The sequence below is a fragment of the Miniopterus schreibersii genome (genome assembly GCF_964146895.1).
Source record: "Miniopterus schreibersii genome assembly, chromosome: 9".
Taxonomy (NCBI): Eukaryota; Metazoa; Chordata; class Mammalia; order Chiroptera; family Miniopteridae; genus Miniopterus; species Miniopterus schreibersii.
Genome location: NC_138118.1, coordinates 62,303,012 through 62,363,959, shown reverse-complemented (window position 1 = coordinate 62,363,959; position 60,948 = coordinate 62,303,012). Strand labels below are relative to the sequence as shown.

The window sequence follows — 60,948 nt, the reverse complement described above, 5'->3', positions numbered from 1 at the left end:
TTGATTTGCCTGAACTAAAATAACAGCAAACAAAAACCGAAACGAGCAAACTCCTCCTGGGAAAAAGATGTAATTAATAAACCAACTGTTAGAAGGGACTTGTTTTAACATTCTTTACAGCCTCCCTGAGGTATGATGCTAATACACCTCCAGCCCCACCTCCTAATGCTTTTCCATCTATGGCAACTGACCTGCGTCATGAAAACAGATGTTTCCAATAAAACGTCTTTGGGCCTCAAAGGTTGTTCTTCCAGTCTGCTCTACTTATTATGGTAAGAAAATGCCTAGCGTGTTGTATAAATTAAAGTAAATTAACTGGAACAAATCACTTCTTGGAAATCGTGTTTAACAACTTCCTTTTTGCTTATTAGGCTATATCATTCAGAAATGTGAATGACTAACTCTCATTACTATAAATACGCACGTACATCCCCCGAGTATTTCCGGCAGTTACAGTGGGTGACGGACTTAGCATCTTAAAATAGGGTAAAAAATGACAAAGGTCATATTTTGCTGAATAATAATAGCAATATCTTGCTTTAATGGCTATGTAGCAATTTTCACTATCTAGAAAAAATTAAAAACAAAGTAAAAATCCTTACGGGCTAGAATAGGTGCCACAAAGTTCTGATACCATAAGAAGTTCACACTTCCTGAGCCCACGTTGCATATTCACAGGTAAGTCCCTCAACTTCGATTACTTGTTCTGTTAATATATACAGAATTTTAACCAACTTGAAGTGAGGCTGCTCCACCTGGCCCAAATGAGAGGCTATAAGATATATGTACAGTGGGAAAGGATGCATTTTTTAAAGAAAGAGCTCCGAGAAGCCTAAGAGGGGTTGACTGATATCTTGGCAGGGAAGGGGGAGACAGGGACACACAAAAAATTAGACTCAAGGCTGCAGGGACATCCAACCTGCCCACTTCTCCAGCCCCCTGGGCTACATTACTGGACTACACCTTGATAGAGATTTTAGGTTTAAATTTTTAGTGCTTAGGGTAGCTGCCAGCTATCTGGGAAATTAACTAATTCCACAACAAAGCTGGATAAACCAGCTATTACTGTTTTTTATTTGGTCATGACACTGTACCTGTAAAAATTTCAAAAGATCTTACTTTATTCTGTTATGTTATTGTGTGGCTCTGAAAGTTAATGATTTGGTTACAATGGATAGTTCCTAAAATGGAGAAAAACAAATGAATTTAATGTGGATTATTCTAATCAGACCTATACTAAAATTACCTCAAGATAAAAGAGTTTCTGTTGTGTGTGTTTTTCTGGAAAGGTGGCAGAGTGAGCTGAAAAATCCCTAAGTTTTTCAGACCAAGAAAGAGGCGAAACCTAGTGATTACAGTCACTTGGAAACATGCATTAAGAGAAAATTGGATAAGTGGACAAGTATGTGATATAATTCAGGGTAGGAAAGAGGTAAATATTCTTAACACAAGAAGAGCAAGGTTTTACTTTGCAAGGACTAGAGTCAAATATGTTAACAGTGACGTGAGTTATCCTAAATTAAGTTATAGCAAATCAGAGAGTGAGAGAGACAAGAGTAATTAACCAGACAATAGCTGTGGGCCACCTACCAAAAGGCTGCTCCATTCCCGAATGTGCCTTGGAGCTCTGAACCCACCTCCAGGTGGCTCTCTGAAAAGAAGTGGCCAACCAGCTAACCGACCCCCAGATGCCACCGCATCCTGCACACGCATGAACTTTCAGGACTGTTGCCCACAACCAGTCAAAACGAGTAAATATTTCTTCCTTACTGGACTGTGGCCCTATCCTAGAACTGCCCCCACTTCACCCTATCTGTAGCCAATGTAAAGTCTTCAAAATAACTTGCATTTTTCTTCCTTAAAACAATGTATAAAAGAGACGTCAGCTCCAGGACGGCAGACGTGTTGTCTTCTCCATCCAGCTGCTGCTGCTGGCTCAGACTTCACCCCCAGGACCCAGTCCTTTTCTAGCCAGCATCTGGCTCAATAAACCCTTTCTTTCAGAAGTTTTTTCTATGAAAAGTTTTCATTTAGCAATAGGCAGAACATACATTTCTCGTGTGTTTCAGATTTCTTAGCATATATTCCTAGAAGTGAGATCACTGGGTCAAAAGGCAGCCCCATTTTTAATTTTTTGAGGAACCTCCACACTGTTTTCCATAGTGGCTGCCCCAGTCTGCATTCCCACCAGCAGTGTACTAGGGTTCCCCTTTCTCCACATCCTCTCCAGCACGTATCATTTGTTGATTTGTTGATGGAGCCATTCTGACAGGTGTGAAGTGATACCTCATTGTGGTTTTAATTTGCATCTCTCTGCTGATTAGTGACCTTGAGCATTTTCTCATGTATCTCTTGGCCATCTGTATGTCCTCTTTGGAGAAGCGTCTATTCAGGTCCTTTGCCCATTTCTTAATTGGTTTGTCTTCCTCTTGCTGAGTACTATGAGTCCTTTGTACACTTTGGAAATCAGCCCCTTATCAGATACATCCTTGGCAAATATGTTTTCCCACACTGTTATACCCAATTTTCATGAGATTAATTCATACCGATACCAAATTGAGTGTTTGGAATTTATTCAGCCGGTGGCTATGAGGGCCTCATACCCTAAACAGACTCGCAGTCTTTGCAGAGAGAATATAAAGGCAAAAACCACATTCTATTTGGCTAAGGGGGCAGGTGGGGGGCTAGCAAAGCGGTAAACAGAAGCTAAGATAAGCGCTAATTAACTTTCTTGGTTAATTATTCCCTGGAATTTACTCCCTGGAATTTTTACCAGCAGAAACCTTTTACAAAGTTTACAAAGAGCCAGAAGAGGGGAAGAGGTCATTGTTTACCAAATTTTGTAGCTCCTGCTTCAAAGTAGTGGTTGAAAAGGCTGAAATGGGAGTGCTATACTTCAAGACAATGGGGATCCTTGTTATTTTGAGGCTGTTTTCTTTTGCTGTGCAGAAGCTTTTTAGTTTGATGTAGTCCCATATGCTTATTTTTTCTTTTGTTTCTCTTGCCCTAGGGGATGTATCAGTGAAAATTCCACTACGTGGGATGTCTGTGACTTTACTGCCTATGTTTTCTTCCAGGATTTTTATGGTTTCATGACTTATGTTTAAGTCTTTATCCATTTTGAGTTTATTTTTGTGTATGGTGAAAGTTGGTGGTCGAGTTTCACTTTTTTGCATGTATCTGTCCAATTTTCCCAGAACCACTTATTGAAGAGACTGTCTTTACTCCATTGGATGCTCTTGCCTCCTTTGTCAAATATTAACTGACTCTAATGGTGTGGATCTATGTCTGGGGTCTCTGTTCTATTCCATTGATCTGTATGTCTATTGTACCAATACCAGGCCATTTTGATTACAATGGCTTTGTAGTATAGTTTCATGTCCGGTAAAGTGATCCCTCCTGCTTTGTTCTTTTTCCTCAAGATGGTTGCAGCTATTCGGGGTCTTTTCTGGTTCCATATAAATTTTTGAAATGTTTGTTCTAGGTCTGTGAAATATGCTGTTGGTATTTTAATAAGAATTGCATTTAATTTATAAATTGCTTTGGGTAGTATGGACATTTTAATGATATTAATTCTTCCAATCCATGAGCATGGTATATTCTTCCACTTGTTTATATCTTCCTCTATTTCTTTTTTCAGTGTCACGTAGTTTTCTGAGTACAGGTCTTTTACATCCTTGGTTAAGTTTATAACTAGGTATCTTATTTTCTTAGTTGCAATGGTAAATGGTATTTTTTTTTAGTTTCTCTGAAAGTTCATTGTTGTTGTATAAAAATGCCACTGATTTCCAGATGTTGATTTTGTATGCTAAATTGAGATGTTTTATAAGCACAAAATGCATGTTGGATTTACAAAACTTGGTATGAAAAAAAGTAACTATCTCAATAACAACTTTTTATATTGATTACATATGGAATATAATATTTAGGATATATTAGATTAAATAAAATTTAAAGTAAAATTAATTTCACCAGTTTCTTTTAAAAAAAAAAAAAATCTTTATTGATTTCAGAGAAAGGAAGGGAGAGGGAGAGAGAGAGACAGAAACATCAATGATGAGAGAGTCATTGATTGGCTGCAGCCCGCAACCCAAGCATGTGCCCCGACCAGGAATCTAACGCTAATTGCCTGGATCCCAGGTCTACACTCAACCGCTGAGCCACTCCCGGCTGGGCTCATCAGTTTCTTTTTGCATTTTTTAATGTGGCTACTAGAAAATTTTAAGTTCCATGTGTGGCTTGCATTGATATATATAGCCACTAGACAGCTTTGGTCTAGAAACTAAGGTTTATTCACCAAACCCAAAACAATGAGAAAAATTCAATTGACACATTCATTTTCTACCTGCTGTTCAACATAATTTTGCTGTGTTTTTTAGTAAGTTTTGGCTCCTCTTTGAGATGACACTCCAAATTACCTTTTGAGTGTGTTCTTTTTAAAGGATGTGTACCTGGAATGAAGTGCATTTGGAATGTCACAGGTATTACAAAATATTTCCCCCACAAAATGGTTTTCAAAAGGACTTTGGAAAGATGGTTGCATTCTAAGGTGAGATAGGTCATTCCTCTTCCTAAAAATCTTCAACGACTGGCCATTCTTTAGGATAGTATTCCAGGTGTTGGGGGAACTTCATGATATGCCCCAGGCTTCCATAGCCAGTCCCATCTCCTATTGCATGAACCCTTAACCTAATTATGCCATATGTAAGAACACTGAGAATTACCTTATACACTAAATTTCAGAAACGGGTACAGCTATGCAAAGATGCTGACTAGTCTCCCACTAGAAGACTTGCTTCTAATGTGGTTAAAGTTTTTTAGCAAACCAAAGAAAGAATACAACTTTAGAACACCACCTGAGAGTATGTGGTCAACCCTGGAAGCGTGCAAAAAGGAGGCACAGGAAGGCAGACTGACCATGCTCATTCTGGTCCAACCTAGAGGAGAAGGCATCCTTTTAGGACGATGGGAATGTGTGGTCATTCCCGAAGCATGTCCCTTTTGTGCAGTTGGACACATCAAGTTAGCAAAATGACACTTTCTAAAAACATTATAACCATGTCACCCACTGCTCTTTTCCTGACTTCTTGTATCCCAATCACCTCTCTCACTCTAGGGCTTTTCATTTAGCTTGTCTGTGGGGAGAGATGTGTGCTGGTTGGGCAACATGGACATCTGCTCTGCCCAGCAGTTATTCTTATTGTAAATTTATAAGTTAGCATTTTGATTTATATTCTTTAAACTTTTGGGAGTTGGTGAATGTGAGTAATCGTCGCTAAATCTGATCAACTCTGGGGCATTGATAAAATCCAGTTCTGTAGCTATAAGGGTGAGGGGCTCACCCTAGACCAGTGTGAATGAATTATAGTGCAGGCTGTTTCCCAAGGGAGGCCTCAATTCACTTCTTTAATTCAACTCCATAGCATAGTGTTTCCACTCCTGTTTATCACTTATTTAATGCTCTCTTGCATTACCTCCAGTGCTTATATGTCTGTCTTCCTTCCCTGTTAGACTGTAAACTCCCTGGAGGCAGAGACTGTATTTGTCTGTGTTTGCAGTAGTACAAATACAAGATCCACTGCCCAGGAGGTGTGCAACACACAGATGCTTGCTGTGTGGGGTAGATAGTGCCTGGTTGTTTTTAAAGTTATGTTTTTGAAGTGAAGCATAATATTTTGTTTTTTCTAATGTTGATAGTATTACTTCATGGTATTGTTCAAATAGTATCTTATAGCAACTTTGGATATAAGTCTTTTCAGAGGCAACATTATTCCTGTAGGGTTTTCCTGAAAGTATCAAAAAACTTGTCAAATGTCACAGATGTCTTTGATTTCCTTCAGTTAGGTTGTAATAATATGAGCATGGAAATTGGAAAAGGGACTGTTTCCATGTAGTTTGCTTTGTTTTCAAAACTGGTTTTTCCCTGACTGGTTTTGCTCAGTGGTTAGAGTGTAGGCCTGAGGACTGAAGGGTCCCGGGTTTGATTCCAGCCGAGAGCATGCACCTTGGTTGCAGGCTCAATCCCCAGCCCCATCAGGGGGGCGTGCAGGAGACAACCAATCGACGTGTCTCTCTCACATTGATGATCTTCTCTCTCTCCCACTCTCTCTGAAAAGCAATAGAAAAAATATCCTCAAGTGAGCATTAAAAAACCAGCCAAAACAAAACCAAAACACCCTGGTTTTATAAAATATTGAGTAGATACAAAATAATATTTATAAATAAAGATTAATGGTATGATTAACACCCATGTACCCACTACTCAGTTTAAGAAATAGTATTTTTATATTTGAAACCCCCTGTGTACCTCTCTGCCAGTCTATCCCCTTCTTTCTTCTACAGGGGACTCAGCATCCTGAATCATATTGTCATTTAATTAAAAAGCTAAAATAAAAACAAAATCCAAATATTTCTGCCACTTATGTACATTCTCGGCCAACCTTAGAAAATAGTTGAAAATTTATGATTACATTTTATGACTAAGTTTATGATAATTGGGTATTTTGAGAGAAACAATTAGAAATCCTAATGTTATGGGGTTTTTTAGGATTCATTCTAAAACATGGTGACAGGAAGAGACCCTGGTGTCTCTAGAGGTGATCTCTTATCTTATGCAGGAGACAGTATGTGAGTGGGGTAAAGGAAACATTAGGAACATGCGTAAGAAACACACATCCTAGGGTGTATAGCTATACCTCGCTTTATTGTGCTTCACGGATATTACGTATTTTACAAATTGAAGGCAAGACCCTCCCTCCCCCAGCTAAAAGATCACAACTTGCCTTATTGTGATACTAGCTTTATTTATGTGTCCTGAAACCAAACTCGCATATAAGCTCCAAGGTATGTCTGTACTCTGTATGTCGATTCTGTAGATTGAAATCAAGTAAAGTAATAATGAAGTCCACATCTCTAAAATGGGGAAATAACTACCAGCACACAAAATAGAGATGTGTTTTTCCTTAACTGATGTGATTCTTGTTAGCAAGTTCTCCTTGGCATCCTCATAGGCCACAGACCAGTGAAAAATACCTGCAACAATTGGATCTAGTCCTGGATGGGTTTTTAGATACCCTGTTTTAGGAAATAAATAAAAAAAACTTAACTTCCAAAACCTAATGTGTATAAACTGGTTACATCATTGTAAGACATAAAATTTATTTTTTAAAAAAGATATGGCATTATCAATTTTCCTTTAAAAAGGAAGGTTAATCCATGAAGTAAGTCAGAATTTTTAATGTAATAATCTTAAATTCTGGCCCAAGAGACAGCAATCCATACCAGGAGGGTAGTAGGGGGAAACATTATCATAATGGATTTCAGTAATCTTCAAAAGGAGGCATTTTAATGGTTCTGTGTGCCATCTCAGGGTTATTTTGAAAGTACAGTAATGGAACTACATGAATCTAAAGAGCTGTGGTTGGATACATTAGGTTCCCTGAATAGGGCTGCTAGTCAGTAAAAAATACTGCAATCACAGTTAATTTCTGTGTTATGCCCCAGAAATTAAATAAAATTGGGTTAAGACTTTGAAGCAGCAAAGTCTGTCGAACTTCAAACAAGGCTTTGTTTGGGAGCAATTGTTGGCTTGTTACTAACGCATTTACATGGGACCTAGAACTCTGTAAAACAGTGAGACCTAATTTGGGGGGGAAAGGTCTCAGCGTCACATGCTGGGTAGACCGGTGCCTGGGATCAGAATCATGATCTCCGGAGCTGCTCTGACTTAGCCCAGAAACTGGAGATGATGAATTGGTGACATTTTAAGCAAATTGAATTTCATATCTTATGGATTCATGAACTTGCTTCAGGGATTTTATCTGTGTAATTCCTTTGATTTGTAAGACCTCTGGACTATAATTGTCCTTTACCCTGCATATTACTCATTATTAAAAATGATTTGTGCCTGTAGCAATAAAATGGGCTAGACAATGAGAAGTGACATTTAAAAAATAATGATTGGATTAAATTTAACTTCCTAAAGTCCAGAAGTATCCTACCCCTGGAAAGTGACATATGCCTGACATTTTCTTTGAGGCTTGTGTGGCAAGTTCTGATTTTCACACTCAGTCTTATCCATACTTTCACTTGTCACACCGCAAGCACCAGGAATGGAAGGATCAGTGCCTGTCCTGGTTGTAAAACTGCAATGGACCTTTGGGTCTTTTGTGGCAATGTTCCCCCTCAAAGCTCCAAGACAGAGCTATATTTTTCCTATAAAATAAAGTATACTCTTTACTTTTCAGCTTTTTAGAGCTGCAAGGAACATATTCCAGTTTCTGGGCTTGCACTGCTCACTTTGTTTTATGTAACCTATTGTCCCTCAGAGGAGCTCACAGGAAACAAACACCCTGGTTGGTTTCTGATTTAGCAGTGATTTTTAAAAGACAAGTTTATTTGTCTCATTCCCTGTTTAACAACCTTTATTTAATGGCTTCCAATCGGCATAGGAAAATATGTAGAATCCTTTTTAACAAAATATATATATATATATATATATTTAATCCTCACATCCTCACACTTCATGGTTGGGGGACTTTGGGTTCAAAAGAATGTTTCTTCTATACTGAGTCTCTCAGAAGCCCCCACATGTCGGTGCTTGACTCTACAGTAAGTCAGTCTGTGCAACTAGGAAGATGAGTTGTGGTCATTGGATTAAAACAACCCGGGTTCATCGACGGCAATTGGGGTAAGGCTAATCGCACCCAAGTCAGAAGGTTTAGAATGGGAGAGGGGTGGATTCCAAAAGTGTGTCCCATGGGAGGGTGCTGGGCAACGAAAAGAACAGATGTGGCCGATGCACAAAAAGCACCAGTTTCTTTTTTTTTTTTTACATCTTTTTCTCATACCTGTTCTTCTGACAGAATGATTCCTGCTCTACCATTTTACCAAGACATCTGGTGCCTGTGTTCCACTGCCCACCCTGCTCCAGATCGGCAGCCTCGCCTGGACTCTAGGTCAGTGGTTTTCAACAGCAAGAATTTTTAAAACATGCGGTACCTGACTGTTTAGTCAGGGGCACTGACCTCTTTTCCCTTAGATTGTTAAATAAAAAAGTGACAACAGCCAACACGACAACAGCCATCCAGTGTGGATGAATCAAAATTATACCTATTTCTTTTTGTCAGATTGGCAAAAAATATTTTTTTTAACGTGCTGCAGGATCTTAGTAGTTAGTTCATGTGTGCCATGAGATGAAAAAGGTTGAAAATCGCTGTTCTCAGCCCATGAAGTTACTGTCTCTCTGGCTCTTTGCTTGGTCTTGGGCTCCACTTGGGTCCATTATTTTGTGTCTATTTCTTTCTGTATATCTCCTCCTTTTAATTCTGAACCTCTTTTGCGGAAGGCTAGAACTGGCCTAACTAACCAGTTATATTTCAAAGGGTGTGATGTTTTGGCTGAAGGACACATGAGATAGAGCAGAATGACAGGTCAAAGCCAGGGAATTTGGTCAAATAAGTCCAGAGATCGGGTTCAGTGTTGAAAACTAGATAGAAGACTGAAAAGGTATCAGAAATAAGGCAAAAATTTGAATGGAAAAGGAGGGACCTAGGCAGTTGCATTCAGTGCCCAGGGCTTGCCTTTTTGGGCTTTATGTCTGTGATTAATGGATGTTCTGAACTGGTGTAAAGGAACAGGGTGTGGTAACCGCATTTCATGTCTTGCCCCTGTGCTCAGCCTCTTGTCTAGTTAGCCTGTACGATTATTTACTCCTTCTAGATCTGGGGCCTTGTCTTGCTCTTGTGAGTCTCCTTAAAAGCAGAGTGCATGATACTAACTGACATAGAAATGGGATTCTGAGCCTCAAACTGAGGTTCTAGCTTGGTTCAAAACAGAGAAGAAAGTAAGAAGGAGGGGGGAGGGAGGGAGGAAGGGAGGAAGGGAGGAAGGGAGGAAGGAAGGAAGGAAGGAAGGAAGGAAGGAAGGAAGGAAGGAAGGAAGGAAGGAAGGAAGGAAGGAAAGAAGGAAGGATAGGCCACAATAGTATTTGATTAGAGATCTTTGGAGAAAAAGAATCTGGTTATTACCACTTTTAGTAAAATAAGGGACAGACAGGTTTGACACTAAAGCAGTGGCCTCTAAGGCACATCAACAAAAAGCATCTTGGGAGAGGGGTGGGCAAGGTCTTATTCAGGTTTAAGTCTATTCATGGTCTGTTTCTTGTTATCATGAATTATTTCTTCTCTTTAATGTTGACTCATTGATGTTTAGTCCCACAAGAACGTAACCTTTAACCATAAGGCTTGTTATAAATGTGAGTCTTATAAGCATGTTTGTTATAATTAATTGTATATACTTGCACAATCCATGACTGTATTATATAAATATATTTTTCACTTAAGTTGTAAATCAACCATCTTGTAGTAATTAATTCAAAACTCCATTGATGAACCCACCTGTTTTATGTAAATTGTTTAGCCACTACTCTAGAAAGAGCATGTAGGTTAGATAGTTAGGCAGAGCTTTTAAATACTTTTTGTCAGGCCTTCTTGAGGACTGGTGGAGATCAAGGGCATGTGGCAGATTCTCTTATGACTATGTGACACCATGCCCTTCCACCTGATCCCCTGCCCATTTGTCGATCTCCATCTCCGGATAGCTTCTGCTTGCCATTTCCTGTCACTGGGCTTTACTATCTATTGGGACCTTAAGCTCTTCTGTATCTCTTCCTATTGCTTAATGTACAGCGATACCTCGGTTTTCTAATGTGATCCGTTCCGGAAGCCCGTTCAAGCTCTGAAACGTTGGAAAACCCAGGGATCAACAGCTGACAGCTCGGCCTCAGGGTCTTGTGCTCAGCGGAAACCCTGTGGCATGTTCGACTTCCAAGGAGTGTTTGAAAACCGAAGCATTTTCTTCCCAGTTTATGGCATTTGTAAAGCAAAATGTTCATCAACAGAGACATTCAAAAACTGAGGTACCACTGTACTATTATCCCTACCTGATAGGTTCTGTATCCTGTCTGCTAACTGCATTCCTTCCTGACTTGTGACTGGATCTCCTCCCCCAGGTATGTGTCTAACCCCATGTCCCAGCCTCCCCCAGTCTTTCCTGTCAACACTAATTAATGGGATTAGTTCTACTCATGACAGGGGAAAAATGGTATTCCTAAAATGGGTTCCTAAAAAACCCAAAATAAACCTAAATTTAGTTGCCTTTTGTAGCTCTGTGGTTATAAGTGGATTTTCTTTTGATGGGACTAAAGAAACTGAATTGAGAAGCTGCCCAATTGATACAACTTTTATATCCCCTTCTGAAGGGACTGACAATTTTTGGTCACTTGCTCTCAAATTTTTGATGGTACAAGAGTCACCTGAGAGTTTGTTAAAATTCTCTCCCCACAGACAGCTGTAGGTTGTGGGTGGGATGTGAGGTCTTTCTTTTATACAGGCATACCTCGTTTTATTGAGCTTCGCTTTATTGCACTTCACAGATGTTGGGTATTTACAAACTGAAGTCAAGGCCCTCTATCAGCAAAAAGATTACCACTTGCTTTATTGCCATACTTGCTATATTGTGGTGTCTGGAACTGAACCTGCAATATCTTTGAGGTATGCCTGTATGAGTTTTCCTTGTTATTTTGATGCAGGTGTTCTGGGGGCCCACACTGAGAGAAATTATTATGACGAATTAGAAAAATCTACAATCCTCTTTCTGGTGTTTAAGGCAGAAAAGTATGTGATTGAGATTGTCTCCATTTTTGATTGATCAGAAAGCTGATCAAGAAAGGGAAAAAGCGGCTTCCCAGGGTGAGACCAGGCATTGTTTGGTATCTGACATGGACTGGCATAGGATGCAGAAATTTAGTGCCTGATTAAGGGAAACTTTCAATGGCTTATCACCTGGTAGGATGCCCCAATCTCATTGTCCTTAGCAGAAATCCAGGATTTTACTTTGTTGTTCATATCACTAATTCCTGGTGGAACTTGGCTTGGTGTTTAATAAAAGGAAAGATTCTTAAGTAGAATGGTAAATTTTTAAACTTTAGTCATAATATCAAATTGTTATTTGAGGTTTTTTTGAATGTATTTCAACTTGTTGACTACAAAAATGGTACTTAGGAATATAATGCTTTTCATCCATCCACTCATTCATCATTCAGATATTTATTGAGCATTTACTTTTTGCCAAACGATGTACTAGAAAAGCACCATGAATAAAAATGACAGTGTAATTTTGATGGTTGCAAGGAATAAAAATAGAAAGTATTCTAAGAGTAAGATCTAACTCAGAAGAAGTGAGTGGGGTGGGTGTAGAGTGAAAAAATGAACACTGGGGAGTAATATTTTTTTAAGGATTCCCTGATGCAGAGACATTTAAGCCTTGACCTTGAAGATGACTAGGAGTTAGGTCTAATAGTGAGGATGAAATCTTCCCTTTAGTGCTAGATGTGAGAAGAGGCCAGGCCTGTTCAAGGACCAAAGAGAAGGCCACATAAGGAACTGGTAGGGAGTCAAGAGAAGAGTCAGGAGTGGTGCATGGGGACAGCTTCAGAACCATGTGCATTATGCCAACATGCGTGCACAGTGAAACAGCACTGAGATGGTGTAAGATGAGGAATAGGGAATGGTGCTTTCTTTCAAGAAGGACCAATAAACAGATAAGCTGCTATGTGGAGAATGGATTAGCAGGGGAAGAATTGCAAAAATGAATGCAGGAGATATTTGGAAGCCATTGCAATAGTCCAGGTGAGCAATGATTGTGGATGGTTCTATGGGATGATAATGGAATTGAAGAGAGTAAATCTGAGACATAATTTGGAACTTGGTAATTTATTGGACATGGAGGCAAGAGCCACAGAAGTGTGACATTCTCTGGGTTGCTGGGGAAGTAGTGTTCAGGTAGGGAGCTCACAGGTTTAACTCTTGTTGAGAGGGGGTCATCCACATGGAGCTAAGTAATCTAGGACTCCAGAAGAGTAATGCTTAGAGACACAAATTTGCTGAAGTCATGGGGTTGGATGGACTCGCCTGGGAAGTAAGTAGAGTTGGGGAAGCCATTAGATATGCTGCTCAAAGAGGGTTCTGAAGAACACAGGGAAAGGCTGGCCTTTGAGAGAGGGAAACCTTTGCCGGTATGAAAGAAGAAACGACAGTGAGTTAGATGCTGATGCCGGTAGATTTAGAGGGAGTCTTTAAGGACTATTTAATGTCTTTCTGTTTTCTTGTGAAGTCAAGGTCGTCTGCTGAGATTAAGAAAGATGGAAGTGAGATCAGAGGTTTGAGGAGAGGAGAGAGGATTGAAATGCAGTGCTTTTTGTGGACACATGCCAACCCTCCCATTCTGCCTTTTCCCAGGTGGCTGCCAGCTCCTCCTGGGGCTGGCCCAGCACAAGACAGCTTATGTCTATAGCAACACTGTTACAGATGGATTTGAAAGGTACATGTTGATTTGGTCTAGTAGTCTCAAATTTTTATAAGTCTCATATTTTTAAAGAAATTCCAAGTATACTGTTCCTTCACTGACTAGAATGCCTTCAACAACACTTCAGGGTCATAAAGTACTGGATTTTATGTGGCTGAGAAGTCCATTCTGTGTGTGCCACACAGCTCTTTTCTCACTGAACATACCTGCCCTGAGAAAGTGGACATCCCTGCAGAAGACCCATTGAAGGCTTTGAAGGGGATAGTGGTCAACCTATCTTTGCTGACTGTAATGGTTGAATCCCATTTAAATAGAGGCCTATGGAGAAACATATAAAAAACCTCCCTCTAGTGTAAATTTTTATCAAAACTGGTGCTGATGATACACAAATACCCTTGTGGATTGGTTCTCTCAGCACCTTATCAAGCAGGAGAGTTTTACAGTGAAACTCTTATGATTATGTTAACAGCTGCTTGTACCTAGTCCTGCTGTGACTTGATTTGAAGCCGAACTCTGCTGTAAGTAGAATTAATTCCCTGTCTGTTTTTCCATCCCTAGTGCATATTTAACCAAGTTATCTTTTTCCCTCTTGATTTTATTTACTCATTAGCTGTGTTGTAATGAAGAGTCCACAGTGACTAATTCTTTGGGAGGTTGAGATCTGTCAGTGCTGGTGCGAGGCTGTGGGACGGCTTCCTCTTCTCTCTCGAGCTGGCCCTGGAGAGGGGTACAGAATCACAATCTATCTTTTAAACATGAGGAGGAGCCCTCTTAGGGTTTGTAGAATGAAATGCCATGGAAGGGATTATGGGAAAATAACACTGGTCCTTTGGTGCTATGAGCTCTGTAGCAATTCCAGAGAGATATAACAGGACTTCATTTACTGAAGGCGAATTCATGGAAAACTACTCAGTGATGGTGAACAAACCTGTCCTTTCCAGTTATTTTTTTTTTTCTTCCACTACTTCCCTTCTCTCCAAGCTAATGCAAGAGGGAGGATCTTAGTTTTTGTGTTATTTTTCAACTTCCAATAGAATTTTCTTCTCTTTTCTTCACTGTGTGGTCCCAAAAGTTATTACATGTCCATCTGTTTTCCAGAACACTCCAGCTTTTGTTTTCCTTAATATTTTTAGGGCCTGTATTTTGTTATTCTCTCTAGACCCACATAACTCATTCTTTTTTCACTCCTTTTATTGCTCACACAGGTTTTGAAACACTCAGACTTCTACTCAGTGTTTTCACCAAGATCATGGTCCCCTCCCTAGGAAGAAAAGCATCTTAGAACACCTGAGTATGAACTAGGTTAAGATGTTAAAATATTAAGAGCATTTGCTTTTTAAAAGAGAACCATACTAAAAGGAAGTCACAGCAATCAATATTGGTGGAATTTTATGTGTTTTGGCCCCTGAATTTGTTTCATGGGATCTTTCAAGACTGAATGTTCTGCCCACATTCAAAGTTGAACTTGACTACATCCAGAGACTCGGTTCCTGTTTTCTTAAACACTTGATGGACAAACTACATGAGTCTTTGCCCATGTTGCATCCTCTCTCCCAGGGGCAAGCCCTCTGACCCTTCCTTACCTCAGGTGGGATTCCGACACAGAATAGAGCCTGACTAGCACCATTCATGCCCTGACCCACCTGGCTACCAAATGACATCCATCAGCCTCATCTTCCTTATCTTTTTAAAGGAGATGATACCTCCTGCCCTTCTCACAGGTAATTGCAGTATGCCCTTGGTACTTTGTGCTCATCTCTTTTACAGTATTTAGAAAATCTGTTGTAATTTTTTAAAATGTGGTTTTCTTTAAACATTGAATTGAAGTTCAAGAACTGTTATTTTCATCTTTTATGTACATTCTCCCAGTACCTAGTACAATGTAAGCACATTGCAGGGACTCAAAACATTGTTCTAAATAAGGAAATTCAACTCAACATCATCTATTGAGCTCTCTGTGTAAAGCCATTCCCTAGGTGCAATGAAAATGGCAAAATGAATAAGAACTTAAAGTCTATTTTGAGAGTTAGGAAAACAACTAACTATGCAGATCAGAGTACAAAAGTGAGATCGTGGGGATGCTGAAGAATTGTTGGAGGGAAAGAGTAATTTTAATAGGAGAAACCTGAAGGGTGGAAAAATTGGGGGCAGGTGGAAGCTCAAAGGTAGTCTTGTGAGCTGCATGAGCCTAACTCAGAGGAGGAGAGCTCCCCTGCCCACTGCTATGCAGAGGAAAGGATCAAGGGGAATTAGTACCATTTATAATACTCTTAGCAGAAAACATGAAGGTTTGCCATTCATAATTAATAGAATAAGTATCAGAAGTTTCTCTTTCATCAGATTTCAGAATTCAAGCAAAGATCTAATAAATAATTCGTTATTCCTAAGTGTTATCTTCATCTGTGAGTTGTTCCTAGACTTTGAAAACACATCATGGAACAATAACCAAAACCTTCCTTTAAGCATTTTCATATGAGAAATAAGGCAGGTCAGGATGATCTTTCTGCCTAGTAAGTAAAAAATTATTTAATTTGGTTTTTATAATTTGACCCACTATTTAAAAAAACAAAGAGTACCACATGGACAAGAAATGTCAAACTGTGTCCCAGAAGCCAACATCCCTTGATCTTTCCCATTCATGACAGAACCATGGTTCTTGGTGGTAAGGAAGGAAGACTCACTCCACCTTCTGTACCATCTTCTCTCCTGAGCCTGAACCAAACAGGCCCTAAGCTAAGGCTTTGAGGGTCGTATAGAGAAGTCCCTGTGAGACCTTCATGAAGCTATCTGGATGCTCTCCAAATGCAACAGTACACAGGTGTGGTGCACCTGGCCCAAGGCCAATTTGTAGACTATGGACGTATCTCCAAGAACTCAGTCTTTTTCTTCCCCCTCAGTCCTTCATCCAGTAAAATACCTGAAGAGCTTTCATCCTCAGGTTTTACAACTAGCCCTTCACCCTTGATTGGAAGATGCCTTTGCTGGTGGCCTTTAACACAGGCTGATAAAAAAAAAAAAAGCTTTATGCTGTACATGCTGCAGGATCAGAGATGGTTCATTGTGGGAGAAAGACTTGGAGTTTAGAGACTGTCAAGTAGAAGATCTCAAAACTGGGGATCCTCGAAAGGAGATTATAAATAGGATATGGATCATAAGCCATGATGAGAGAAGGGAATCTTTCTGATCCAGGTTAAAATGACAACATGAATACCCTTTCTAGCAGATACGGTGGTACCCTGCCTAGATGCCTTTGGCTCCATCTCCCAGCTTCCTGGTTTGTCACCGCTCATAACTCGTTCCTGTTACCTTCAGAGGATTGCCTGTGAAACCAGAATGAAGAGCTCAGGGAGCCTGGGAAAGTCCCTCTTCTTTCCTTTTGGACATCCATCCTGCAACCAAAAACTGAGTAATGTGGGAGAGAACAAAAGCTCAGAAACTGTGAGGTGTAATTTCTGCTCTCCAGCCCCCTCAAGCTCAGGTTGGGCCTAGAACTTCCTCCCTGAAACACACCCTCTCCTGCCTTGGCCTCCTTCCTAGTCCTGGTCCTCCTAACCTTCACTGGTCTATTCGGATCACACATCCTTAATAAATCACTTGTATCCATCCTTGGCTCAGGGTCTGCTCAAGAAAGAACCTGATTTAAAATATCATGACCACATAACCTGGGAAGAATCCCCGCTCCATCCCCTTTGTTTGCAAGAAAGTGAAAGAGGTATATCATTTGTTAGCAAGATGAGCCGTTATGAAAGTCAGAATTATAATTCTGCTTATGTCTGCTACTCTGTGAAAATAAATTAGAAGAGATAGCAATGCCACTGAGTGCACCTAAAAGAATAGTAGGTTTCAGAGGATAAATATATCCTACTTCCCTTCTTGATTAAGCACCACGTTAGCTTTTTCCAGGTTACGTTAAAGTTGAAAGCACACGAGCTGAAGGAGATACAAAATGATGACCTTTCTCCTTGGGTAAATAATATAAATGTAACTTCTGTTGATTTTTGACAGGATAATCTTTATATATCCTGCCAATAATCCATTTAAAATTGGTCTGTGTGACTGCTGCAATTGCCCACACAGCCAAGGCAGCAACCCCCGTAGTAACTGGAGTTGCTTCCATTGCTTTCTGTGGCTTAGGGAGCAATTATGGAGCAGACTGAACAGTAGGTAGGCTCCAGTTCACTGTTAGCAACAGGGAAAGGGGGAAAATGATGGAGGAGGTCAAATGTCATGGTTGAGGTTGAATTACCCTTAAGGAATCATAACTAGGTGGATCACCTAATAAGGGATGGAGAATGGGGAATGCTCTCAGTTTCAGGCCTTAATAATGAAGGGGGCAGGCTACAATGCACACATTTCATCATTCTAGAAAGTATTATCTTTTCTTAATACCTCTTCTTACATGCAGAATTAATGTGTGGTGTTTATTAGCATTTATTTGTTTAAATGCTGTGTTTCTTTCAGTTGTAGGTTGCTGCTCTTGTGCTCCATTCTGCTGTGTCTGTTGTGTTGCCTAGAGGACTGTTTTCTTTTCCTTTCCAAACTCCCTGCAGAACGCACTCCAGGAGTGTCTCATTCACTCTTGTGAAATAGATGATTACTGTAAATCATGTTTGCTTCAAGGTCTGTAATTTGAATTCTTTCTTATTTACTCTAGAGTATTTTGATATTTAAAGAAACCCTGCAGTGAGTTTTATTTATAAAATATCTATTGAATTAAACAAGTAGTTTCCAGGGGTGTGTGTATGTGTGTGAATGTGTAGCAATTAGTCTTTTTTTGCACAGTCTGAATTTCATCAGCCAGGGAACTTGATTTTAGATGTACTGCAAACGAATATTGATTTAGTGCATGCTGTATATTATCCGAATCCTCCCCCTGTTTTACCTCTAGAGATTTAGGGATAATTGTCTTGGAGTCCTTGCCGTCTCTTCCACTGTGAAAGCTGAGGGCCACACATGATTTCCAATAACACAATCACAGAGGGTGAAAATGATCCCAGGGAATGTCTTTGATTCTCTGTGTCTGATTTGTAAGTTTTGCACCACCTGGTAACCTCAGCTACTTTCTCCTCCATGTTCTCCCATAACTAAAACCATGCCTCTCATCCAATTGTGATTGCCTGGAATTAGGGTTATCTCATGACCTCCCTTTCAAAATCCTTCAAGTTTTCAGATATATTTTTTGTCCGAAGCAGATAGGCTAAGCATAGGGCCCTGCATGTCATCTAACAGATCTGACACTATGACGCATTTAAAGAAAAGCATTGGACTCTTTTTCCATCTCCGTAAGATGACTCTGCCTGGTTTCTAATCTTTAGGGCAAGTATCCATAATTTAATGATATAGGGATAAATTAAGGAGATTTCTTTAGAGTATGGCCCCTTGCTGTTTTGATGCAAAAATTCAAGAATAGCTAACCTTGAAATTCTCCTTCTTGGCCTGTTTCCCAGGACTCTCAAGCAGGCTTGTTACTGCTCAAGTTGAGAGATGCCAGACTTTTGCAGTGGCTGCAGTGGCTTCTCTGAATTTAACACTTTCTGGTGCAATCTTTTGTTCTTAGTCACTTTACAATATTGTGGATTTGAGCTTCTGGTATTTGAAAACTATCGTCCATTCATACTGAGCAACTGCTGCAAGGATAGAGCTTGGAGTTGGCTCCTTGGACTAATATTTAAGTATGGGCTGCTGGTTAAGTGTGGCAGGTTGGCAAAGGCATCTGTCTCCACTGCCTCCTTAAACCCAGCTATGATTAAAAGAGAGGAGAAAATAGCAAAGGAGAGATGTCCAGAGAATTTTGGAAGATGGAAAGTATACAGAGAACCTCTCCCACCCTGTGCAGTCAGCTAACTACTCTTCTGCTCTGGAGAAGTTGAATCAGGCAGGATATGGTCTCAAGGTGACCCAGCACAGCTGAGAACAGAGGGGGCTGGGGAGCGCACCCAGAAAACCCACGGCTAAGTGAAGGTCTGCATATAGGATTAGGAATGCCTTAATCCCTCTCTCCTGCTTAGTGTCAGGATCTCTAGAAGTCAGGTCAATGCTTCTTAAACAGAAGATATGAGAAAGGAGTCCAAGAGAAAGATGTTCAGTCTTACTTGTGGGTGACCCAGAGAAATGGTCAGTTTCTTGCTTGGTCAGCCTATATAGTAAAGCCCACAATTCAACAAACTTTCTCCCTACCCAGGGGGCTTCCAATCATGATCTTAAAATATAAATGGATTTATCAAGAATCACCAGACATATGATGAAAACCTCTAGCATAAAAAACACAGGCCAAAACAACGTGGGAGGAATTGGGGAGAGGGAAATTCATAGGAAATAGAAAAATGCAAGCAGCGTAAGAAAACATTAGGGGGAGAAAACCTAATATTGGCAAGAGATTAGAAGAGATTGAATTTATGAAAGAGGAACAGGGTAAGATGAAAAGGGGAACATTCAGAGAAGAAGAAAAGCTCCAGGAAATTAGAACTATGATAACAGATATAACTGAGGAAATCTCCAAGAAAATAGAAACAGTAGCATCACCAAAAAAGTGATGAAAAATAGGAAAATTGATAGTCTTGGATTGTATAGGAAGAAAGCAATATCATTTGAAAGTAATGAGTTTTATCTTTTTCTCTCCAGGAATTACTTGTCTTATTAGTTTTTCATGTCTTATCCAATTGCTTTGGGCTTTAATACAACATTGAAGAGTGATAGCAACAGCAGACATCCCTGTTCAGCTTCTGATTTGAATAGTAAATGCTGCTTATCTGGCTAAAGATAACCCCTTATATTCCTGATTTAATATCTTCAATCATGAGTATTGAATTTGGCAAAACAGAGACTTGCAAATCTCCATTCATATGTAAATATGTTCCTCTTCTCTTTAAGCTGTTAAAACGGCATTGTATTGGTTTTGGAATAGATTAGGGGATTGAGACTCAGGGTGGAATAAATTGTAATATAGATGTTGTACTCTAAATGATGTTTAATATAAAAAATTTTAAATAAGCCCAACATTATTGATGCTGCAGTCAGTACAGTTTTAACTATTAATTGTTCTCAGCATCATTTAGGACTGAGCTAATTGGATAGGAGAGAAAGAATTGTCTTGAACCTAATTTATTAATCTAGTAAATTTGTTTAAATCAGTGTGGTGATATTTGGGCATTATCAAAGCCCATTAAGACAAAATTACAAAAACTATCATACAGTCAATTAATAACTTTAGTTAGGTAACAAAAAATCAAATTTGTCTTGTATTCTACAGTACAGGTAAAGTAACTTACTGATCGTACATATATTTTTACCTGTGTGAACAGGCTATACATGGACACCAGCACCCTCTGTGAGCTGGGGAACACGGATCTTCCAACACTGTGGAACAGAAAAGATTTATGCTCTGGACCACCTAGAGCAGAAAATGAAGTGAATCGAAATGTAAGTACTGTACTAGAATTGTAGCAGTCTACTTATAAGAACTCTGCAAAGATATACATTGGAGTGGTAAGAACCCTGGACTCGAGCCAGACTGCCTGAGTTTGAAATCTACCCCTACTGTCTGTGTGACTTTAGGAAAGTAGTTGACCTCTCTGAGCTTAGTTTCCTTTTCTTTAAAATAAAGTTGTTAGCAGCAGAGATGTTGATCATGCTCTGTTGACCCTGATTGTTAGTTATAGTTATAAGAAATATTAATCCTTTACTGTTAACTGTGATTGTTCTGTTCTAATTAGAAAATGCACTTTCTAACCTGGCTGGGAGTTGTGCGCCCCAGGACATGGGAATTACGCTTGGAATGTGGCCCATCCTCTTTTTCCGAGAACTGCCCATCATCATGGAAAGGTTAACAAACTTGTTCCCAAAACAGTGGAATCCTGGAGGCACCTGCCCTTTGCGACCCCCAGCCCACCTTGCCTACTTCCCCATGCCTATAATTCCTACTTTCCCGTGTAATCTTTGTCTTTTTACCCAATATAAGCAGCTGGCTTAGGGGGGGCAGGCTGCAGAGGAGATTTTCATGGATGGCCATTACTGCTCTCCCATGCTGCCAGCAATATTGGAATAAATGCTCATATATGATTCAACCCTGTCTCTGCTTAATTGGCTCAAGTGGTGACAGGCAGCCCAGGCCTATTGTCATCCAGTTTCAAAGTGATAATAGTACCTACCTCATAGGGATGCTGAAATGATGGAAATAATAATATGCCTGATTCCTTATGTGTGTCTACATGTCAGCTATTGCTATCGACTTGTTATTTTTAAGTGCGGACACAGGCATCTCTTTCTCTTTATAGGTTACCAACCAGGACCATCTACAGTTTTCTTTTCCACCTTAGGAATTAGTATGTGTGTGCACACATATATATATAATACACTCATGTTAGGCAGGACGACCCAATGAGTCATATTAGCAGAGCCTGATTCTGACAGCCCCTTGTGTAATAAGACCTACAGAAATTGGATTACAGTGTCATTGAGTACTTGCCTCTGTTTTCTTATGACAGCAGGTTTTCCACTTGTTGGCAAACCTCCGAGTGTGCTTTGAAACAGAGCTCTATGCCAGAACCCACTTGCTCTAAATTTCCCTTCTATGTCGAGCTGTTAGGCTTCAGGCTTGGGCTTTACTTTTAGAGAGGATATCCAGGACCTTAGAAGAAAAAAACTGTGTTGCAGGTTTTTAGCTTTTCTGGTAAACAGAACCTCAGTAAGTCACATGTCTGTGAAAACAATATACGCTCTCTTGAGCCTAATAAAACACCACAACATCCTTTCTTGAGTGTTAGATAATCTTAGGTTTACCTTTTTTCCCCCATACCATAAATTTACTTACAAACACATCTAATCTAGTATATTGGTTCAACAGTTTGATCCATTTTTTAAAGAGACTGCACCTCTTAAAATGCTCCTTAGATCTGTGTCATGGATCAACTGAAACATCCTTATTTCTTAAGCAGTTGGTGTCTTACTATGAAGAAAGGTGCAGGAAATCCAGATCCAAAGTACAAAGTCATCATAGCTAGTAACCACAGCTTGTTTTCCACCAAAAATGGCCAAGTCTTCCCTGGGCCCTCCTCAGAGTGGCCCCTACAGACCACAGAGCTTGTGAACCTCCCAATGCTCTGTTCCAACACAGTGTCGTTGGCAACCTGCAAAAGTCGCAGAGGCCAAAAGCAGAGAAAATGGTGGTGTCACACCAAGTCCCCCTTTTCTTCAAACTTTGCTCCCCTTTGTGCAAGGACCAAAGGGTAGGTTTACCTTTCACACATGATATTATAACTGTGCCCTTCCTTAACGAACTCTAATTTCAGAATTTAGAAACAATGGAAACAGAAGGCTTTGTCATTTGGATTGAGAGAATTTGAATCATGGTAATGTTTTGAAATGTATGTCCTGTGTCTTCTCCTAAAAAGAGGAAGCAACCTGCTGCCAGGATGATTGGGAGTTAACTTCCCTCACTCCTTTTCTGCATGACCTTAGGGTAGGGTTGGCTCCAAAGATAACTGGGACAGAGTTCTTGGGCTTTTTCTGATACAACTTTCTTTCCCTCTGTGCAACTAAAGCCCAGCAGCTCGCAGTGGCTTTGAACTCCACACTGCTAACATAGCCTGTTCTCTGGAGCTTTCAGAGGAAGCAGAGTCTCATTGACTTGGACATGATGCTAATGTATTGGTTGTCCTAGAGCATCTGCATTTTCGGGAGATTCTTTAATTAGTCTCTGGCAGTTTTGCCAACAGGAAATAATGGGAGGGCCTTGAGCAGAGGCCTTTCTGGGTTCCCTGAAAGCACAGTCAGGGGCAAACGCTTGCTTACTGGCTTAGGACTTAGGGTATATAAACTGCTTCCAATGTATGTCATTTTTTATATTTCACTTAATCTCTATAACAGTCCTGTGAGATAAGTATCACTGTCCTCATTTAATTGATGAGGGAATTGAGGCCTAGAACATTTAAGTGGTTTGGTTCAAGTAACAAAGATAACACTTTGCTGTGACCTCACAGAGGCCATTCATCTCTTAGTCAGGTGTTCTTACTATTCCTTTAGGCAGATGGGACATGTAGACTTTTTGGGTACGTTCTGCTACCTATAAGGACACGTACAATTTTAAAAGTAAGAGGCTTAATTCTTGTTGAACTTGAAGGAAAAGACTTCCCTTTACTTTTTTTCAGAGCATTTACTTTAAAAATGCTTTAGAAAGCTTGTGCTTGTATGTACTTTATCCACTCTTTGAAATGCATATAAATCCTTTTGAAACCTAAATGGGCCTTTTTATCAGCTTTACTACCTAGAATTGTCTTTCTCAAGGACCTGAATGTCATCTCTTTGAAATGTGAACGTTCAGGGAGATAGTATCTCTATTTCCCAGTGTCTGGGGAGAATTTAGGAGCCTGACTTCCATGGGCCCCTTGCTCCAAGTTGCAAAACTACCTCCTGTCTTAAATATATGAGTTTGTTCTTCCTCTGGATAAGGCCAATAAACAAACACAATTAACAGGCAAGGTTAGGATGGACTAGGTGTGACAAATGGTGCTGTGAGGTCTTGTTACTTGAGGGCTAGTTATTGTTTATCTTGAGAACATGGATGAGATGGGTTGTATCTTTTTGGCTCCATAACAGGGTGAAATTCTTTTCTGTTCTTGCAGTCTCTTAGTGATGCTCATCACAGTCTGGTTTAATGCTTATTGAGTGATAAAAGTGCTTTCTTTCTCTGCTGCCTCTGTGGAGAGGTTTTCTGGGTTGGGAGAGAAGGTCTTGTTTTCATTATATTTCCCCAGCATACCCATGTCAGTTACTTGCTAATTTCCCACTCATTTTTTAATAGAAAATCAGGCATTACTCAGATATCTGAAATTTAAGTTTACTCTGTTTATTTGCATGGGAATGTTAATATTGGATGAAGTTTTTACAACTTATATGCTTAAAATAAATAATGTTTTTATTAGTCAATGGGATGCATTTGGCCCTTCTTTTAAAAACCTCCCTTGTTGGGTAAATCTACTTATTATTTTTACACTTCTTTTTATTCTTCAATTTTTAATTAATTTGCCTTCTCAACCACACACACAGAACTAAAAAGATGTGGCAACTGATTGAACAGAAATGTGAAATTCCATCAACTTTTTAACAGGCACCATGAACCATAGAAGCATAGTGTAAGATAGGCAATAGAGACCTAATATTACACTGAATTCTTAAATTCACATTCATATAGTTCCCTATTTTAATATTTTCAGCATGACTGGACATACATATATCCAGACAGGTTCAACTGCGCTGAAAATACAAGATGTCTGTGGTTGGTGGACAATCTTCTAATGCTTCTTTTAGGCGCAATAAAGAAAGTCTGATTTTACCTGGCCAAAAGAACAATTGTTCCCAGCAAAAATGGTTAAAGTTCAAGTCCAAAGTCTGAGGTAGGAACTGACATAGATCAGTGGGGAGAAGCCTTGTAATTGGGAAAGATATGCCTTGGGGATGTGTTGTGCTCATATGCATTTATTAACTAAATTTCATCTGAACTTTAATCAGTCTTCAAAGTAAGGGATAGATTAAAAGTCATCTTCTTATGATAGATGATGTAGAGATTTTTTCATCTCAGACTGATTTTCTAATTTGGCATTTTTTCAGGAAAGATAAGATCCACTAAGAAGTTAGTCTATATACATTTGCACACTTTCTGTACTGAAAAGTACCACCCTTGTTTTATATAAACCTATTTTTATTAATGTTTAATTGAAATTTGAACAAAATGTTCCTCTTGGCTTCAATTCAGGGCTGGAAATTCTCACTGTAGGGTTTTTAAATATACTGATAGATAAAATTTACTATGCAGACTTAAACCGTGTGTGTGTGTGTGTGTGTGTGTGTGTGTGTATTTTTAAAAATAAAATATAATACGCGATTGACTGACTCATTGATTATGATCTAACTTTCCCCCTTTTGTGGATCATAGTGAAACAACTAAGGTTTTAATCAGATCTGAATTTAAATTTTATTGTACCATTTATCAACTGTGAAACTTTAATCTCTCTGAATCTCCAATGACTTATCAATAAATAAATGGGGAAAACAATGATACATACGTCTTTGAAGTTTTTGTGAAAATAATATTTATAAGTTATCTAATTTGTGCCCAGCATATTGTAACTGCTAAAAAAAGTGAAATCTGTCAATGCAGTTACAGAAGTGGTTGGGATGTAAGTCAATTATGATTTTCTGTTAAGCAAGTCATCCAATTTCAGTAGAACCAAATCTGTAGTTAATGTCAGTCAAATGGGAGTTGGCCAGAGAGGGCTAAAAGATTTTAAGTCCTTCTAAGTACTAACACAGAGTTTTTCAAACTTTAATGTGCCTGTGAATCACCAGGAGAGCTTGTTTGTTGCTGATTCTGGTTCAGTAGGTTTGCCTGGAGCTGGAGACTCTGCATTTCAAATAAGCTCCCAGAGATAATGTCCCTCACCCATGGACCACACTTGTGGTAAAATGGTTCAGGTACTAGGCAGGCTCTTGGGATCAGTGTTATCACGGAAAATGTAGTTTCAGTTATCTTCTAATGAAAACAGAATATATTATTTTATGTACCACCCTTTATTTTAAAATTAATTTTCCATGCATCATCCACAAATTGCACAGTTACAGAAAGATTAAAATATACCAAATACAAGTATCTTTGTCACTTGGCCTAAATTTTGGGAGGCATAGATTTATTTATTTATCCAGCTTTATTGATATATAATTGACATATAACATTGTGTAAGTTTAAGGCGTACAGTGTGTTGACTTGATACACTTTTATATTGCAGAATGATGACCACTGTAGCATTGGTTAACACCTTTATCATGTCACAGATTTACCGTTTGTGTGTGTGTGTGTGTGTGTGTGTGTGTGTGTGAGAGAGAGAGAGAGAGAACATTTAAGATTTACTCTTTTGGCAACTTTCAAGTATGTAACGCAGCATGGTTAACTGTAGTCATCAGGCTGTGCGTTAAGTCCCCAGAAGTCATTCATTTTATGACTGAGAGTTTGCACTCTTTGACCAACACCTTCCCATTTTCTCTACCCCAAGTCCCTGGAAACCATCATTCTACTCCCTCTCTGCTTCTATGAGTTCGGCTTTTTTAGATTCCGCATATAAATGAGATCATCAGTATTAGTCTTTCTCTGTCTGACTTATTTCACTTAGCACAATGTCTTTGAGATCCATCCATGCTGTTGCAAGTGGCAGGATTTCTGTCTTTCTCGTGGCTGAGTAGTGTTCCATTGTATATTTATAGCATATTTTCTTTAACCCCTCACCCACTGACCAACACAGGATGTCTCCACGCCTGGGCTATCGTGAGTAATGCTGCAAGTGAACTTGGGGTGCAGAGATCTCTTTGACAGAATGAATTTCATTTCTTTTGAATGTATACTCAGCAATGGAATTGCTGGGTTATATGTTAGTTCTATTTTTAATTTTTTAAGGAACTTCCACACTGTTTTGCATAGAGGCTGTGCCAATTTACATTTCCACCAACAGTGCATGAGGGCTCTCTTTTCTCCACGTCATTGCCGACACTTGTTACCTCTTGTCTTTTTGATGACAGCCATTTTAAGGGCAATGAATGATATCTCACTGTGGTTTTGATTTGCATTTACCTGATGATTAGTGAAGTTGAACATTTTTTCATGTATCTGTTAGTCATTTGTATGTCTTTCTTAGAAAAAATGTCTATTCAGTTCCTTTGCCCATTTCTAAATTTTTTTTAAAAAAATCACTTCATATTTGTATGGCTCACACCTAGCACAATATCTGGCACACAGTAGATGGTCAAGAATTGCATGTTGATTATCCTGAGGGTTATAAGCAGTGTTAGGAGCACTGGTTTTCTATCCTGGCTACATAAGAATTTGCTGGAAGCCTTTTAAAACATACTTATGCTTGCCCAGCTGGGTGTGACTTAGCAGTTGAGCATCGACCTAGGATCCAGGAGGTCACAGTTCGATTTCCCATCAGGGCACATGCCTGGGTTGTGGGCTCGATCCCCAGTCAGGGGCCTGTAAGAGGCAGCCGATCAATGACCCATCATTGATGTTTCTGTCTCTCTCTCCCTCTCTCTTCCTCTCTCTGAACAATAAAGATATATTTAAAAAACAAAAACAAACAAACAAAAATACTTATGCTTTGTGCCTCCCCAGACTGGTTAAATTAGTGTCTCTGTCAGTGGGTCTTGGTATATTTTTAAAGCTCCCCTGGTGATTCTAGGGCAGCCAGGACTGAGCCATTAAAATGAGTATGAACAAACATCAAGACATTTTTTCTAAACATCCTACCTGTGGGCTCCTCTGGGTCATTTACATAATTTTTATTATCTGATTTTCTGCCCGCATTCAGCACAAATGTTAATATGCCCTAAGAACCCTCTGCTGCAAACACTTAGAGTAAAATGCCCTTGGGGGTGGATTTTCATTTCTTAGCTAGCTATTGCCACCTTAGGCTGTTTTCTTCTCTTTCTCCCTCTCTCTCTGCTGAATAGCTTTTAGAGACCATTTTAATTTATTTTATTTTTACTATGAAAGTAATAAATGTTTATATATTTTTTACAAAATTCAAGCAATGCAAAAGGGAGAAGAAATTAAAGTAAAAAAGAAACCCTCTCTGCACACCCTTCATTCCTACTCCATTCCACAAAATCACCCCTATTGCCAGTTTTCGTGTATGCTTCCAGTAGTTTTCCATATGTATGCCATCAAATATACTCTTACATAAACATAGTATACCACAGATGCACACTCAGTTATGCAGTATTATGCTGGCTGCTTGTTTTTTCACTTAATGACATACCTTGGAGATATCTCCATTAGCATGCACAGCTCTGCCTTATTCTTTCTAAAGGATACGGTAGCATTACATCACATGGATATAGCGTAGTCATTTAACCAGGTCCCTATTGCGATATATATTGAGCCCGTCCACTGTGACTCAGTGGCTGAGCAGTGACCCAGAAACCAAGAGGCTCCCGGTTCCATTCCTGGTCAGGACACATGCCTGGGTGGCAGGCTTGATCCCCATTGCGGGGGTCTGCCGGAGGTATCCATCAATGTTTCTCTCATCAATGTTTCTATCTATCCCTCTCCCTCTCCCTTCTTCTCTCTCTAAAATCAATAAAAACATATTTTTTTTTAAAAAAGAAATATGTTGAATGTTTCCAGTTTGTGAGTACTATATAAAAAGCATTGCCACAGTGATCATCCTTGTACATCTTTTCAAAATTTGGGCACTGTATTTGTTAAAAAAAAATTTTATGTGTAACTGTTCGACTTCCACTTTCACCAGCTCCTCCTGGCACCTTTGCCCATGTTGTTCCTTCTGTCTGGAAAGCCCTTCCTTCAGATCTTTCTATTGGACTGGCTTTTTTCATCATTCAGAGCTCAACATTCTCAGAAAGGCCTCTTTGGAACATCCCTCCCATATCACTCTCTGTGATTGACTTTTTTCTAGAATGATGGGAGAAAACAGACTAGAAATACAGGTTGGAAAGGAGCTTTAATGTCATGTGGTTAAATAATCCCTTTTTTTGAATTAAAAAAACATACACACATGATTTTTAGAGAGGTAATATGACTAACCAGAAGTCTCTGAAATGATCCAGACTAGAACCCTGACTTCAGACTCTAGAAAGCTACACTTGACTCTGTTGCTTGTCCCATGTTTGTCTGGGGATTAGGGGTGTGTGTGTGGAGGGGTAACAGGGAGTAGTGTGGTGATTCATATTTAGCATCCTGCTCTTTAGGAGGAAAAAGCCCTGATTTATAGCAATTTTTATTTCCATGGGGTAGATACTCCCCCCATGGCCAGTTTCAAGCTACTGGGATGACATCGCTGAGCACAGAGCTGGGCAGTGCTGAGTAGCAGTAGCACACCATGACTCTGTGTTTCCATCAGACAAATGCAATAGTCCTTAAGAACCTCAAAAGCATAGTTAACAATAAAATATAAAAAATGTACAGTAGTAAAATATGATGTGTTGAGAACTTATTACCTTCATTTTAATATTTACTTATTTATAAGTATGTAATTTAATTTTTAATAATGATGGTATTTAACAATGGTCTTGCAAAATTCCTAAAAAATTAGCAACTGGCTCTCACCAGCCGATGGGAGACATACCTAGTACATCACTGGAGGGCGGTTAGTAATTCCATGTCAGCAGTTACCGCAGACCTCAGGGCAGGCTTTCCAGCAGCGAGGCCACTGAAGGGGAGCAGAATCTGTCACCCCAAAATATGTCTCTTTGGCATAAGGATTATTTTAAGCTAATTATCTTTAAGAAACAACAGACAGAAGAAAAGCTCTGAAACCTGAGTGGCAGTTACTCTTTTATGAGAGACAGTTGCATTTATCAGGGAAACCTCCATTTGTGAGGGTGTCTCACTCGCTGTACCAGGAGAACTTTTCTGGAAACTCTTATCAATGGAGAAAGTGAGTGACTTAAATCTGTGTAAGACCCGTGCTCTTGTTTATTGTGCTGTGCCTGGTAATGTCCCGTGACTGGCCTCCCTCACCCCCAACATCTTTTGTCTTTAGCTGGAAACGGCATTTAAGGGGGTGTCTTGGACCATTTCATAGAGTTACTAGGTTTGCCTGTGTCTCTCCCAGGGATGCAGGAGGAATACATGTTATTAGCCTTCTGTTTGTTTTTCTCCTGTTTGTGTGTCTTTTATTACTGCTGGGGGGTGGTATCTGCCAAGAACCTAGAAGGATAGAGGAAAAATTGTTTTTCCTCCCCCACACCACCAATGTGATACGGTTATGCAGAGATACTGATAACATTTATGGTGCGATAGGGTCTGGGATATCAGCCAGCTCCATTCACTGAGCTGTGTCTGCTGTACAAATGGGGCTGTTTCCTGTTGTGACATGATCTGACATGAGAAAGACTGAGAAGTCCTATTTTAGGACACCCACTGCCTCCCTTTAAGCCATTTTTCTCTTGAGCCAGTGTCCAACCATATATTGATTAAAGCTTACCTTTTCCTATATATTTTTTATGTTTATAATAATCTAAAAGTGCAACAGACAAACAACCAACAAATATTAATCCTATATCATGTGTTATAGAATCTGGGAACATTATAAGGAAGAATACAATAAAATTCCAGTCCTGAAGGACTTTATAATCTAGTTACAGAGATAAAACTAACACTTCAAACAATCACAAAAGCAATAGAAGATAGTAAATGTGTGTAATAAAAGAGGAAGTGACACAGCACAGACCGTAACTGTCATTGAACTTCAGAGGAGTTGAGAAAACGGAAGGAAAGCCGTCTGATTTTACCTTCTCACTTCACAAATATAGGACTCCAGTGATGATTAACCCGAGTGATTATTAACCAGTTATGTGGAAGAGAGGCAGGGTACCACTATCCTAAATTCTAGGCCATGCACTCAAAGTTCACTCAATAACCAAACACTTCTCTCACCTGGGCCCTATTCTCAGGGTGACTTCTGCATTAGGAGGTACAGTGCCGAGGGCCCACAAACAAGTTTTAACTTATTTCAGATCAGAAGAAAAAAATATAAATTTTAGGTCAAAGAAAAGTTTTAATGTGTGATATTAATATATTTGTCTTTATACCAATAGAGTCATAAAAGAGAATTTCAAATATTTTTTTATGGAAGAAAGGGCCAAGGAAAGCAAAAGTGACTTCCCAAGAAAGTAATAATGGGGCTCCGGTTCTTCCAGACACTGAAGGAAGATAAAATGGTGCATAAGGCAAACAAGGCCCTGCTCTCAAGAAACTTCCATTATTTAGTGGGAGAGACCATGAATAAGCCAATGAGTGAGACAATTTCAGACAGTGATAAAGGAAAGGCTGTGTAAGAAAATAAAGCATAGTTTGATAAAGAGTGATGGCTTAGGAATGTTCCAAAAAAGGCCTTCCTAAGGAAGCTGAGCTCTCAATGATGAGAAAAAGCCGGTTTTCCAGACAGAAGGAACAGCATAGGCAAAGGAATGAGTTTGGGGGAGTGGGGGAGCCCAAAGCCCTGTGGACTGGCTCCTAGAGGGAAAGGGGAGGAGAGAAGAGCCCAAGAGGTTAGGGTCGTAGGAGGGGCTTGTGCGCCCAGGCTTGAGGCCTTTTAAGGGTATGGGATTTGGTGTTGAGTACAACGGGCAACTGCTGGACGTGTTTAAAGAGAGGAAGGAGAAGATCCAACACTCATGCCAATAAGATCGCTCGAGGTTCAGCGTGGAGTAGTCTGGAAATGGGAGGCGGGCTAAGAAACCTGTGCATTGCTGCGGGTGAGCGTTGCTGAGCCTCAGGCCAGGGTGCAGCATTGGAGGTAGGTAGGAAAGGGTGCGGTGGGATGCATTGTGGATGAAGAGTAGCAGAAATGGATGTCGGGGGTGCAGGAAAGAGACTATCCAGGTGGTCAGAAGCCTTGGCAGTTTTCATGGAAGAGATTATGCAATTTGAAGCATGGGTCATTTCATAAAGATAATAAAAACTATGTTTTTCACCAACTCGAGAGCTTAATTTAGATTATTAGGCTATGAAAATACACCAGAGTTGATGGGATAAAATATGTGCATGCCTTACTTGTAGTTATTTGTAATATTTTGGTATTTCAAAGCTATGAAAGGAGGAATAAGTTTTTTTAGGGCCATATTGTTTCTGAAGCAGAAGGTACATTGTGTTATAATTTACTTGTTTTGCAATATATTTTATCATAAATATTTTGTAGATAAATGAGCCAGGAGGGAAAGCCCAATTTTGAATGTGAAGAATTCTCGAAAACAAATGAAAACAATATATAAATAGAAACAAAAGAATTTGAATGAGTATTTCATTCCACACTGAGAGAATTCCTCTGTGTAATTCTTATAAACTAAATTCATTGTGCAAAAATTAAACAAAATGGAATGGTTTAAAAATGTTTAAATTAATAGAAGCTTACATGTGACAGAACCATGAGAATCATCCGGGGGGAGGGGGCTGCAATGGACTTCAGACATTATTTAACCTTTCCAAGCCCCTGACTCCTAAAAGGTAATAATGCCCAATTTATAGAGTAAGATTAAATAAAATATTGTATAAGCCACACATCACAATCTGCTATATAAATAGAAGTAAATATAAAAACTTTTCAGAGATGTGGACCCCCAAAATTAAACAAAGTAGCCATAAAGCCAAATTTAATCCAGTTAGTATTTTAAACAAATTAGTAGGATAAACCAGATTGCAGGGAAAACATTTTGACTATCTATGAAAGCAAACAACTTTCTTTTTCAGCCTTATTAAGGTATAATTGACCAAATTGTATTTATGTAAAGTGTGCAATGTGGTGATTTGATATACATACACGTTGTGAAATAATTTCCACAACCAGGTTAGTTAACATATCATCACCTCTCATAGTTACCTTCATGTGTGTGTATGGTGGGGGTGAGAACTCTAAAGATTTACTGTCTTAGCAAATTTCAAGTATACAATACAGTGTTATCAACTATAGATACCATGCTATACTTTAGATCTCTGGAACCTGGTGTTCTTACCCTTTGACCAGCATCTCTCCATTTTCCCCACTTCCCAAACCCCTGTTACCTTGGCAGCTACCTTTCTATTCTCTGTTTCTATAAGCTTGACTTTTTTTTTTTTTAAAGATCCCACACATAATTGAGATCGTACAGTATTTCTCTTTCTTTGTCTTATTTCACTTAGCGTAATGTCCTCCAGGTTCATCCATGTTGTTGCCAATGGCAGGATTTCCTTCTTCCTCTTGGCTGAAAAATAATATTTGTGTGTGTGTGTGTGTGTGTGTGTGTGTGTGATATTGTTTTTCCCCCCTTTATTTTATTTTAAAATTTTCATCACTACTTATTCCCCCATACCCTCCTCCACCTCCACCAACTTCCCTCACCTGGCAATCACCACACTGTCGTCCGCGTCCACGAGTCCTTTCTCTTTTCGCTCAATCCCTTCACCCACGCCCACCCCATGAGCTGCCTGCCTGTTCTCCATCTCTGAGTCTGTCTCTGTTTTGCTTGTTAGTTCAGTTTGTTCATTATACTCCACGTATGACTGAAATCATCTGGTACTTGTCCTTCTTTGACATACTCTTTATCCATTCTTCTATCAGTGACATTACATTTCCTCCTTCCTCCCTTCCTTCCTCCCTCCCTTCCTTCCTTCCTTCCTTCCTTCCTTCCTTCCTTCCTTCCTTCCTTCCTTCCTTCCTTCCTTCCTTCCTTCCTTCCTTCCTTCCTTCCTATTTTACTGATTTCAGAGAGAGGAAGGGAGAGGGAGAGAGATAGAAACATCAGTGATGAGAGAGTCATTGATTGGCTGCAGCCCGCAACCCGGGCATGTGCCCTGACCAGGAATTGAACCCTGATCACCTGGATCCTAGGTCAATGCTCGACTGCTGAGCTATGCCAGCCAGGCCACTTACATTGTTTCTGTATCATGGCTATTGTGAAAAATGCTGCCATGAACATGGGAGTGCAGCTATCTCTTCAAGACAGAGATTTCATTTCTCTTGGATGTATACTCAGAAGTGAGATTGCTGGGTCATATAGCAGTTCTCTTTTTTATTTTTTGAGGAACCTCCATACTGTTTTCCACATGGCTGTATTAGTGTACATTTCTGCCAAAAGTACACAAAGGTTCCCTTTTCTTCACATCCTTGCCAACACTTACCTCTCATCATTTTGATAAAAGCTATTCTAACAGGTATGAGTGACATCTCATTCTAGTTTTAATTTGCATTTCCAGGATTATTAGTGATGTCAAACACCTTTCATGTACCTGTTGGCCATTTACCAAGCAACTGCTAAGGAATGTTAAGACTACTTTAATAGTGTTGAGTTTTATAGAAAAATTAAAGTTATATCCTTATTACATTTACTACCTAAATATATATAATCGTATATTCTGAGAATTCAGAGAAATCATAGAAGTCAGCCAGTCCAGTGGTTCACAGACTTTGGAGTTTCATAGACCAGTAAATTTTCAGAAAGAAAAGAAAAAAGAAAGGAAAGACATGAGAGACTGACATATGATAGGCAACCTTTTATTTATTTATATTAGAAGATAAAAATATCAAATAACTAATGTTATTTACTATTAAATTGAGTTCTTAAATAAAATACATTTTTATACCAAGCCTTTATTAAAATCAAACCTTACTGCATTATTCATATTTTACTATATTTTGGCAGACTCTAGAATATTTGTTATGATCCAATTGGCAGTTGCTGATGTCTATGCCCATTGGCAGGTGAAAATTTGTCCAGTACTCAAATTTCTCAGGTGACAGGAAGCTCACCAAGGACAAATCACTGGGTTACTTATCAAGTTAAAAATAAAGACAATCAGAATAAGTTTTCTTAATATAGTAAAATTTCCCATGATATTTCTTATACAGCTTGTTTCTTAATTCATCTTAAAATATGGATTCCATAAAACATGGATTCCATTGATATAAATTTTATTTAGATACAACTATAACAAACACACATTGTTCTGTTTATCAAAGTGGTTTTAGCAGGATCTCATAGATCATATCATGCTCTGTGTATACCTATGCTAGAGTTACACTTTAAAAATTGTATAGTTTTTGTAGCTGAGATTAGTCTTTACCTGGGGCATATTTTGTATTCAATTATTCTTTTAACAGGCATCAGTCCTTATTATTCCATTCCTCCTTGGCTGCCCAAGGCTGACATACTCATCACTAACGTGGGAGGAGATGTGAGTGGCAAGGAGAGGATGCCCAGAGGGCTCAGAATCGGGGAACGTATGGAGAGGTTAGCCTGGTAGCACAAAATAAAATAGAAGGTAGCATTTTATCCAAATGCTAGATAAAAGAACAACTGTGCTAACTTTGACAATGGTATTAATAGTTGAACTTTCATGATTAAAGAGAAGATCCGGTGATAACAAGGTAACGAGGCTGGAACCTTCTGGGAATGACTTTGAAAAGGGCGATTTAATTCCTTACTGTAGTAAGTTCATAACTGGAAAAAAGATTCTCAGCTCTATTTTTTCTCTCTCCTTTCATTCTTGATGCAACTACTCAGTCCAATTCAGCCAAGGAAAATATATTGGCCTCCTGGTATAAACTTGAGAGCTGATGAGGGAGGTTTTGGAAACCATGGTTGCTCTAAAGAATATATGTGAAACCTTGTAAAATGATAGGATATGAAAGTAAGAAATACACCAAGATGTCAAAATTTATTATCCCTTGGACCTTTTTACGTTTTTTTTCTTGTCTTTCCTATATTTTCCAAATGTCCTACAACAAGCAGGTGTCACTTTTATGATCACAAGACAAATGTTACATATATATGGGGGAAAGACATCCCCTGCCAGTATGGACTATGGTGTCATTGGATACAGAGAATGTTGGCAGTGAGAGTAGAATAATTTCCCACAAAATCTTCATATTTTAAGCACTAATGGAATAACACATTAAAGTAAAATAGAAGGGTGCTTGGTTTATTACATAAATAAAATATTTGCTTCGTCGAAGGAAACCTACAAAGTAATTATATTTAGTACATATGCTTAATCCAAGAACCGTGCCTTAGTGGTATTGTAAGTCTTAAAAATGAGGCAGTATGAACCATGGTTAGGTTTGCTTGGTAAAATTGAAGCAAGCATTCCAAGGAGACTGAGGTGGGAATAGTTAGGAGGTATCTACATTTCCGGTAACTTCCTTAACGCGAAATGCTAGAGTAGGGGAATCATATTAGAGGCACAAGAAGCCATCGAGTTTGGGGTGATTGGTGTGGATGGAGACCCCCCAGCAGTGGAGGGCACAGGTCCCTGAGGCACTCCCCAGCACCTGGGCCAATGTGATATGTTTTGGCCATCTCCCATTGGAATTAGATTTCTGCCTACCGCTCTACAGAGGGCAGAATATCATAGTCATTTGAAAATCAATGTAGAGACTTTGAACCCAGCCTTAAAGAGAGATTGAGCTATATGGAATATTACACAGCTGATTTCCCCAGGAGCTCTTTGGCTTATGTTCCTTTAAAGCTCTATTTTGTATTTTAAAGGAAAAATATCTTTGCCCCGGAGTACTTAGAAAGATCCATTAGCATATTTATATGTAATCTGAACCAGTATTACATGGAGGTGAAATTTGGGTGACTACTATAATTATAAAAATTTTAAGTAAAACTAGCATTAAAAATTCTTTAATGTCTTATACCTTTTTATCCTCAAAGTTATAGTTGATGACTGAGAAATTAATTTGTTCTTTTTTAATATGGTTAGTTTTCTTATCTCAAGAACATGAAATGCTTATGTTAAGCACTTCTATTTGTCTGTATGTGAGTCTGTGAAAAGATGACGGTTTGAATCATTCGTTCAGGAAAAAACACAACAGAAACCAAATGATCTGAAATTTAAAGGCCAAGAAAAAGTAATCATGCACGTCAGGAACATAAATGACACTTCTGCACAGAGAGGATTTATATATAACAACCAAACTCATAGGACGCAGCCCAGATGGCAAATCACACGGCCTCACTTCCACATGACAAGCAAATCACTTAATCAGAAAGTAATGTCTGTTCCTCTGTCATCCCAGGATTGTGCTAGATGGGAAGTTAAAAGTTTGAGATTATTGCATCATCAACTCATAATATGTCAGAACTGAGAGAGTCCTTAGAGAACCTCTAATCCAATTTCCTTCCTTCCTTCCTTCCTTCCTTCCTTCCTTCCTTCCTTCCTTCCTTCCTTCCTTCCTTCCTTCCTTCCTTCCTCCCTCCCTCCCTCCCTCCCTCCCTCCCGTCACTTAGCACTTCCATAAAATTTTGGCTTCATAGCTTGGCAGGTACACCAGTACTTTTATTTATTTCAAAAACCAGGTGGCACTGGACTTTCCTAAATGTATTTGTTAGGTATAAATCTGCCTTTTCTAGGTTGGTCAGATTTCCTCAAGTCTTTCTTGAATGATTTTGCCCTGTTAAAGCCTCTTGCACTCAGTCAGCAATCGATTCAGATATTGTTAAAACATTAAATTGCCCAATCACTTTCTTTTCTCCTCCTTTTGCTGAATAACAGTTATGTTTGTAGTTTTCTATTAGTTCTGTGCTAAAGCTCAGAAGGAAGCAATGCCAAGAACTGTGGTTAGTGGTTCTAAGCGAAGAGGCTGCTATTGTCAAGCATTTCTTCCTTGACTGGGAAAGATGGGAATTCAATCCAGTTTAATTTGATCACCCTAATGATGCTCCCCTGGATAACGAAAAATCATACTTTATTTGGAATCAGAACATCTACCAATATTAACAGCAGTCAGATATCTGTCTAGGTTTTAGGACAGAACCCTGGATCAGCCTTGGTCCAGCAACATTATTACTTGTGCCGATGTTGACAACACAGTCAAAGCTGCCCGGCATTCATGAAAATCAAAATCAGTCAAGTACTAAATCAAGAGCCCGTGAAGGCTTCACCTCTATGGATGATTTCGTTCAATTAGCTATAACATTAGTTTTGTGAACATGGGAGGTGATTATCTTTGCTCATGGGAGACAAATCCCTATTATGAAAGGACAAGAAATCTCTCCCTCTTGTGACTGTGACACCAATGAGTTCTAATGTGAACTGCAATGGTTCAGCACCCTGTAATTTTCCTAAAAGCTCCCAGATTGGAAAATGCTGCTCAAACGGATGGCTTCATTCTCCATGCGCTTGCACAGCAGGCAGATGTAGCAGTGACAGAAATGTGTCCTGTTTCATTACTTAATTGTTTCAGTGGATATCACGCTAAGCGGTCCTATCTCTATTGTACAACTGGAGGAAGGGCTTCTTTGCTGTCATGGTTACAGGATGTTAGTGCTGGAATTTTAAATTGCAATATATTGTAGCTCATGAGAGCTCTTCTGCAATTTCTGTCTAACATTGTCCCTGTCATGGCAAACTCTGCAGAAGGAAGTCTGTGTCTGTTTCAAAGTGTCTAATCCAGTTTTCTTAATGTGATTATGAAGTCATTGGATGATCAAGAGAGGTATAAAAGTCAATAGTTTGAGAATGTAATTCTCTTTATTGCTTCTCTTTAGCAAGTACCACCTTTCTGTGTTATTCTTCAGAAAATATTAAATATTTCCTTGGAGAATTCAATTAACACCTAATTTTTATTATTTTAAGCCCTAATATTTTTTACAGAAATGTAGCATTCACTGAAATGGTTCATTCTGTGCACTGTGAACCAATTTATTCCCTCAGATTTTATATAGCAGCATTTCTTAAATAACAGGTGCTTTCTCTACTTATTATCTAGAATTTATTGAAGTTTATCTATATGGGGTATTTATATAAAATACAATACAAATATGATTAGTCCAATTATATTTCTGTTTAGGTGAACACTTCTGAATTAATTTATCTGAAAGCATGTATTAGGCCAAAATTACATTGAAGTATTTCTGAGAAGTTATGCTTCTTGCCTGATTTATGACTTAGTATTCAGAGACTATAAACTATTAAATAGTCACAATATTCTTTGCAACTTTTTGTACTCCCCACGTCCCTTTGAAAAAAATTCTAGTACCCCAGTTTTAGAAAGGGAGAAATGAATCAGAAAGATGGTAGAATGCTGTAGGTTCAGGTATGCGTTTGTATTTTTCTGTTTGTATTTTCACTGTAACGGTTGTAGTATTTTATAGTGAAAATAAAATTTCTGAGAAAATAAAGTAATATAACTCCAGTTTTAAACATTGTTCCTTTGAAAATGGACTATATGGCTGTTTTATGATAAGTATGTTGCACCATTAAGGATTTATATTTTTGCTTGAGCCTCATGAAGTATGGTTTAAAAAAACAATATTGTTTTGGTGGTTTGATAAACAAAATTTTCTAAACTTAAATGTAGATATGTATAATCCCTCTTCTAAAACTGGTAAACACTTCCAGGCAATCATTTATACTGCCATTTTTAATTGTTGAAGACACTGTGTCCTGACCAACCTGAGCACTCCCTGCATAATTCAGGGGGGTTTCGGGGGATTCCCTGCACACCTCTCACTGCCAGCTTGCTCTTCAACTGTGGCTCACTGCCTGCTGGCCCAGGGAATTGAAGGCTGGCAGTCATAGCCCCCTTTCCCTGGAGTTTATGTTTATATGTGTATATGGAATACTGAGACATGCCAGGGACAGTCTTGACTGATTTGGACAACTTCCTTCTGTTTCTTATGGCGGAGGGTATAAAGTTGGGGTGGGGAAGGAGGCATTTTATCAACAAGCTTCATAAATTTTAAAGTAAAGCAGTTCTGCTCTCTCTCTCTTTTTCAAGATTTTCAAATTTATTTTTAGAGAGAGAGACAGAAAGAGGGAGAGGGAGAGAAACAACAAGGCCCCCCACTGGGGATTAAGCCTGCAACCTGGGCTTGTGCCCTGATCAGGAATTGAACCAGCAACCCTTCAATGCATGGGACGACACCCAACCAACTGAGCCACACCAGCCATCTCTCTTTAATAGATTTCTTGCACGGATAACCAGTGATCCAGATTCTGACCTATAGATCACTCCAGGACGGGGGTGGGGTGTGTGTGTGTGTGTGTGTGTGTGTGTGTGTGTGTTAAACCCCATGAGACATTACCATAACAGGTTCATGTGGTTAGTATTCTTCTGGTTTACCCACCTATTTACAATTTTCGTTATTTATCACTTCATCCTGTATTTGCAAGATTTATCTAGAATCATGTCCTTCTGTTTGGAGATCATTGTTTAGTATTAACTTTAATGCAGCTTTACAGGTGATGGATGCTCTAATTTCTTTTAGCCTGAAGATATCTTTACTTTAGCTTAATTCTGAATAGTATTTCACTAGCATAGAAATCAATTCCTTTCTTTCGCTCTACTGAAGATACCACTGTATTTTTTTCTGATGATTACTCATTTGACAATTGTATCTCTCTTTCTCTGGCAGCTTTCTATATGTGGTTTTGTGAAATTTTGCTATGATATGTGTGGTAGATTTCTTTGTGTTTTGCATGCTTGGGCTTCTTAAATCCATAGATGATGTTTCTCATCAATTTTGGAAAACTCAGTCATTCCTTTTAAAATATTGCTTCTGCCACATTCTCTCTTCTTCTAAGAAGGGACATAAGTGTATGTTTGGACTTTTTACTGTATTACCCATGTCTCTTAACCCCGCCTGAATGTTACATTCATCTGTTTTTTACTCTGCATAATTTCTTTTGAGCTATCTCCTCAGATAACTGATATATTTTTAGCTGTGCCTCATCTGTTTTTATACTCATCCATTCAATTCTCAATTTTAATTATTGCAATTTTTAGCCCTAAAATTTCTATTTTTTTCTTTTTCAAATATGCTATGTAAATTTTTTCTATTATAGTTTTCTGTTGAAATTTTCAGTCACATCGTTATATCCTTGAATATAACCAGCATAATTATTTTAAAGTCTATTTAAAGTCTGTCTATTAGTTCAGATACTATGTGAACCAGCATCAGTGGGTCTCATTAACTCTCCGTTGTTTCTGCTCGATCAGATACATATTTCCCCCTCTCTTTCTGTTATCACTGATTGTGTTCCAGACACTTTATTTGAAAAATTGCTTTTAGAAATAATTTGAGGCCTAGGTAATGTTATCTTTCTCTGAAAAATGTTTTTGTTGGCTTCTGCACCAGTGGGCACTGTAATCTCTAGTCTGGTATTACCTTGATCCAATTTCAGAATTATATCAAACTTGGTGACTTGACAGTGGGCCATAGTTTATACAGGGGAGAGTTTACTTCCAGTTCATCTTTATTTCTATAGTTAAACTATTTGGATCCCAACCCAAGCACAGGGTTGTATTATATTCCTCACTCATGGTGGCCACTGCTTTATCTTCTGTCCTCCAAGCCCCACTGGTGCTGCTTGGTGACTTGGCAGCTCTTTTAGGAATCAACAGATGCCCCAGGGAAAGCAGTTCCAAATGCTCATATCCCTACTTTCCCACCTTCTCCTGAATCTTGGCCTGGTGCTTCTTCAATGTCTTTTTATATCTATGATGCCATAAGTTTTTTTACATATTGTTTATCTTTCCTAGGTGTCATCTGAGTGAGTGCTGGTCTCAATAACCATGCTTAGATGATATTTGATACCATCTAACATCAGTAATATATGATACAGATAATATAAAATTGCTAACTTTTATTTCCCCAATGGAAACTAGGCATTTAGCAAGCAGAGGCCATTTTATGCAATTTTTTTTTCATATGCACACGTGTACCACCACCCACCCTACACCCCAAATTCTAACCCAGAGCTAAAATGTAAATAAATACAATTATATACTTGTTTGCTTGATATAAATTTCAGAGTAAATTAACATAGGAAAAATTGGTTTTATTCTTATTTAAAGTGAACTATTATGGTAAAGGCTAGTTAGATTTAAGAAAGTAATGCTCGTTTGCTATTTATTACTGTTATTTTTATTATTGTTGTTCCTATGTATTTTGTACATTTATAATCACCTTCGTCTCTTGCCCTTTGTTCATACTACACCTTTCTGGCATCTTTACTTGGTGAGTCATTTATTTTGGTCAGTTTGCCTATCCTGCCTGTTTCTTTTCAGTAGATTTACTCCTGTACCTCAGACAGAGCTAGAAAGCCCAACTCCTGGCCACTCCTGAGCAATGGTCATTGTTCATGAACCTGAGGACACCTAGGGTCCCATGGGGAAAATTGGGCCAATCAGATATTCTCTCCAGAGAGTTAGGAATTAGGTTCTAATCCTTTTGTTAAGCAGCAGAATTGGGAAATAACATGAAAAGTACTGAAGCAGCCATGTCTACAGTAGACATAAAAAGTCAATCTGCAGAGAAGGAAAGAAAAATGGTACAAATACCATGAGATAGGCAAGGAGGGAAGGCCATGCCCCACCTGAGATGGGGCCTCCTGTTCATTCTTTGAGCTTGTTTTTGTTAATAAGGCATTGTGAGTTATTTTTTAATATGTCCATTAAATCTCCTTCCCCCAATTTTTTGGTTTTTTGACAAAGGCCAGTATGGGTGGGTTCTGTTTCTTGTAATTTAAACGATATGTCGCCAGAGCAAGACCATTTCATGAAATTACGTTGTGATCATTTGGTTCCTGTTTTTCTCTATCTGCATGAATAACTGGCAGTTTAGTACATCTTTTTCGGTACCCAATTTTAATTTATTCGAGATTTAAGGTACTTGGAATTATAGCACATAGAGAACCACATTGTAAGTTGCTATAACACAATAGGTCAGAGCACTTCATGATGAAGTGAGTACTTTGAACGCAGCGGGGGTGGGAATAAAACAAAATACTCGTCAGCAACTCACTGGGTTTCAGAAAATCCTTTCCAGACGTATGCTATTATGTATTTTTCCCCCTAAAGAAAACTTTTAGATAAAAGTCCCAAATGAGACAATAAAATGCCTTTCAAAAATCCCAAGAAAAAGGAACGTCATAAATCCCTGCAATCCTTTGTTGACGCTGCATTGTTTGTGATTAACCACACAAAGAACTAAGTCACCAAGTTCCTAATGGAATCAATCATCTTCTTGAAAGAGCAGTTTTCAGAATGTTGCACTAAAGGGTTTTAGAGATCTCTCAAAAGCTGAGTTTTCCTATGACTTGTGAAAATGTACTACAAAAAAAGAGCACATAATTGGGAGATTTGATTTTATTTTAAGTGGGTGCAGAATAAGTCAGCTGTACTTTTATAAACACACTTCTTGGAAGTGATAGGATGTATGCAGCAACTTTTAATACCTAGCAAAATGCTGAAAATTTTGTGCTTTTAAGCAGTGATTTCAGGAAACGATTCCTTTTTCGTTGTTTACTTGCAAAACCAATGGTAATTAAATATCACTGAGCAGGGGCAATTCAACTTCGGAATTTTTGATAAGTAAAATTTATAAGGACACAGTCCCTTCTTGAATTTGTAGAACCATGAGTTAGCAGACAAGGAGTTTACCATCTACTTGGGAAGACAAAGTATAAACATATGAAAAAAAATTAATAACAAAGGCAGCATTTATTGTGCACTTGGAATCACATGCTCCTGTGTCATATTCTAAAATGCACCCAATGGACTTAAGAGCATGTGAAGTGTTAATCACATGGAAGACCAAAAAAGATCGTGATGTGCTGGAGGGGGAGGGTGTGTGGGGAGATGATCATGGTGACCAGAAGGTTTTTCAAAGGGAAATGTCCTGTGGTAAGGAGAATTAGTAAACAAGCCAGGTATGTTTCCCTCCAAAAATACAATATAAATACATACTTTAATCACTTTTTAATACAAAATAGCAAATGAAATACAAAGTATCAATGGATTTCATAAAAGTATAAATTGGAAAAAAACCCAACAATTCCCAAGGTAGAAGTAGACTGTGGAAGAAGGGAAGCACTCAAGGATTTGAATGTAAATCATAGAACGTACTGTGTCAAAATGCAGTACTTGACTCCTCCCACAACCACATCAAAATTACAGTTAAACTACACAACAACCATCATTCAGAACCACCTAAAAACCAGCTGAATGCAAGTCCTATCAGTAGGGATTTAAAGAAGAAGCCACACTGAGAGTAGTAGGAGGGGGAGAGACATGGAACGGGCTGATCTCATACCCACGTCTAGAGGAAAATCAGGAGGAATATCTTGGCTGTGGAGGTCCCTCTGAGGAGCGAGGGGTCCCAGCCCCACACTAGGCCCCCTAGCCCAGGGTCCCAATGCCAGAATTAAGACCTACACGTTAGTTTGGGGGAAGTGGAGAAATACACATTCAAAGCAGTGTTACTTTTTCGATAGATGCCTATATTTGTCCTTCTTAGTTAGATCCTTCCCTTTTCTTTACACTTTTTCACTAATGACTCATTCTAAGCCTGGTAGATTTTGACTGCTTATATTTCTAGCACTTAAAAATGTACCTCAAGTATCGTAGTTACTCGGTAAATGTTTTAAGTGTTTGTTGAATGCATCCTTCAAATGTGATGTCAATATGGACAGATGCTATTGCTTTCAATTTAAAGTTAGTAAACCTGAAAGCTTAAAACTCACTTAAATTACTCAGAAAATTACCAAAAATAGCCTTCAGGATCTTGTGTTCAGGGGAATACTATAGTATTTCACAGATATCAGTTTGCTTATCTCAACTAATAGGGCTCTATCAACCAAAATAGTGATGACAGCACCTGTCATCTCACCCTTACAGGCTACTTAAAGGGAAGTTAAAGGCTATCCCCCAAATAAACATTAATCCATAGTTTGTATCAGGCTCTAAAGAAGGCCTCCAGATGGAAACATCAAGCATTTGCCGATTGTCTTCTACCGTCCTCTTTTTAAATAGCATATCACAAATACTAAGGCAGTTGAGTAGCAAGTAGCTCTAATGGAATAAAAATAAGCATGGAAATGGTCTCAGGGTCCCTCCCCTCTATTTTCACAATTTCTATATCAACTTTGATTCTATTTATAGCATTTCAACCTGATGCCCTGGAAAATAACTAGGTTGTCATTCCCCTTGTCTCTGTGCAGAAAGTCTAATGAGAAAACTCAATAATACTTTAAATATGGACTTAATTAAGCTTGCAAGTCAGCACCTGATATAGAGAAAAATCCATGTTATATTACTCTGTCTGTAAGAGGAAAATGATGTAAAAAGTCTTCAAAAATGTGATCCATCTCTGCTTTAAAGAGAACACAAACTTTGCTGAGGGTGCGGTGCCACGTTCAGTTTTAATCTCTTCTATAATTTTTGGTTTAATTTTTCATGGTACGCTAACTTGAATTTGAATTTACAAATCTGTAAGGTATCTGCTAAAGGTAGTTTTTAGATATTTGTAAAACTAAGTCATCAAGTGGGGAAATGTACAATTTGGGGGCAATCCAAAATTTTTCATGCAACATAATGTCCTGCCAGTATTTTTGAGATGAAGGCATGTGCTTTGAAACGAACCAAATTGTGTACTTTGTTGACAATTGTCCCAATTTATGTTTTGCTTATTTATAAGTATAAGTACCCTCTGTGAAGTGGAGGTAGGTAACAGCTACAGGTCTCTTCTCCCACAATTTTCCCATTAGATGGCATGTTACAATGAAAGCAAGGTCTAGACGGAGTTCTGTCACAGCACAAACATTTACTATCAGTGAGGCTAAAAACAGGCTCCGGAGCAAAGCTCTACCTTTTCTGAGAACTCTGTGTATTTCTGTTCTGTATTCTGTTAATTCCTTCTTTAAGCACCTTGGCTAAGAGGTTCACTCCAATGTAAAATTACGATGTTTTAAGAAGGATCAAGTGAGCTTTTGATTGGCTCAAGCGACAGGACACCCCATTAAGGGACAGACATAAGACCACCTGGAATTCTGGGCCTACAGAGCTGCTCCTCGGGCAGCGGGCCGGTGGACCTCAGCTGCCTTCATGCGACGGTGGAAGTATCAGTACAGTATTTTAAACCAACCCATGTACCTTAAAAACGTTTCACCAACGAAATGCTAATTCTCTGATTTATAGTTTTACAAGCTTGCTGATGAGGGCCCAGAGAACAGTACTTGAAGCACTGACGGAAGCTGGGTTAGAACTTCCGATGAGAGCATTTCAGAGGCCTGCTAGCCGCCCCTGGTGGGCGCATTCATGCTTAGAGCGCCTCAGAGGCGAACTGACTGCCCACGGTTAGGTGATTTACTCACCAATATATCATCCTGCCTGTGCTGAAGTGGTTTGAAGCAAACTGCATTCTCTATGTCATCACGGCAAGCTTTAGCAGGCAGGACGTAGAGTCGCTTTTAGATAAATATATAGTTTCGGCATTGACCTCAAAATCTTGCCTCCTCTGTTGGAACCGCCTGCTGATAATGCTTTACTCATGCCCAGTGCAGTTTGCCTGTTCTCTTTACCCAACAGAGGCTAAAGATTATCCTGCTAGCCTTGGTCACTTTCTCGTCTTAACTTGCCATGTGCTGTGGTCTGAATGTTTGTGTCCCCTCAAAATTCATAGGATGAAATGCAATGGTATTAGGAGATGGGGCCTTAGGGGAATGATTAAGTCACAAGGGCTGAGCCCACTGAATGGAATTAATGCCCTTATTTTAAAAAATGCCAGAGAGCTTGCTTGCCCCTCTTGCCACGTGAGGTCACAGTGAGGAGACAGCCACCCCTAAGGAAGCAGTCCCTCCCCAGTCACCGAGTCTGCCGGCACCCTGATCTTGGCCTGCCCAGCTTCCAGGTGTGAGAAATAAATGTCTGTTGTTTTTAAGCCACCCATTCTGTGGTGTGTTGTTATAACAGCCTGAACAGACTAAGACAAGATAGTATACTGGGGCAGAAAACTTCACTTCGTATTCTGCCACCCAAAATATCATGGGTTTTGTGTACCAAGATCAGCAATAAAACCTGGAAATGAAGGCTTCTTTTATAACCAGGAGCCCTGTCAGAAACCTGGTCTGGAATAGATGTAAACTCATCCTTCTCCGGTCAGAAGGTCTTTGGAGGCTGAGTACCAAAGTCCATCAATTGACGGCCAGCCCCTGGCAGTTAATCAGTCTTTTGCACACGAAGATAAGCTTCCCGGGATCAATCCAATGCTTAGCCCAGCCTCTTGCCAAATGACTCGAAACTACCATATTGCTGTTTGTTTTCAAACTGCAGCCTACCAGGAAATGTTTCATTGAACTGTAACAGCTTTTATTTTCTCTTAATTTTTACCAACAACTCTATGAACAAAGGCATGAAAGGCCAGTGGGTGGAGAAGCGTGCCGACAACGGGCGAGGTCCCCAGTCCCTGTCGCCCATCTCCCCACGGCTCTCCCTGGGTGCCCGCTCCTCCTGGCCTCCGCTGCTTCGCTGCAGGCAGGTCCTACCCCGGGTAAGGGTTCCTTAGCACCCTCTCTGCACACCGGGAAGAGGGCATGGCAACTTGTAAAGTCACAGCTACCCTCTAGGCTTTCTTACGGGAACAAGACGTTTACCGAGTTCAGAAAGGACTCTGCAAATATAAAACATGGAACAAACCCGTCAGACTTTAGCTAACTTGCCTGAATTCCCAAATAAAATGGCAATATAAGCTGGTTTTATGAATACCTCTGCATATTATATAAAAACATTATGTGTTTGTAGCCCAAGTAGTTTCTGTTTGCTATGTCAGAAAGAAACTAATATGTGTGGTTTGTATTTTGGGGGTTTCGGGGGAAGAAATTGCGTAATGTAGCCCTACATTTTTATTACTTTATTCTTCCAATTTTTATTACAAATGCAATCAAACACCATATTATATAAATATAGTGGTCTATTTCTATGTCCAGCAAGTCAACTTTTAAAACTATTATTATTATTTTATGGTTATAAAGGAATATATACTCTGAGAAGAGAATTTAGGAACTTAAGCACAGAGAAGAAAATAAATACTGTCGCAGAGTGACTAACCCTTAGTGCATTTCCTGATAAACATTTCTCTGTGCCTATGTATTTATTAAATTAGACTTACATTCTAATTTATTATTTATTAATTACATTATTTCATTGATTAAAGTAGAATCACAGTCTCTGTATCATGTAATAATGTAATACACATATATGTATTTAGGAGTACACACATGTGTACATAATTATAAGCACAGTGGCCTAATATGTCAAACGTTACTATTTGATGTTCTTTCTCATGCTCTGTACTGATCCAATGACATTGCTCTATTTAGGGATTATAAACAAAAGAACCAGGGTACAGAAATGCTTTTTAATCCTTGAACACAGGGAGCTTGGAAAAGCCATGCCAGCGGATAGGAGCATTTTCTCCTTGTACCTCCATCTCCAGATTGGACAGATTCCAAGGGCTGGGGAGAGAAGGGGTGTTTAGATCTCAGTCTGCATTGTGTCTCTCTGCCTGCACCTAACTGTGGTAGAAGGGGCAGAGCTGAGAGCATGGGAGTGGTAACACGGCCCCCAACAAAAGCTTGGGATCCCCTTGTGGCGGTTTTCAGACCCATTGCTGTTTCTTTGCCCCAGTGGCATGGGGGCTGCAGCGTAGTAATGGTTGCAAGGGATGTGAGTCCAGGGTGACATCCTGCAGTCCTTCAGTGCCCCCAGAGGGAGGCAGGAGAGCAGCCAGTCTTCCAGCATGTCCCCAAATTGGCTGCCCAGACATTGACAGAGCTCACCTAGAAGCAACTACTTTCAAATTTCTACATTAGGCAGAAGAGAGTTTTGAGCCAAAAATAGTCAGAAATAGTTACAGAAATATACATGTACAAATATAAATATTATATATATATATAAAATTTAGGATATAAATACATTTAAAATATATCCTAAATTTCATATAAATATAAATTTTATATACATATAAAGTTTCATCATTATATGGTCCATAAACTTTGGTATGATATAGATATGATATATATATGATATATGTTATATCAATATCAGTATCAAAATATCATACCAAGGCTTGTGGACTATATGACAATGAAATTTCAACTCATTACTATTAAAAAATTGTCCACAGCTAGTTTACTGGTTTCATTGGCTCTTACTTAGTGACCCTTGAATCATGCAGCATTCAGTCTAGAAAACAGAAAGTAGCTACAAACTGCTGTACAGGGCACAAGATTTTTACAGACTAAAGTGGGCAGATTGGTTAAAGCCAAATTACTTTTCTTATAGGTAGCAAAGAGCGATATTGCAGCCGGGCGAGGTGACTTGTGTAAAGCATCAAGCAGTGATTGCTTGACCCAGTCCTTCCTTTTCAGGAAGAGCCAAGCACAGAAACTTAATTTCTGGTTTGCTGATGAGGGGTTAGCAACAGCAACTCCATCTTGGCCCTAATCTGGTTACTTTAACATGTTACACATTTTCAAATAAAACAAACCTTGTTCTGGGAATAGAGAAGATAAAATTCCCTGTGAGCCCTCTTTCTTACAGAGACTCTTGGTAGAGAAAGAAACTCTACCAAATGTGTTTTTCTGAGATAACAAAAAAAAAAACTCTTAAGACAAAGCTTCTTAGTTCTTTGTGTTATTAAGAGTGAATATACCTGTTAAAGGGGTTTTTTGGTCCTGGAAAAACACTTTAATGACTTGATTTATGCAGAGTTAGGCTTATCTGGAATGAAAGTAGGAGCATCAGATCAGCCTGTAAACTAACAGAAAAGTTCTCCAGCTTTCTCATTAGATTTGTAAACTCCTGACAATTCCAGTGTGTTCCTTTGGGAAAGAAGAACATGGAAAGAAGCGTTGAGAAGGGATTAAAACTATGACTGTATTTGAGATTGAATCCCAGTTCTAAAACTTTCCACTTTGGGTTTATGTCTATAAAATAGCAATTATAATGCCTCTTACTTCATAGGGCTGTTTGGAGAGTTAAATGGAGATGATACATGAAAAAGCTTAGGACAGTATCTGCCGTGCTTTAGGTGTTCAATACATTTGAGCTAATAATGTTAACTGCAGTTGGTTTCTGGGGTTTGCGGATGCATAATTCCAACAATGATAATGCCTAATTTAAAAAATTTTATTATGTATCAATTTGAGGTGTACAGCTTAGTGGTTAGATAATCACATACATTGCAGAGTGTTCCCCTCAACTGGCACCATACATAGTTATCACAATATTATTGACTATATTTCCTGTGCTTTACTGGCAATGCCTCATTTTTAAGCAACATTGTTTTCTACATTGTGAGGTGCCACAATCTTTCAACTCTCTCTCAGGCCTTCAGAAAAATTCTGCTATGCCCACCAACCTCATTAGTAGTGTTTGGAGACTGAAGCAGACATACTTCATCCATGGGTGAAGCTACGCAGAGAGAAAGCAGCAATTACGAGAAACAAAATGAGTGGAGATCAGCAATTCAGAGAGACAGCTGGTAGGTGAACACGGGCAGTCTCCCTCCTCCCCACCCCCCCCCCCCCCCCGCCACAAACCGGAATCCTCAGGACTCTTGAGGGCACAGGACTTCTTCCTACATGGGAAACTGGAAGACTTGGGGAAAATTACACTTACATCAAGTTTCTTATCTTCCTTTTTTCTCCATGGCTTCAGTAGTCTTCAAAAATATAATTTTAATGGCAGTGAGAGGCTCATCTCCCCTTTCAGTGTGCACCACAGAATTCCCTCCCACCAAACATCCACGAATCTGCAGGATGCAGTTGAAGATTTAGCTGGGGCTGGGGAATAATGCTGTGTGTGTGTGTGTATAATGGGAACCCTCAGGAGGGGTGACATCTCAGCTTTCATCTGCACCCCAGTCTCCTTCCTGTCGTCATCACAGCCTCTCTTCTGCACAGCACAGAAGGATCCATATTACTCTCTCTCTATTATAAAGAGCAGCTTATCCTTCCTAGGTAGACTTATAGCCAAACAGCATCTTTATTTTTAGAGGTAGGGTTGAGACTTTTCCTTCTACCTTGAGCCCTAATCAAAATGTGTGGTGTTTTTTTTTTTACTAAAACAGATTAATTCTGGATCCAGCTACAATCTATATACGTGCATCTCATTTTGTGCATGTGACCCAGGTGAGCCTAGACTTCATTAGACAGTGAGAACAGAGCCTACAGTAGCAATCAGTCAAGGCTTACCAGCTTCACAGCCTGCAGCAGCGTGGCCTGAGACTCATTTCAAAGCTCTTTCCGTTGTGGCATGTCGGGGGCCTTCTGGGACTCGCAGTGAGTCTGCCTGGCTGGGGCCCCTGCTTTCTCTCCCTCTGCAGCGGGGCTGTGTCGCACCCCGAGAGAAGAGAAGTGGGAAGGGCTGTGAGATATGTGTCCACCCAGCGCCTCCATACCACGTGCCTGAGCCTGACTGCTGGTGTGAAGGTCCCGCACTCCTGCCTCGCAGGGGCTGCTCTGAGGAGCCACACTGTCCTCAGCCCCCCCGTCTCAAGCCCTCAGCCGCCTCCCTGTCTTCAGGTGTAAATCGGGGGCATAGCTGTTGCCTCACTCAGGGGATGACTCATATAACTGAAGAGCTTGAAAGAGGAACTTTGTGAATATGAAATGGCTTTCCTTTATTAAGTTTTCCCAGGGTAACGGTAGCAATTTATATTCTGTTCCTCATAAAATTTTTATCTATAATTTAAAAATAAACAAATGTATGGTACTTTCTTGTTTTTAGAAGACTTTCACATCTATTACTTTAAAATATTTTTAGAACACTTGAGGTAGGTAACATATAAGTTCTGTTCATTTTTGCAGATGAGGAGACTTTCCAAGGTTAAAAGATTATGTGTGAAATCAGTAGTATGAGACTAGATACAATCTAAGACCAGTACTATTTTCTCATTTCTTATGGTCACTGTTCTAAGGGGCTTAATGTGAATTCTCTCTCCCTTTCTCTTCCTCTCTCTCTCTCTCTCTCTCTCTCTCTCTCTCTCTCTCTCTCTCACACACACACACACCCCAAACTGTGGGCAGCTTTTGTGATATTGTCACCCCTCATCCCTTTTTTAAAGAGTGCCCACAGAAGCAGGTTTTAAGAATTGATATTTGCAATGGAATCCCCTGGTACGTTTGTAAACATTTAGATTCCTGGTTTCTGCCCCAGACCTTAAGGTGGCGTCAGAGTCTTCTTGCATTTAATAAATAAGCACGATGCAGTTTTTGTGTCCACTGAAGTTTGCAGGATCCCCAAAGGATTCTTGTGACAGCTCAGGGTGGCATCCATGCCAGGATTTCAGATCAGAAGCTAGTTTTGACTGTAGATAATTGGGAGCTGGATTCTAGTTATAATTTTTTTCTGGGAGACCATGACCTGGAGGGTTGTTAGTTACAGGCATATTGTGAGTTAACAGAGTATGAAGTAATTGCCTTTCAAGTGGGTTTTCTTCACATTTAAAAGGAGATGATCTCTCAACTGCTTATGTAAACTTACTTGAGAGTTGACATTTATATGCTGAGGCATCACAGAATGCAAATAGACAGGTTTTTCTCATGCTTCTCTGTCTCAGTCTTATTGGCCTCTCATTGCTGCTTCCTGGCATTAGCCCCCTCCATTCATCTCATTACTTTTTTAAAAAATGTTGAAATTTCATATTCACCTGTGATAAGACTGCAGAGGTAAATAAAGTAACACATTTCTTTCAATATGAACTTCATCAGCTTTATTTGTTAACGCTGGTGCCGAAATATCTTGCAATTATATATTGCTGTTTAATTCAAAATGGAGAGTGAAAGAATTGTTATCCAATCAATGAAGTTTCTTTAGTTGAGAAATAATCTTTTAAAACTTGAGACTCTTGGGGAAAATAATAAAGACCATATAGGCAGTAAAAAGTATGGGAGGATTATACCAATGAAACATGAAATTATGTTGATATCTGAGTAGGTTTGTCATCAGTATGTCATGATGGGATGTGAGCCATTCAGGGGTTGAAGGTCATCTACCCTTCCCCATTTTTCTTTTTCTCTGCTTCTTTTTGTTTGTTCCAAGTTACAAATTCTCCGCCCCTGGCCCTCTGGAGCTGTGCCCAGTCCTACATCATAACAGGGATTTGAGCAGGAGCCGCAGCAGAATCCGCCCAGCAGCCAGCCTGCTCTCCCCTGCTCCCTGCAGATGCAGAGCATCTGCTGGATGGTTCTCTGAAATAATTTAGTGTATTTTCAGAAGAAGTCAGCAAAGCAGAAGCCCAGTCATGCTCAGTGTGGGAATAAGAAACACAACAGGTAGTAATGAAACAGCATTTTTCTTCCATCCCACCTGATACAGGTGACTGTCATCCCCCTTCATTCTGAACTAAGACTCTTGTTCTCACAATGAAAATCCAAGTAGGAACTGACCCCGTGTATGTACTGACAAGGCCTGCGTGTCTCCAGGGGTGGCTTGATATTCTGTAAAGGCCATGGTTAGATTTTGCCTCACTTTTCGGAACTCAGGCTTTAGTTTTCAGTACCCACAACCCCGCTGTTACCCTTTCAGCAGACAGGGTCGTTTGAAAAGGGGGCTTGGTGTTTCCTGGTAGTTGAGTGGTCTAAGAGCAGGCTGGGAATCTAACACAGGTTAGCAGGGATGGCGCCAATGTGGAGAGGATGTTAAAGGACCAGAAGTTGTCACCTTTTCCATATAGGGCTATTTAGTGGCTGTACCAGCTTCTGCCCAGTGCAGCTCCTATGTCATAGATTACGCAGGAAATGGAGGGAATGAATCACTCCTAGATGAAGCTACAAGACGACCACTTTAGGCATCACCGAAAGTGGGGAAAATGTTTTGTGAAAATTCTGAAAGGTCCTGAAGAGGTCACTTAGTTCTGTTTCTACCATTTTCCACAGATTTATTGCTATCTCTAATTGTTTAATTTAATTTTTTATTTTGAGATTATCATAGATTCACATGCAGTTTTACCAAATGATACAGAGAGATCCAATGTATCCTTTGTCTAATTTTCCCCAATGGTAACATCTGCAGAACTGGAGTCCAATATCACAACCAGGATATTGACATTGACACAGTGAAGATAAAGAACAGTCTCATCACCATGAAGATGGCCCTTTCAGAGCCACACACCTACCTACCCATCTCCACTCCATCTCTGCCACTAATCACAGGCAACTACTCACCTGTTCCTCATCTATACAGCTTTGTTATTTCAAGAATGTTCTATATAGAATCATCTAGTACATAAATAGAACATTAAATTCTAATCTTTTGGTATTCACTTTTTTTACTCAGTATAATTCTCTCAAAATTCACTCTAGTTGTTATGTGTATCAATAGTTTGTTTCTTTTTATTGCTGAGTAGTATTCCAAGTATGAATGCACCCAGATTATTCAGTTGCTCACTCATGGAAGGATATCTGGGTTGTCGCCAGTTTGAGTATCAGCTTATTACTTTGTCTCTCTTCAGTGCCTGGTACTAGGGTGACAAACAGAAGGCTCTCACTGTATTTCATTCATTCATTCAACAAATAATTTTTAGGGCTACTAAGTTTGGTCACATAGGTTGAACACAACACAGTTTCAGGGGATGCCATTCACATAAATTATAATGTACTTCTGTGCTGTTGTACAACCACAGTTTATTGAACACCTATGTTGTGAGCAAAAACAAAACACACCAAATGCATCTTGAATGAATGACTTGGCCATCGCTTTATCCCTGGAGCATTAAAAGAACACTTTCTATTTTTATATTTTGAACAGATGGTGCTTACTTGGTGATCATCTACATAAGCTATTAAAAGTCTTCATTCTGGCTTGAAACCGTGTCGATTCAGGGTGAAAATATTATTTCCCGAAGCTCAGGTATTTTTATCAAGTAAATGATAATGACTTATGTTTCCTAGAATGAAAAATAGGGTTAATGATTTGGTTTCTTTACTACTACATGTAGGTTTTCTTTTCTTTTTTAAAATATATCTTTATTGATTTCAGAGAGAGAACAGGAGAGGGAGAGAGAGACATAGAAACATCAATGATGAGAGAGTCATTGATCAAGCGCGCAACCCGGGCATGTGCCCTGACTGGGAATCGAACCCCGATCGCCTGGATCCCAGGTCGATGCTCAACCGCTGAGCCACGCCCGGCTGGGCTCTTTTATATTTCTTAAAAGTCAATCACTCATTCGTATAAACCTGAAGAGTAAACTGATAAAAATAACAACCATGGCTGATCAGAACCAACAGAATACGCTGCCTGTTTTTCGCGTGTTTATGGTGGGAACAGGCCAAGCACGTTTCAAACACATTGCCGTTCATTATTTTGAATATGAAATTAAAACTAATTATTGGTTTCAAAACAAAACCATAGCAATCAGTAATATACATTTATCTATTTACATCTATGCATGATTTGTGTTCTTAAAAATTACCCTTTGTGCTAAATAATCCACATACACACGACATTTCGTGGTTCTGTTTCAAGACCAGTAATTGGTTTTCAATTCAAGCAGGAATCTTAGACTCTCCTTTTGATTTAATTTTATTAATTTCATTTTCTTCAACAGCAACACATTTGAAAGAAAAAGGCATCAATTAGCCATTCCTACCAGGCACAGAATGGGAAACAGTCTCAAATTGTAATTGGAGAAAAGAAAGTAAGTGTTTGACTTGTGTCTTTAGCTCCTATGCAGGGGCTGACTTAGGCTTTGTAGGACCTGAAGCTCATACAATTTGAAGCATCTTCTTTAAGGAAAATAATACAAAATTAGACATAAATGTGAATATTTAGAATGAGAAAAGAAATCACAACAAAGTACAATTTTTAAAAAGATGGCAACTACTACGGCAACAAAAACAATAGACAAAACCTCCCCCAAATATTAACTTCTTGATATTTCTCTATCATGTCCCAACATTGTCTTTGGTCACCTTGTTTTATAAAAATGACCTTGTGATATTTTTTTCAGAAATATAACTCAATCTTTCCTTTATAGGGTTGATCAAAGTTTGTTTTTAAATTATTGATAGTTGAGATGCAGAGACATGTGACCTTCCATCCAGATGGACTCACTTTTTGTGGGGATGCTACAGGTTGTGCCTTACAAACTAAGGAATTCTGATCAGTCGTATGTCCTGAAATTCCCATTAAAAAATTAACAAATCTTGCGTATTTATGCTACATTACTGTGTATATTCCTAATAGGAGAGAGTTTTCATTCTAAGTATCAAGGACACTCTGCTTACAGTTTTCCACATGTGATTATTGAATGAATTTTCCACAGATTAACTTCTGGTTCCAATGTTCTAAACCCTTTTTCTTCTCCCTACTATGAACTCGGGATGCTGAAGGGTGAATTATTGTCCCCCTATGACCTAAACCCCTCACTTCCAGCACATGATGCCCGGTAAGGAGGCAGGTAGAAGCGTTCCTGAGAGCACTGACTCCTCCCTGTGTGGAAGCGATTGTGAACCACATGAAGGTCTATGAACAGTTTTAGGAAAAACGTCCCGGGAAGGTCAGAGTAACCTCTCTGCTTCTGCCATTTGCTCAAACTCCTTCAGCTTAAGTTATTCAGTATGCCACTGTGCCATAGTTAGGGGTAGTGTGTGCTGAGCCCCATCACCACTTCAAGGCCACATGACGCGAGGGGAAGTAGGACTCAAAACTTAGAATGGAAACTGACAGCAGTCTTTAGGAAAGGCAGTTACAAATCACACTGTTGCAGAATTTAAAGAAGCATGTGACTATACAAACACACTGAAAGGACCTCTCCCAGAGTCTTTAAGATACTTGTACAAATGCAAGGCCCTGGGCTGCAGCTTCATTAGTTTTAGAGTAAAACTCTGTTCTCATGGCTTCCCCAGGGGAAATGACAACATATGAGGCCTCATAAAAATCTAGACAAATGGTTCTGCTGTGTGGTCCTAAAGTCCTTAGTTTATGAACTCACTCTCTCCTTTTATATCCAAATAAATTGACTTGAGTCCCTATTGCATGCAAGTAATTGCAGTACTCTGGATCTGCTTCCAGGGATTTGAGGATTCCTAAGGAAGAGAGGATGCTTTCTGGCTTTTGGTGATTCTCAAGTCTGGCTTCAAATTTCTCCCAGCTCAGTTTAATTTTTGATCACCTACCAACTTCACACTGCTCTCTGGTCCAGTTGTGGACATGGCCTCATCCATATTTCATTCCTTAACAATAACAACAACAAAAAGCACTATTGTAACAGTGAAGGGATGTGGGAAATTTCTTGTCTTGCAATAAAGAATAAATTAGTAAAGCATTTCTCTTTAATATATAGAGAAAAACAATCCAAGTTTTCTAGACTCACTGGAAGCACACTAAGGTACTAGTCTATGTTGGGCCCAGCTCAAGTGCAATCTTCAATTGTCAGAGGAGTATGAAGTTAACTAGATGGAAAATCTAAAAATCTAGCAACTGATATGTTACCTTAGCATTTCCAATTGAATTATAAGAAGCATGGAGACTTGGCCTCCTTCACTTGAAAAATCTTCCATGACTAATTTTTACACACTTCCAGAGAAAACGGGGGTATTCCAGCAAAAAGATCCCATTAGAGTAAAAAATGAGATGGTAAAAATAATGAAAGCAGTTTACAATTATTGTGTGCATGCTGTACGCCATGGGCTAAGCACTTACAGTAACCCAAGGAAACCCAAGGCACAAAGGTGTTGAGTAAATTGCCCAAATTGAAACAGTTAGTAAGGGGTGGAGCTAGCAATCAAGCATATGTTAGTTAGGACCCTCCCAATGGTAAGTAAAAGAAATAAATCTACACCTGCTTAAACAAACAGAAAAAGGAAATAGGACCCATTGTGTAACCCATTGGTAGGGATGAGATTGGACCTCAGGAAGGGGCTCACTCTCTACCTCCCTGGTCCTCATTTCTTCTTTCTCTGTGTCTGCTTTGTTGCCTCTTTCTCTGCAGTAGAACTAGTAAAATAACAGCAAGGTATAGTTGTTGAACTATACCTCTGATGTGGGAGTCAGACATGGCCTTTGCATTAATTTACCAAGTGGCCTGAGTAGGTCACTGAGGCTGTACTTACAGTAGTCCTTGTAGTTGTCTGGATCTGTTTAATATAAAATGAGCATGGATCTCAGGTTAATATTCCCATAAATAAATAGCCTCCATAATTTCCCCCATACACTTAATTCCTTTCGGGGTTATATTATAGGAAGACCTTCCAAGTTTATCTTCCAGTATAACTTCCATGTGGCCCTGATTCTTCCTGGAAACAAATTGGATAAACACATTCACTTGAATGTGTAAAGATTTGATGATTTATATATTACTTACTCCAGGGTTTTGTGCCTTATTGAAAGGGATAACTTGAGAGGGATTCCCCAAATATCTTCAGGATGAAATTTCAGGCACTGAAGGAAAGGCTGAGACAAGGCAGACATTTGGGGCCATCATGGACCTAGCCAGCATTCTTCAAATTATTTCTTACTGGTATTATCCCATTTGGGGTATTCCTGAAGATGTCATTCACTTGAATAAAGAACATTATTAGTTTAAATATCCAGATAATTGCCTTGTTTTCTGCATTACTCAAGATGGACTAGGTTATGCTGTATGACAAGTACTCCCCCAAATGCCAGTGGCTTAAAACAACGAAGGTTTATCTTTCGCTCCTGTGGCATATCTATCTCAGGGCAGCAGAGAGGCTCTGCTCACTTTCATCACTCCAGTCCTCCAGGCTCCACCATATCAGACACTCCTAGTTGCCATACCAGAGGGAAGAGAGTGCTCTGGAGAATCTCACATTGCCACTTAAACACTCTAATTCATTTGACTAGTGTATTGGCCAGAAATAGAAACAGGGCTCCACCCAATCACAAGGATTGTAGGGAGTGCCCTGTGCTAGAAGAGGATTTTGTTTGATTCATAGCACGGATGTTTGACTGTCATGAATTTTAATAGTTTTCCTGTGTAGGCACAATTTTAGGATATAATAAAAACAGACATTTCAGTGGTATTTGCTAAGAGTCAGGTACTGTTTTAATCATTTTATGTGTATCTATCTTATTTAATACAACAACCCGTTTGTTATTCTCATTTTAAAGATAAGAAAATGGAGGCATAAGGGATTTAATAGTAATTTGTACAAAATCCCACCAAGCCCTGGATTATTTATAAATAATGTATTTTCCTTGAGACCTGATTACTTAATGATACATTTGCTAAGGAAAGTCTGACTTCAAAGCATATCAGAGGTGTAAAATCTAACTGTTGTTATGATTTTGTAAGTCTACAAAAAATAGAAGGAGTCCAATCCTGAAAGCATTTATTACAGAAGGTATTTTTCTATTTCAGTATGCTTTGAAATTTCAATGTATGACTGGTATCCATATGGCAAGCTCTAGTTTAGATTGATTTGTTTAGGAGAAATAAATGACAGCTTATTTATAGACATGAACATGTAATCTGAATTATAGCATGTTTGTCATAATCAAGTAAAGCATTGGGGGGGGTATTTTGTAGTATCTGTTTATGAGGGTATGAATGATAAAGTCACAAAAGTTATAAAGAGTATATTAGTCGGTTTGTGCTGTTAATAACACAATGCCATAGACCAGGTGTTTAAACAACATTTATTTATCATAGTTCTGGAGGCTGGGAAATCAAAGATCAAGGTGTCAGTCAATTTGGTTCCTGGTGAAAACTCTCTTCTTGGGTTGCAGAAGGCTACCTACTTACTGTGTCCTCACGTGGTGGTGAGAGAGCTCTGGTGTCTCCTTTTTTACAAGGGCATGAATCCCATCACGAGATCTTGACAATTCAATGTAATTTAACTATCTGCTTCAAATTTAGTTTCTTTCCTGTAAATGCTCAGTTAAAAATCTGGATTTTCTTCCATCCTCACCTTCTCCTGAGGAGTGATCTAGAAATGGAAGCAGTAAGGGAAGAAAGGGAGTCCTACTTGTCATCCAGGCATCATAAGTAAGTCAATCAGTGACCAGCAGTCACCTACCCCGCTGACCTCTGCTAAGATGCTTCTCGTCTCATCCACATTGTTGAATGCTGGTGTTAATGGCTGATGCTCCAAGCCCCTGTGACCCCATTTACTGGTTTGTTAGATCCAACTGCAAGCTGTCTCCTGTCTACAGGCCCCTCTGTGCCTTTTTGGACTCTTTCTTTTGCAGGGTTCTGGAACTCATTGCTGTTTTCTCTCTGTTGTCTGGGGTTTGTGAGAATCCTTGAGGCTTCTTTCAGTCTCATCCAGCCAGATACCATTTTGATCACTTCTCTACTGCCCAGGATCCTTCCCAAAGGGAAGCCATCTCCCAGCTGCATACCAAAAAGAAAAAAAGAAAGAAAGAAAGCCCGCCCACAATTTGAAGAGACAGAGCAATCATCATAAACATAGTTGGTAGAAATGTTGAAATCGTCAGACCAGGATTTTTAAAAAAATATGATTAATATGCTAAGAGCTCTAATGGATAAAGTACACAGCATAAAAGAATAGATGGAAATGCTTAGAGAGAACCAAAAAGAAATACCGGAGATCAAAAACTCTATAACAGAAATGAAGAATGCGTTTGATGGGCTTATTAGTAGACTAGACACAGCTGAGGAAAGAATTTCAGAGCTTGAGGATGTCTCAAGAGAAACTTCCCAAACCAAAAATCAAAGAGAAAAAAAGACATTTAGAAAAAAACAACAAAAAACAGAATATCCAAGAACTGTGGGACAACTATATAGGGTACAATATGTGTGTAACGTGAATATCAGAAGAAGACAGAGAAAGGAAAAGAAGAAATATTTGAAGTTACAGGCTGAGAATTTTCTAAAATTAATGGCAGATACATATCACAGATCCAGAAAGCTCAGAGAATACCAAGGGAGGTAAATAACCCTCCAAAATCTACACCTCTCATGTTATATTCAAACTGCAGAAAATCAAATACGGAGAGAAAATTCTTGACAGAAGCCAGGAGAAAAACACCTTACCTATAGAGGAACAAAGATAAGAATGACATCAGACTTCTCTTCCGAAACCAAGCAAGCAAAGAGAGAGTGGAATGAAATAGTTAAAGTGTTAAAGAATATTATTTCTACATCATTTTAAACTTTCTTGACCACTTTTTCTATCTTAAAAGTTGCCATGGTACACTATGCCTCTGGTGGCCTCCAATAAATCACGTTTCCCAGTATTGTTTCATGGTACCTTTCCACATTGACTTTGGGCTTGGCCACTGGTTTTAGTGGTGTTTCTTAAGTGGTGCTTAGGTTTCAGTG

The 60,948-nt window shown here is 39.2% G+C and overlaps 1 pseudogene across 1 annotated transcript; it reads right to left on the bottom strand.

Annotated features, from left to right (window-relative positions):
- Positions 1 to 22,283: 22,283 nt before the first annotated feature.
- LOC308561620 (cytochrome c oxidase subunit 7C, mitochondrial pseudogene) lies at positions 22,284 to 33,346 on the bottom strand (annotated as a pseudogene). Its single transcript has 3 exons — positions 33,257 to 33,346; positions 23,375 to 23,425; positions 22,284 to 22,490 (listed from the first exon to the last, which is right to left on the bottom strand). The product of its transcript is annotated as a cytochrome c oxidase subunit 7C, mitochondrial pseudogene (transcript).
- Between the last annotated feature and the right edge of the window lie 27,602 nt (positions 33,347 to 60,948).